Source organism: Arvicanthis niloticus, chromosome X (genome assembly GCF_011762505.2).
Source record: "Arvicanthis niloticus isolate mArvNil1 chromosome X, mArvNil1.pat.X, whole genome shotgun sequence".
Classification (NCBI taxonomy): Eukaryota; Metazoa; Chordata; class Mammalia; order Rodentia; family Muridae; genus Arvicanthis; species Arvicanthis niloticus.
In genome coordinates this window covers 129,197,631-129,269,719 of record NC_047679.1, presented here as the reverse complement: position 1 = coordinate 129,269,719, position 72,089 = coordinate 129,197,631, and the positions used below count along the sequence as shown (strand labels likewise).

Here is a 72,089-nt window from a genome sequence, read left to right as displayed (position 1 = left end):
TTTTGTAAGTATCTGCTATGTTCATTTAGTTTATTACTCCTGTTAGCTCCAGCATTTCTTTGTTTAGTTTTTTTCTGGATGATTTGTTCATTGTTGAAGATGGGGTATTTAACTCCTCTACTATCAGTGTGTTACAGTCAATGTGTGATTTAAACTATAGTAGATTTTCTTTTAAAAGTTTGGGTGCCCTTGTGTTTGGAGCATAGATGTTAAGAATTAAAATATCATCTTGATGGATTTTTTCTCTGATGTATATGTAGTATACTTCCACATCTCTTTGATTAATTGTGGTTTGAAGTGTATTTTGCTAGATATTAAAATAGCTACACCATCTTGCTTCTAAGGTCCATTGATATGAAATATCCCTTTCCAACCATTTACCTTGAGGTAATGTTTAAACTTGATGTTGAGGTATCTTTCTCATATACAGTAAAAGGATGGGTCTTGTTTCTGTACCCATTCTGTTAATCTGTATGTTTTTATTGAGGAATTGAGGCCATTAGTAGTGAAAGATATCAATGGATAATGATTGTTAATTTCTGTTATTTTTATGTTGTTATTGGCAATGGTGTGTGTGTATGGAGGGGTATGTATTGAGAGAGAGAGGGAGAAGGAAAGGGAGAGGGAGAGAGAGGGGGGTTCTCTTATTTGGTTTTGCTGATGTGTGACTATTTCCTGCATTTTTATGGATTTTGTTAACCTCCTTGGGTTGGAATTTTCCTTCTAGCACTTTCTGTAGGGCTGGATTTGTAGATAGATATTCCTTAAATTTCACTTTATCATGAAGTATATTTTCTCCATTTATGGTGATTGAAGGTTTTGCTGAGTATTGTAGTCTGGGCTGGCATCTATGGTCTTTTAGAGTCTGTAGAATATCCAGGCCCTTCTAGCTTTTAGAGTCTCTGTTGAGAAGTCAGGTGTAATTCTAATAGGTCTGCCTCTGTACATTACTTGGCCTTTTTCCCTTGCAACTTTTAATATTCTTTCTTTGTTCTGTACATTTAGTTTCTTGATTATTATTTGGTGGGAGGATTTTGTTTTCTGGCTCACTCTATTTGGTATTCTGTAAGCTTCTACTTTTATAGGCATCTTCTTTAGGTTAGGAAAATTTTCTTCTAGGATTTTGTTGAAAATATTTTCTGGGCTTTTGAGCTGGGATTCTTCTTCATGTTCCTCAATTCCTAGTATACCTTGGTTTGGCCTCCCAGATTTCCTAGATATTTTGTGTCAGGAATTTTTTAGAATTAACATTTCTTTGACCAGTGTATCCATTTCTTTTATTGTATCTTTAATGTTTGATTTCTCTTCCATATTTTGTATTCTATTAGTGAAACTTGCCTCTGCCATTCCTGTTTGCATGCCTAAATTTTCATTTCCAGAATTTCCTCTACTTGTGTTTTCTTTACTGATTCTATTTCCCTTTTCATGCCTTGAACAGTTTTATTTGTTTGGGTTTTCTTTGAGGGGTTTATTCATTTCCTCTAATCATTTTTTTGTGTTTTCTTGGATTTTTAAAAAAATTATTTATTTATTTATTTATTTATTTACTTTATGTGCCAATAGCAGCTTTCTCTCCCTCTTTTCCTCCAAGTCCCTCAGTCTTCCCTCCTCCCCCTCTGTTTCTTTTCAGAAAAGGGGAGGCCTCTTATGGATATCAATCCACCTTGGCATATCAAGTTACAGTAGGACTAGAAACATCTTCTATTGAGCTTAGACAAGGCAGTCCAGTTAGGGGAAAGGAATCCAAAGGCAGGCAACAGAGTAATAGCCTCTTCTCCAGTTCTTAGGGTCCCCACATGAAGACCAAGCTGCACATCTGCTACAAATGTGTAGGGGCTTAGGTCCAGCCCCTGCATGCTCTTTGGTTGGTGGTTCAGTCTCTGTGAGCCTCCATGAGCCCAGGTTAGTTAGTTCTGTAGGTTTTCTTGTGGTGGCCTTTGACCTCTGTAAATCCTTCAATTCTTTCCCTCTTCCACAAGATTCCCTTCACTCTGCCTAATGTTTAGCTCTGGGTCTGTGCATCAGTTTCCATCAGCTTCTAGATGAAGCCTTTCAGAGGATAGTTGTGCTAGGCAACTATATGCAAGTATAGAAGAATACCATTAGTAGTGTCAGGGATTGGCTCTCTTTTATGGGATGTGTCTCAATTTGGTCCAGTCATTAGTTTTCCATTTCCTCAATTTCTGCTCCATCTTTACTTCTTCACATCTTATGGGCGGGATGTGGGGAGTGGGTGCGGTGGCCTGTGGGGAGCGGGTGCGGGTGCCTGCTAAAATGGCCCTAAGCTTATGAATGGCCTAGGCTTATGAATGGCACCCGCCAAAGCTTATGAATGGCGCCTGCCTAATTTTATGAATGGCCCCTGACTTCCTCACACTCCACCGCTGGCTTACACTGCACAGACTCACTGCCACGTAGTATCAGGCCATTTGACGTGTGCCAATGGTGTGTGCCTACGTGGCAGGCTCTGAGTGACCAGGCATGGGGATAAAAGGGAGAGTGGAAATGGGATGGGGGCTTCCAGAGAGATTGTAAGAAAGGTTCCTGAGTAAAGCTGCGTTGGGAAGAATCTCGTGTCATGTTGCTCCTTTCTGCGGGTCAGATAGCGGCACGCGACAGCAGGACAGATATTGGACCGAAAGTTTTGTGGTTGGGTTGGTGTTCCCATCCATCCATTGGATGTCTTGCCTGGTTATAGAAGGTGGCTGTTTCAAGTTTTCCTCATTTCTCTAGGGGACTTATTCATTTCTTCTTTAAGGACCTCTACCAACTTCATAAAGTTGGTTTTGAGGTCATTTTCTTGTGCTTCAGCTATTTTGGGATATTCAGGGCTTGCTGTAGTAGGATAGATGGACTCTGGTGGAGGCATTTTGCCCTGGCTATTGTTGATTGTATTCTTACACTGGCATCTAGTTATCTGGGTTTGAAATTATTAAATTCTTAGGTGCTTATTTCTGAGTATATCTTTGTTAGATGGGTTACTACTGCTGCAACAAAACACCATGATCAAAAAGCAAGTTGGAGAGGAAAGAGTTTATTTTGCTTATAATTTCATATCATTACTTATCATCAAAGGACATCAGGACAGGAACTCATACAGGGCAGAAACCTGAAGGCAAGAGCTGATGCAGAGGCTATGGGGGGTGCTTTTTAGTGGCTTGCTCCCTATTGCTTGCTCAGCCTAGTTTCTTAGAGAACCCAGAACCGCCAGCCCAAGGATGGCCCACCCACATGAATCACTAATTAAGAAAACACCTTACAGTCCAGATCTTGTGGAGGCATTTTCTGAAGGTTCCCTCCTTTTAGATACCTCTAGTCTGTGAGTCAAGTCAACATAAGGCTAGGCAGCACAGATTCCAAGTGCAGAAATCCCATGTCCTAGACTTTGAGGGTGCTGTATGACCTTGTAGTTCTTTGGCCGAGAGGGTCCTTCTCTTTACTCAACGAGGGAGCACATTTACTACCATATATTCACAAACAGTCTACTCATAATTCAGGATTATAGTTGACATACACTTGTAATTGCTTCTCCTAAGGCTCTTTTGCCAGGATTTTTATCACCTAAATATTGCTTTGCCTAATAAGGTCAACAGTATTAACTGCTAGACCAGATCCCTCCTCCTAAACTCAATTGCATGTGGCAAAGTCATGATTTCGTTGCAGTATACTTTGTGTCCTAAGACTAGAAAGTCTTTCTTTTTAAAGTAAGTCTAGCTGGATATTTGTCAGATATTGTTGATCAATTTTACCAAGACAAATGACCTTTCATATACCTGATATGGTTCCACTGTAGCCCCGACTGTAAACAATGAGGCTCACAGGTGGGAAGGATATAGGGTAACTTGAATTCAGACAATTTTATTTCCATTATTTCCATAGTCCAGGGCCCTGAAGGTTTTAGCAAAATTTTGTTTAGAGAGAGATGTCCCTTGTGCCTGTCCCAGGTGGATCTCAGGATCTTGAGGCCAACTCGTTGGGAAATGTTAATAGTTATGAAAAGGGTGAAATTTAGCCTATGCCTCATGGGAAAGAAATCCTTATCTGTATCTCCATGTTCATTTTCTACTATACTACCTTTATAAACAACAATTATCTTCCAGGAGAACTGCAAGTTCATATTTCAGGTATGTGAAGACTTCACAGCTGTGTAAAACATTGTTGAGTTTGGGAAAGCATATTGTGATTTTACAAGAAGAAAAAGCCCTGTGTGAGATTGGAGATGACAAAAAGAAATAGCCACCTTCCAAAATGACTGATGTGTTCTGGGTTGAAGACAGCAGCAACATTTTTATCAGGAGGCCACCATGCAACATTTCTGTCAGTGATCTTTGGCAGATGGGATGGTCTTAGTGCTGTTTAAAATCAGCTGTACCCAGTATTTTCTGAAGAATATTAATCCAGAGGTAGTCTTATAAGTACTTGCAGTGAGCAAGAAATTATATCTTTTCAACTAAACTTAAATTCAAATAACAACTTTCAATGCTTATGTGTGAACAGGTTTCCAAAATTTTTCAGAAGGGAGATAAATAAAGATATTTGAAATCTACTATTCTAGAAGCAGAAGCTTTGGCAGATCTTTGAGGATTTAGCCCATATTAGCCTCAGTCATCTCAATCGTCAGTTCTATGATATGGAGCACTGCAAGTGGATATGACAATTACTTCCTGGAATGTGTTACAGGAAAGTCACCTCTTCTCTACATCCACTGTGCACCCCTGCTTTGTTCAGATCATTTTCTACATCCTGGACCCTTTTTCCAGGACTATCACTACTCGGAGTATCCGAGTCACAAGGTGGGAAGCAGTTGGAGAAATGTGAGCACTTATATGACAGAGATTTGACTCATCAGTCATGATGTGGCAAAGAGGACCCCTTTTCTTGACAAAACTGTTCTAAGACTTTGGGGCAAAGATAAAGTGAAAGGCAGGTTCATTTCTCTAGGACTGAAGTGAGTAATACTTTTCTTATTCATTCTTATTTTGAAACTCCCAAATTATTAGGTATATGAAAAGCTGTTTATATCTATTTATTCTGTCATTGTTGCTTCAGGATAAAAGCTGGAAATGATCAAAATCTCAAATCTCATCATTTTGATGCAATGAAGGTTAGCCTATTTTTGTCAGGCTGAAAGACTATTTGTAACAAGACCCAAATTGTGTTTTTTCCCAGTTCATCAGAACCATCTACTTTCTCACATATAGGCACCCTGAAGGGAGTAGAGACATCCAGCATGACAGGCCTTCAATTAGTTCTTCCCCTAAATAATCTTACCAATCTTCCATTTTTCCTTTGTCTTTTCTCTATCCTATGCTGTCATAGTAAATTTTTTTGTGCCTGGGTGATTGAATAATTGATTTCCATTTGTGTTCAGGCTTCATTTAGCTTGAATTGGAAGCTCATGGGAAGCTTGTTGTCCAGAAGGCTCAATGGATCATCTGTTATTTCTTCCTTAAATACTTATCTTTACAGAAGTCTGAGAGTCTTGATCATTTTTACTAGGGGATTGTCTTTTTATTTTTCTATCAAGGATTGGGGTGTGTGAATGAAACTTCTGTCAGTTTAGTGGCTTAAAACTTTAGAGATAAACTTGTGTCAATGGTTGCTTGCTTTAACCAACATGGTAATATTGCATTGACAAAGAGGTGATTCTTCTGTTTTCTGTCACCTTCTGTAGCTGTGGATGAAGAAAATGAATTACCAGGAAATCAGAAACCATACCAAAGTGACTGAATTCATTCTTGTGGGGCTGTCTAGGCATCCCACATCCCAGAGTGTTGTCTTTTGGACACTGATGTTTCTCTATATAATTACTTTGGCAGGAAACAGTTTGATTATTTTCATAGTAGGAGGCAACTCTCAACTGCACACGCCAATGTATTTCTTTCTTGGTAATTTGTCTTTACTGGATCTTCTATTTTCCACCAGTGTTGTACCCCTGATCATGGTGAATTCACTGTATAACTTCTCCACTATCTCATACAGCTCCTGTTTTACCCAGCTTGCTTTCAGGGCTTTCTTAGCACTAGCTGAATGCTTTCTGCTTGCCATTATGGCTTATGACAGACTTGTAGCTATTTCAAATCCACTCAGGTATAACCTGGTTATGTCTTCTCGAGTATGTATTTTCATGGCTTTGCTTGCCTGGATACCAGCCCTCCTTCTCACTGCTCTGCCCATTCTACTCTTTCCCATCAGTTTCTGTGGGAATAATGTAATCAATCATTTCTCCTGTGAGGTTCAAGCCATCTTCAAATTGCTCTGTTCTAATACCATTTCTTTACAGATTATGATGATAGCTTGTGCTGTCATTTCAATGCCAGTACCTTTAATTTTCATTCTTATCTCTTACCTTTGTATCCTCAAGGCTGTTTTAAGAATCCATCCAACTAAGGCCAGGCTTAAAGCCTTTTCTACATGTGTCTCTCACTTAATTGTGGTTACTATCTACTTTGGGACACTAATATATATTTATATGAGACCACAGAGCAAAATATCCCACACTGGGGACAAAATTGTCTCAATATTTTATGCAGCAGTGACCCCAATGCTAAATCCACTCATTTATACCCTAAGAAATAAGGATGTGAAAGCTGTTCTCAGTAGAGTAAAGTGTGGAGTCAAATCCTAATGTCTCTAGCACACTGCATGTTTTTAGTTTATGGTAACTTAGATGATAGTTTTAGTTTTTCTGGTAACTTCACATCTCTGTCACTTTAGAAATGGGAAAAGACTTGCAAAGCTTTTGAATAATTGAAATCACACAAGAACAAGAATTTTATGGCATAAGAATAAAACTGCTTCATGCTACATGCATCTTAAGTAAAATTAAAATGCAAGCTCCACATGAGGACCAAAATTTGCAAGTTTATGACAGAGAGTTATTGGTGGTCTTTATGGATAATCCTCATGCAATTAAGATAGATAATAAATATTCCAGTTGGAAAAATAGTCAAAGGGTACAAACACCCAATTCTGTAAAGAACAAACATTTACAGTTAAGCAACAATAGATGATACTTTAACTTATATTAACAAAAATGAAAACATTTAGTGTTGATGATGGTTTAAGAAAATACCATTCAAGGTGGAATACAATCTTGAACAGCCTTTAGGGGGACAATTTAAATAATGATGAAAACCATATTTTTAGGCTACCCATTTGTTTGGAACATGGTCCCCAAATGACAAATGTCTTCCAAATCAGCTGCTTAGAAAACAGATTGGCATATTTGCAAGCCTGGTAGTTCTAAAAATATATAACGTGGAACAAGCTGTCACTTACCATGTCTCTGGATCCTTCTCAATTTAGAACCTTGTGACAAAGACTGTTTCTCACAAAAGTTAATTCTAGCACCTCTGCTGTTTTAGTAGGGAAGGTGCAGAGAGTTGACTTATGCTAAATGAATTTCTCTGATCCCTTATAATGGAGGATATCATGAAGCTTTTTCATGGCTGTAAACTTTAGTCATTAATTCCAGGAAAATAGCAGGTAAACTATGTTATCTTATATCATCATTCCACCTTGATGAATCTATAGCACAGAAATGCTTGCCTATGTACATGCAAAATCCTTGTTAAAGTACTCTTTAGTCTTGTAAAAATTTGAATAAAGGTCCTAAATGCCCTTTAGAGCAATGTATAAATAAATTACCATACACTTATTTTATAAAACATCACATAGCTAGAATGCCCATGCCACCATGAGTTTCTTATTCTGGGAAAAGAAGGTAATCTGTATATCTATTCTTTTGTAATTATAGCAAAAATGTGAGTGAGATAGTTGTGATGCCTCTTGGGGCTGGGGATGAAATTAGCATGCTGTTAATTTGCCCATATTGCATTATGTTGTGGAAATCATATGATTAAGTTAATATGTCTTGTCAATAGAAGGAAAATTGTGAACATTGTAGGGCTGAGGACATAGATTAAAGATTAAGAAAAATACTGTATTATACCACAGGCTACTTTGTAAGCATTTTCATGAATATGTCATATAATGTACTCAAATTGAGATCCCAGAATTAAACTTCTTATGATGTGAACCTCTGTTTGATTATTCAACCTCTCAGAAGCCATCTAAGAAAGCTATGACAAGCAAGTGAGTTTTCTGGAGATGGCCCCCACCATGTTACATAGCTGTGAAACTGCTCTCTGAGATGCAAGGTCCTCAGAGACTTTCTCCCAGAATTACTTCTCACTGCTGGTATGCATTTCCTGCAACTATTACATAGCTTAATGATTTTCTGGGTATTTACCTACTCTGTTGGGCAGATCTCCTACAGAATCAATATGAAGATATACTTTCATGTAGTAATACTGTATAAGCAATTGATGATTTCATAATTCCTGATAATGATTTTAAAGAACTACTATATTGGTACAAGTAATCTTAAGGCCCATATAGAATAAAAGCTGCAAATAGAGCTCTGTAAACCTTCATGTGTCACCAGCTAATTGAACTACGAAAAGAAGGTAGTCTTGGAACAAATTTGCTATCAAGGAAAGCATTTCTTCTAGGTTAGGAATGAGGCCACTATCTGACAACTAAAGGCTGTAAACTTCAAATGAGCAATTTGTTGTAGGTGCAAGGAAAGAAAATAAATGATGGACTAGTTTATCTATACAAGATTTCAAAAATAATAAGACAAATTTTCTATTTTTCTCTTGACAAATCTGTGCTAAATTATGACATGAAAATTATTGCTTGAAACCTATTAATTAATTAATGGAGCTAGAAAATAGACAATGAATGTTCAAACAGATAATAGTCCTTTTTTGATGGCCAGGTGCTATTTATTCTCTCTTTTTTCTTCTTTTATTGGATATTTTATTGACATTTCAGATGCCATCCCCATTCCCCATTTCTTCTCCCTAGAAAATACCTATACAATCCCCCTCCTCCTTTTTGCTTTTACACATTTTTTAATGTTTATAAATGGCTTTATAAGTTTGGTAATGCTCAATAACAAGATGCCCATACAATCAGAAGTGTAACCCAATACCAAACCTAGATATATCAACTATCTTTGACTGGTGGAGACACTCAAACATCCAACTCCATGTCCCCCCCCCCAATCTCCTAGCTCCTTCTCCTCTTCTTACTCCTACTCTTCCTCTCCTTACTCCTCCCACCTTAGCTCCTCCTACATATCACTTTTCCTGTTAAAATAAAACTTTTCTCTCAAAATACAATTAGAACATAAATATACCAATTTGTGTCAGTAAGGTACAAGATAGACCTAATACCCAGTCCATCATTTTGTTGACTAAACAGAACCTCTGTCATCTCTCCTAACTAAAAGACTTAGTTCTGAACCTGGCTTTTTCTTGGCTTTAGAATGAATGTCAGCTGAAAACCATCCTCTCAAATCTTTTCTCTCAAAGAATATAGCCGAGATTGGCTATGAGGCTATAAGACTTCAACCCTATCAGAAATCCAAGATGACTGAGTTAACTGAAATTAAGGGAAGCACAAAGCATAGCTTCTAAAACTTAGCCAATTTATAGAGACCACTGAACAACTGGACAGTCCTTATACTAAAAAACGTTGGAGCACCTGACCTTCAGCCTTCTGGCCCAGGATCATCTGACAGACCTAGTGATGCAGAATTATTAAGGGCTGATTACTCTGTCTTGGCAGATATATTCAGTCGACTATTCTGCAAGTGTGTCCTTTTCTGGACAGTAATTTGTCTGTACATGAAAAGAGGCAATTCTTGTCTAGTGGCTGTCTCACCACAACTGGAGTACCTCCAAAGATGCTCAATTTCTTCTTAGAATTCAAGACAGGAAGCTGTCAGGAGCAGTCATGTCTCTAATCAAAATGAACATTAATACAGAAATGTTTGTAACATCAATTCTGTGGACTTCTGACGTTTTGAAAACCAACTATCCATGTAAGGTAATCTGGACTATTGTCTGTTAACTCCTCTCAGCTATTTCTAAATAAAATATAGAAAACACCCTAACAATAAACTCAAAGCCATGAATTTGCTATAGGCCCTTAACTTAGAGGCTAACCATCTCAAATCAGTTAGAAAAGTTAAAGAAGGACTGGGTCTAAGCCTTGTATTCCTAAATGTGTTATATAGGCACAATGCCTATGAGAGTAACAATATTCATCTCAATTTTATATCAATAAGAAAATCATATCAATGAAAACATTAAATTTGAAATCAAAGTAAATTTTGCACCATTTAAGAAATTATAACTTCAGCTTAATAACAATTATACACGTTTCTATCAATAGGTTATGGCTATGCAATAAATTCTCCCTGTTCCAACAAAACCACTACCTTTCCCTAGAAAGACAGCCCAATATTAACCACCTCAGTCCCCAAGCCCAGGAAATAGGGGTGTTGACTCTTCATTAACTTCTTCAAGATGATGATGGGTGTTGAGATATTAGAAGAGGGGCAGGGGGAAGAGTAAATTGATAAGCCTCTGACACTGTGTCTTCACTGCATCCAGCTGAAATTCCAGGACATCAGAGCATCAAGCAGGTCTGCTCAGCTTGCTTGATGAGTAGATATACCAAGGCTGTGTATTCTGCAATATACAATTCTCAATACAAAATTTAGTATCAAGATAATTTTTTTCGTTCTAGAAACTCGTGTTCTGGTGGCCTGCCTCTGTCATGTCTAATTCATATAATTCTGGGAGTTGCTATGAGGGTGTGCTCCCACCATCCTCCCATATTCGCCTCCCTGCTCTCAAATTCCCCAACACTAGAGAATCAAAACTTTCAGGCACCAAGGCCCTTCACTTCCACTGATGCCTAACCCCTTACCCCATCCCCCCTCTTCCTATTGCTATGAGGGTGTGCTCCCACCATCCTCCCATTCCTGCCTCCCTGCTGTGGAAATTCCCCAACACTAGAAAATCCAAACTTTCAGGTACGAAAGCTGTCTACTTCCACTGTCGCCTGGCAAGTCCACCCTCAACTACCTATACAGGTGGAGCCATGAGTCCCTCCTTTTTTGTTCTCAGGCTGGAGATGTTAGAATGGCTACTCCAGCTTGTTTCTTAGGACCATTTGCTTAAAAATTTGTTTTCCAGCCTTTTACTCTAAGGTAGAGTCTGTCTTTGTCACTGAGGTGGGTTTCCTGTATGCAGCAAAATGCTGGGTCCTGTTTACATATCCAGTCCATTAGCCTATGACTTTTAATTAGGGAGTTGAATCCATTGATGTTAAAAGATATTAGGGAACAGTGATTGTTGCTTCCTGTTATTTTTGTTATTAGAGGTAAAATTATCTTTGTGTGGCTATTTTCTTTTGGATTTGTTGGAAGAGGATAATTTCTTGCTCTTTTTAGGGTATAATTTCCCTCCTTGTATTGGAGCCTTCCTGCTATTATCCTTTGTAATTCTGGGTTTGTTGAAAGATATTGTATAAATTTGGTTTTGTCATGGAATATCTTGGTTTTTCCACGTATGGTAATTAAGAGTTTTGCTGGGTATAGTAGCCTGGGCTGGCATTTGTGTTCTCTTAGGGTCTGTATGACATCTGTCCAGCATCTTCTAGGTTTTATAGTATCTGGTGAGAAGTCTGGAGTAATTCTGATAGGTCTGCCTTTATATGTTACTTGGCCTTTTTCCCTTACTGCTTTTAATATTCTTTCTTTGTTTTGTGCACTTGGTGTTTTGATAATTATGTGATGGGAGGTATTTTTTCTGGTCTAGTCTATTTGGCATTCTGTAGGTTTCTTGTATGTTTATGGGCTTCTCATTCTTTAGGTTAGGGACGTTTTCTTCTATAATTTTGTTGAAGATATTTATTGGCCCTTTAAGTTGGGAATCTTCACACTCATCTATAACTACTATCCTTAGGTTTGGTCTTCTCTATTTTTCCATTTTTTATTAGATATTTTATTTACATTTCAGATGCCATCTTCTTTCCCCATCCCCCCACTTAGAAAACCCCTATCCCATGCCCCCTTTTCCTTTTTGCATTTATACATTTTTTTAAAAAATGTTAATCAAAGGCTTTATAAGTTTGGTATTGCTCAATCAGAGGTGTAACCCACTACCCAACCTAGCTAGCTAAATCAACTATCTTTGACTGGTGGAGATACATGAACATCTGCCTCCCTGTCTCCCCCCCTCTTTCTCTCTTTCATCACCTAGCTTCTACTCTCCTTCTTCTCCTCTTCTTCTTGCTCCTTCTCTTCCTCTCAGTACTCCTCCCACCTTAGCCCCTCCTACACATCACCCTTCCTGTTAACAAATAAAACGTTTCTCTCAAAATACAATTAGAGCATAATTATACCAATCTGTACCAGTGAGGTACAAGATAATCCTAGTACCCAGTCCATCATTTTGTTGACTAAACAGAACCTCTGTCATCTCTCCTAATTAAAAGACTTAGTTCTGAGCCTGGCTTTTTTCTTGGCTTTAGAATGAATGTCAGCTGAAAAACATCCACTCAAATCTTTTCTCTCAAAAATATAGCTGAACACCTGGAGAGTCCCTATACTACAAAACTTCAGAGCATTCGATCTTCAGCCTTCTGGCCCAGGATCATCTGACAGACCTTAGTGATGCAGAATTATTAAGGGCTGATTACTCTGTCTTGGCAGATATATTCAGTCGACTATTCCACAAGTGTGTCCTTTTCTGGACAGTAATTTGTCTGTACATGAAAAGAGGCAATTCTTGCCTAGTGGCTGTCTCACCACAACTGGAGTACCTCCAAAGGTTATGGGTATGCAATAAATCCTAGCTAACCCTCCCTGTTCCAACAAAACCACTACTTTTCCCTAGAAAGACAGCCCAATATTAACCAAGCCCAGGGAATAGGTGCGCTGACTCTTCATTAACTTCTTCAAGCTGATTATAGGCCTTGAGATATTAGAAGAGGGGTGGGGGGGAAGAGTAAATTGATAAGCCTCTGACACTGTGTCTTCACTGCATCCAGATGGAATTCCAGGACCTCAGAAGTTTGAGCAGGTCTGCTCAGCTTGCTTGATGAGTACATACACCAAGGCTGTGTATTCTGCAATATACAATTCTCTAAACAAATTTCAATATCAAATAATTTTTTAGAGGGCTGACATTTTATTAAAGATGTTGGTTCTAACAACTTTTCTTTTTTGTTTCCTTTTTATTGGATATTATATTTACATTTCAAATTTTAGCCCCTTACCCCCATTTCCCCCACCACCCAGGAACCCCTTATCCCATCCCCCTCCTCCTGCTTCTATGAGGGTGTGCCTCCACCTACCCCCCACTCCCACCTCCCCACCCTCAGATTCCCCCACACACACTCAGTGTTGAGCCTTGATGGGACCAAAGATCTCTCCCACCTATATCCGACAAGGCCATCCTCCCCTACATATACAGCTAGAGTAATGGGTCCCTCCATATGTGCTCCTAGGCTGGTGGTTTAGACCCTGGGGGGCTCTGGTTGGTTGGTATTGTTGCTCTCCTCATGGGGCCGTAAACACTTTCTGCTCCTTTAGTCTTCTCTCTAACTTCTCCATTGGGAACCCTTGATCAGATCAATGGTTAGCTGTGAGTATCTGCCTCTGGGTATGTCAGACTCTGGGGGACCTCTAAGGAGACAGTCTTATCAGGCTGCTGTCAGCATGTACTTCCTGTTATCCATATCAGCATCTATTTTTGGTGACTGCACATGGGATGAATACCCAGGTGGAATGGTCTCCATATAACCTCTCCTTCAGTTTCTGTCCCACACTTTGTCTCCATATTTGCTCTCTTGGGTATTTTGTTACTCCTTCTAAGTAAGACCTAGGCATTTACACTTGTTCTTCCTTCTTCATGAGCTTCATGTGGTCTGTTAGTTGAATCTTTGTTGTTTCAAACTTTTGGGCTAGTATCAGTGAGTAAATACCATGTGTGTTCTTTTGTGATTGGGTTACCTCACTCAGGATGATATTTTCTAGTTCCATCCATTTACCTAAGAATTTCTCAAATTAATTACTTTTAATAACTGAGTAATACTCCGCTGTGTAAATGTACCACATTTTTTTGTATCCATTCCTCTGTTGAAAAACATCTGGGTTCTTTCCAGCTTCTGGCTATTATAAATAAGGCTGCTATGAACATAGTGGAACATATGTCCTTGTTATATGTTGGAGCATCTTCTGGGTATATGCCCAGGAGTGGTATAGCTGGGTCCTCAGGTAGTGCTATGTCCAATTTTCTGATGAACTGCCAGACTGATTTCCAGAGTGTTTGTACCAGCTTGCAGTCCCACCAACAATGGAGCAGTGTTTCTCTTTCTCCACATCCTTGCCAGCATCTACTATCACCTGAGTTTTTGATCTTAGCCATTCTGACTGGTATGAGGTGGTATCTCAGGTTTGTTTTGATTTGCATTTCCCTGATGACTAAGGATGTTGAGCATTTCTTAAGGTGCTTCTCAGCCATTCGAGTTTCCTCAGTTGAGAATTCTTTGTTTAGCTCTGTACCCCATTTTTAATGGGGTTATTTTGTTGTCTGGTGTCTCGTTTCTTGAGTTCTTTGTATAACTTGGATATTAGCCCTCTATCAGATATAGGATTGGTAATGATCTTTTCCCAATCTGTTGGTTGTCATGTTGTCTTATTGACAGTGTCCTTTGCCTTACAGAAGTTTTGCAATTTTATGAGGTCCCATTTGTCAATTCTTGATGGTAGAGCATAAGCCATTGGTGTTCTGTGCAGGAACCTTTCCCCTATGCCTGGGTATTCGAGGGTCTTCCCCAACTTCTCTTCTACTAGTTTCAGTGTATCTGGTTTTATGTGAAGGCCTTGGACTTCCATTTGGACTTGAGCTTTGTACAAGGAGATAAGAATGGATTAATTTGCATTCTTCTACATACTGACCTCCAGTTGAGCCAGCACTATTTGTTGAAAATGCTGACATTTTTCCACTGGATGGTTTTAGCTCCTTTGTCAAGGATCAAGTGACCATAGGTGTGTGGGCTCATTTCTGGATCTTCAATTCTATTCCATTGATCTTCCTGCCTGTCTCTGTACCAATACTATGCAATTTTTTATCACTACTACTCTGCAGTACAGCTTGAGGTCAGGGATGGTGATACCCCCAGAAGTTCTTTTATTGTTGAGAATAGTTCTTGCTATCCTGAGTTTTTTGTTATTCCAAATGAATTTGTAAATTGCTTTCTATCTATATGAAGAATTGAGTTGGAATTTTGATAAGGATTACATTGAACCTGTAGATTGCTTTTGGAAGGTGGCCATTTTTACTAAGTTAATCCTGCCAATCCAGGAGCAAGGGAGATCTTTCCATCTTCTGAGATCTTCTATTTCTTTCTTCAGAGACTTGAAGTTCTTGTCATACAGATCTTTCACTTGCTTGGTTAGATTCACTCCAAGATATTTTATTTTATTTGTGGCTATTGTGAAGGGTGTCATTTCCCTAATTTCTTTCTCAGCATGTTTATCCTCTGAGTAGATGAAGGCTACTGATTTGTTTGAGTTGATTTTATATCCAGCCACATTGCTGAAGTTGTTTATCAGGTTTAGGAGTTCTCTGGTGGAAGTTTTAGGGTCACTTAAGTAAACTATCATATCATCTTCAAATAGTGAAATTTTGAATTCTTCCATTCCTATTTGTATCCCTTTGACTTCCTTTTGTTGTCTAATTGCTCTAGCTAGGACTTCCAGTACTGTATTGAATAGGTAAGGTGAGAGTGGGCAGCCTTGTCTAGTCCCTGATCTTAGTGGGATTGCTTCAAGTTTCTCTCCATTTAGTTTGATGTTGGCTACTGGCTTGTTGTATATTGCTTTTACTATGTTTAGGTATGGGCCTTGAATTCCTGATCTTTCCAAGACTTTTAACATGAAGGGATGTTGAATTTTGTGAAATGCTTTCTCAGCATCTAGTGAGATGATCATGTGGTTTTTTTCTTTGAGTTTATATATGTAGTGGATTACATTGATGGATTTATGAATATTGAACCATCCCTGCATTCCTGGGATAAAGCCTACTTGATCATGATGGATAATTGTTTTGATGTGTTGTTGGATTCGGTTTGCGAGAATTTTATTGAGTAGTTTTGCATCTATATTCCTAAGAGAGATTGGTCTGTAGTTCTCTTTCTTTGTTGGGTCTTTCTGTGATTTAGGTAGGAGCATAATGGTAGCTTCATAGAAAGAACTGGGTAGTGTTCCTTCTGTTTCTATTTGATGGAATAGCTTGAAGAGAATTGGTGTTAGGTCTTCCTGGAAGGTCTGATAGAATTCTGCACTAAAACCATCTGGCCCTGAACTTTTTTTGGAGGGGAGACTTCTAATGACTTCTTCTATTTCTTTAGGGTTTATAGGACTGTTTAAATGGTTTATCTGCTCCTGATTTAATTTTGATACTTTGATTCTGTCTAGGAAATTGTCCATTTCATCCAGATTTTCCAATTTTGTTGAGTGTAGGCCTTTGAAGTAGGATCTGATGATTTTTTTAATTTCCTCTGTTTCTGTTGTTATATCTCCCTTTTCAGTTCTGATTTTAGTAATTTGGATACTGTCTCTGTGCCCTTTGGTTAGTCTGGCTAAGGGTTTATCTATCTTGTTGATTTTCTCAAAGAACTAGATCCTGGTTTTGTTGATATTTTGTATAGTTCTTTCTGTTTATACTTGGTTGATTTCAGCTCTGAGTTTGATTATTTCCTGTCATCTACACCTCTTGGGTATATTTGCTTCTTTTTGTTCTAACACTTTCAGGAGTGCTATCAAGTTGTTAGTGTATGCTCTTTCCAATTTCTTTTTGTAGGTACTTAGAGCTATGAATTTTCCTCTTAGTACTGCTTTCAAGGAGTCCTACAAGTTTTTGGTATGATATGTCCTCCTTTTCATTAAATTCTAAAAAGTCTTTAATTTCTTTCTTTATTTCCTCCTTGACCAAGTCATCCTTGAGTGGAGTGTTGTTCAGTTTCCATGTGTATGTGGGCTTTCCGTTGTTTTTGTCATTATTAAAGACCAGCCTTAGTCCATGGTGTTCTGATAGGGTGCAAGGGATTATTTCAATCTTTTTGTATCTGTTGAGGCCTGTTTTGTGACCAATTATATGGTCTATTTTGGAGAAGGTACCATGAGGTGCTGAGAAAAGGTATATTCTTTTTTTTTTTTTAGGGTGAAATGTTTTATATATATATATATATATATCAGTTAAATCCATTTGGTTCATAACTTCTGTTAGTTTCATTGTGTCTCTGTTTACTTTTTGTTTCCATGCTTTGTCCATTGCTGAGACTGAGGTGTTAAAATCTCCCACTCTTATTGTGTGAGTTGTGATGTATGCTTTGAGCTTTAGCAAAGTTTATGTATGTGGGTGCCCTTGCATTTGGGGCATAGAAGTTCAGAATTGAGAGTCCATCATGGTACATTTTTTCTTCTATGAGTATAAAATGTCCTTCCTTATCTTTTTTATTATATTTGGTTGAAAATCAATTTTATTTGATATTAGAATTGCCACTCCAGCTTGTTTCTTGGGGCCATTTGCTTGGAAGATTGTTTTCCATCCTTTAACTCTGAGGTAGTGTCTGTCTTTTTCACAGAGGTGTGTTTCCTGTATGCAGCAAAATTCTGGGTCTTGTTTATATATCCAGTCTGCTAGCCTTTGTCTTTTTATTGGAGAATTGAGTCCATTGATATTAAGAGATATTAAGGAAAAATGATTGTTGCTTCCTGTCACTTTTGTTATTGGAGGTAGAATTATGTTTGTGTAACTATCTTCTTTTGGAGTTGTTAGAAGATTACTTTCTTGTTTTTTCTACATTGTAATTTCCATCCTTGTGTTGGAGTTTTCCATCCATTATCCTTTGAAGTGCTGTATTTGTGGGAAGATATTGTGTAAATTTGGTTTTGTCATGGAATAGCTAAGTTTCTCCATCAATAATGATTGAGAGTTTTCCTGGGTATAGTAGTCTGGCCTGGCATTTGTGTTCTCTTAGGGCCTGTATGATATCAGTCCAGGATCTTCTGATTTTTATGGTCTCTGGTAAGAAGTCTGGTGTAATTCTTTTTTTTTTTTTTTTTTTTTTTGAAAAAAAAGAAATCAACTTTATTTTCTCTACATTAAAAAAAAATAGAACCAGCTATTAATTTTTGCTGAGGAAATGCTTCTTTTGGTGTTTACAACATCTAAACTTCTGAAAAGGTGATCTGGTAAAATCATTCCCGATGCATTTAGAAACCAGATCCACAGGTGACCAGTGGTGTAATTCTTATAGGTCTGCCTTTATATGTTACTTTACCTTTTTCCCTTACTGCTTTTAGTATTTTTTCTTTGTTTTGTATATTTGATGTTTTGATTATTATGTGACGGGAGGTATTTCTTTTTTGGTCTAGTCTATTTGGGGTTCTGTAGGCTTCTTGTATATTTAAGGACATCTCTTTCTTTAGGTTAGGGAAGTTTTCTTTTATAATTTTGTTGAAGATATTTACTGGCCCTTTAAGTTGGGAGTCTTTACCCTCATCTATACCTATTATCCTTAGGTTTGGCCTTCTCATTGTGTCCTGGATTTCCTGGATGTTTTGGGTTAGGAGCTTTTTGCATTTCACATTTTCTTTGACAGTTGCTTCAATGTTTTCCATGGTATCTTCTGCACATGAGATTCTCTCTTCTGTCTCTTGCTTGCATCTATGACTGCTGGTCTTTTTCTTAGGTTTTCTATCTCCAGGGTAGTCTCCCTTTGAGATTTCTTTATTGTTTCTACTTTCATTTTTAGATCTTGGATGGTTTTGTTTAATTCCTTCACCTGTTTGGTTGTGTTTTCTTGCAGTTCTTTAAGGGATTTTTGTGTTTCCTCTTTAAGGGTTTCTATCTGCTTACCTGTGTTCTCCTCAAATTCTTTGAGAGTATTATTTATGACCTTCTTAAAGTTCTTTAACATCAACATAAGAAGTGATTTTAATTCTGAATCCTGCTTTTCCGGTGTGATGTTGTGTTCAGGGCTTGCTATGGTGGGAGAACTGGGTTCTGGTGATGCCAAGTAACTTTTGTTTATGTTGTTTATGTTCTTGCGCTTGCCTTTCACCATTTGGTTAACTCTAGTGCTACCCTTACTCACTAGTTCTGACTGGAGACTGCCTTTCCAGTTATCTTGCTTGTGTCAGAACTCCTCAGGGTCTAGATGTCTCTGTGATCCTGTGATCCTGAGCTCCAGCTGCTCTGAGTGCAGTGTTTCCTCTAGGATGTCTCAGGATAAGGGGTCTTCATGAGAGAAGACCAGCTAGGTGTTCGCTGCTCTGAGTGCAGTGGTTCCTCTAGAATGTCTCAGCATATGGTATCTGCTGCTCTGTGTTCTGTGGCTCCTCTAGGATGTCTCTGGGTATGGTGCCCCCTGCTCTGAGGTGGTGGCCTCTCTAGTATGTCTCAGGATACAGTTTCCACAAGGGTGCAGACCCACTGGATGTCTGCCACTCTGAAGACACTGGCCTCTCTGGGATATCTAAGGATATGGTTTCTACAAGGGTGCAGACCCGCTGGGTGTCTGCTCCAGCCACCGGATCTGGAGAGGGGGTGGAAGGGGAGTGGTATTCCACAGAGGCTGGTAGTCCTGGGTGCTATAATAAAGCAGGCTGAGCAAGCCATGAAAACCATTTCAGTAAGCACTGTTCCTCCATTGCTTCTGCATTAGTTCCTTCCTTCAGGTTCCTGTTTTGAGTTCCTGCCCTGATTTTCCTCAGTAATGGACTAGAAGAATTAAACTAAAATAAACCCCTTCTCTCCAAGTTGTTTTTGGGCATGGTGTTTTATCACAACAATAGGAACCCCAAGACTTAACAACCCAAAACCTAATCCTATGACATGGAAATATTTATATCCTGGATGCCATGAAAGAGATAAGAAAGAAAGAGTGGATAGATACTGAGTGACAGATAACAGGTTTGTTTGTTTGTTTCTTTGAGGCAGGGTTTTTCTGTATAGTTCTGGCCTTCCTGGAACTCCCTCTGTAGATGAGGCTGGCTTTGAATTCACAGAGACCCACCTACCTCTGCCTCCAGAGTGCTGGGATTTAATGTGTATGCCACCACACTCTGCTTTAGGTGATAGTAATGTCTACACAATCATGCTGAAAGTTGTCAAAGAACATTTTCAAATGTTCTCATTTATTCATTTTCTCTTTCATTAATACCAGCTCTTCAAAAAGGAGGAGTGGGGATGGGATAGAGGGTTCTATGGAGGAAAATGGAGAAAGAGGATGACATCTGAAATGTAAATAAATAAAATATCCAATAAAAAAAGGAAAAATAAAAATGACAATCAAGGTTACTTCCTTGATGACCTGGAAAAAATTAATACCTGCTCTTTGTATTTTAGGTCTATTTTTACATATTCTATTAATTTCTTGAGTCAAGCATGCTTTATTTTTAGGAAGATATTTTTAGACCTCTGAAACATTTTCATTATGAAAAATGGCAGTTTTACAAAAGAGTTGCAAAGACAATACAGATGATATCTGTATACCCTCAAACATTTTAAATAAAGTTAAAATCTGGCAAATGCATGGCACACTCAAAGCAAAGAAGTTAACATTGGGTCAGTATCATTAGCCAAGCCATGTATTTTTACATATATTTTACTGTGTATTTTAAATAAATGCAAGGTATTTATTTAAAACAATAATCTGACACACAGTAAACATTCCGTAAATGTTAGCTTTTGTATGTATACATGGAGGAAGAATTCACACTTAACTGTACTAAGTAAGCACAGTAGCCCCTAAAGGTGTGTGTGCTATATCTCTAGATGTCATTACTACTGTCTAGCAGCCTAAGAAGCATGTGTAGTATACTGCCCTGCATAAACAGCATGTCTTTATTACTATTCCTTTAAAAAATATTTTTACTTTCCCTGGCGGTGGGGGGGACACATGTTATACTGAGTGTGTGGAGATCAGAGGACAGCCCACAGGAACACGATCTCCTTCCATCATGTGGGTCTCAGGGATCAAACTCAAGTCATCAGGCTTGGGTGGCAAGGACCTTCACCTGCTGAGCCATCTTGCCAGACCTTGAGTATTATTATTTCTCCTTTTTTATTTATTCTTCTCTCTATATAACATCCAGACTGCAGTTTCCCTTTCCTCCTCTCACCCAAGTCTCTCCCCTCGACCTCCCCTTTCCCCTGGATCTCTTCACCAACACTCAGAAAAGAGCAGGCCTTCCAGGAGCATCAACCAAATATGGCATAATAAGCTATGTTAAGACCAGGCACAAATTCTCATATCAAGACTGGATGAGGCAACCCAGTAGTAGAAAAGGGGTTCCAAAGACAGGAAAAAGAGTCAAAGACAGCCTCTGCTCCTGCTGTCAGGCATCCCACAAGAATAATGAGCTACACAACCATGACTTAAGACCTAGGTCAGACTCATACAGGCCCCCAGATCTCTCTAAGTCCACTTGAGTCCCAGTAACTTGATTCTGTTGGCCATGTTCTTGTGATGTTTTTTATTACTCTGGCCCCTTCCTCTCCATCCCCAAGATCTGCCTAATATTGGGTTGTGGGACTGTACATCTGCTCCTATCAGTTGCTGCAGTTGCTGGATGAAGTCTCTCTGGTCTCTCTGATGATGATTCTGCTAGGCTCTGGTCCCAGCACATCATGCAGGCATGACAAACTGTAGATCAGAGGTTTCATAGCCTGCTTGGTGCTCCAATCCCTCCTCTTGAGGCCTTCCCTGGTTACAGAAGATGGCAGGTTCAGATTTTGTGCACTCCCCCAATCTTAGGAGTCTTTACTAGGGTTACTCTCATAGATTCCATAGAGTTTCCACTGTATTAGGTTTCACCCTTGATCCTGAAATGCCTCCAATTCCAGTTGTCTCTCCCAGTATCTCTCCCTCCACCCACACCTGATCCCTCCTGTTCCCATCCCCACCTGCCCCAAGTCCACATGTGAAACCTGTTCTATTTCTTCTTCCAAGAAGATCCTTGTGCCCCACACCTTAAGCCTTCCTTGTTATTTGGCTACTTTAGGTCTGTTGATTGTATCATGACTATCATGTACTTTACAGCTAATATCCACTTATCAGTAAGTACATACCTTTTGGATCTGGGTTACCTCACTAAAGATGATGTTTTCTAGTTCCATCTATTTGCCTGAAATTTTCATAATGTCCTTGCTTTTAATAGCTAAATAATATTCTGTTGTGTAAATGAACCACATTTTCTTTATCCATTCTTCAGTTGAGGGATATCTAGATTGTTTCCAGTTTCTGGCTATTACAAATAAAGCTGCTATATACATAGTTTGAGCATGTGTCCTTGGGGGTTGTTGGAGCGTCTTTTGGGTATATGCTCAGGAGTGGTATAGCTAAGTCTGAAAGTAGAACTATTTCCAGTTTTCGGAGAAGCCACTGAGTTGATTTCCACAATGGTTGTACAAGTTTGCACTCCCACCAGGAATGGAGGAGTGTTTCCCTTGTTCTACATCCTTGCCAGCATGAGCTGTTACTTGTGTTTTTTATCTGAGCTATTCTGAAGGGTGTAAGATGGAACCTCAGAGTTGTTTTGATTTGTATTTCCCTGATGACTATGGGTGTTGAAAATGTCTTTAAGTGATTCTTGGCCATTAGGGATTCCTCTGTTGAGAATTCTCTGTTTAGATTTGTACCCTATTTTAAATCAAATTATTTAGTTTGTTAATATCTAGTTTCTTGAGGTCTTTACATATATTGGACATTTGCCCTCTATCAGATGTGGATTTGGTGAATATCTTTTCCCATTCTGTAGGCTGTTGTTTTAAGTTTCATGAGGTCCCATTATTAATTGCTCATGTTAGTGCCTGTGTTATTAATGTTCTTTTCAAGAAAGTTTTCTTCTGTTAAACTACATATTTTATTCAGATTAATCCCATGTTTCCATGAATGTCCCTTTCTCTCCTGAGAGTTAATCTAAGGTCTGTCTTCTCTAACCTATGACAGTTTCTTATTCTTTATTTGTCATTCATAACTTTCAAACATTTTATGGTTCTAGGAATTGAACCTAGTACCTCACAAATGCTGTATATGTGCCCACCCATTCTGATATTTTTGAAGAGCACAAAGGAGGCATTTGTAAAATATGCTCCAATTTAGGTTTGTTCTGTATTTCTCTGGAGTTTGAGAAAGCTCATCATGGGGTAGCCCTCATCACCAACATCAGGGAAAATTTCAAGAAGCTATCTTTGATCATTTGTTTTAAGTGATTGTTGCCAGGTTTCTCCAACTGAGTTGTTACTGTTTCCCATTCAATAAATTCTTACTTTTAATTCCTTAGATAACATCTCATATATTCCAGGATGGCCTCAAACTCAATATGTAAATGTGAATGAGTTTGAATTTCTGGCAGCCCTACCTTATCTGCTAAGTACTAGGTATAACACTTGGATCCTTTAAATAAATTTTAATAAGGAATATTAAGTCTATCTACACTTCAAAATGAGAAATATTAATCTTTCTCTTCCCCTTCATCTTCTATGGGCAATTAATAAATATTTATGGACAATATCTGATGCATTGAGACTCCTCCACATTCGTTAAAGTTGCAATTCATTCATTTTATCATGTTCTAAAGTATCACACTGACAGCAATGATTACTTTGGGGTCAAATGTTGATTTGATGTTTCCCCATCTAGTGTTTCATTGTTTTCTATTTTATTTTACTTTGGTAGTGAGTAAAACATGGTTTCTCCATGTAGCAAAGGCTAATCTCATACCTGATGCAAGCCTGTTACCTTAGCCTCCCCAGTGCTGGGATTACAGGTGTGCATCACCACTCCAGGATCAATATTTTAAATGTAAAACTACATTTTTCTCTGAGGGCTAGTGCCCTCTATAGGTATAAGTATGTAATATTTTTGTTGCTATTCAGTTCTCAATACTTCACAATACAGCCTGGAAATATTTTTCAGTTGTTAGAGTCCAGGTATCTAGAAATCACACAAGAGGTGAGAGGGCATTGCATCTCAAATGTAATCCCAGCACAGAGATGTGGAATAACTGAAGCAAGCTAGTGAGTTAGACTACCTGTAGAACAGTACTCTGAGTTTGGTGAAAGATACCAAGGTCCTCAGTACATAAGCAGAGAGCAATTGAAGAGGATACTCAACATCAACTTCTAGCCTCTACATGTACACACACACACACACACACACACACACACAAAGAGAGAGGGGGGGAGACAGAGAGAGACAGAAACAGAGAGAAACAGACAGACAGACAGACAGACAGACAGAGACAGAAAGTAACAGAGAGATAGACAGAAAGACAGAGAGACAGAAAGACATGGAGACAGAGACACACACAGGCACAGATAGACAGAGACAGGGAGAGGCATACACAAAATTATTAATAATTTTGCATTTCATCCTATAGTAATTGAAGAATGCAGTTTATTATATGGATTTTTAAAACTTAATTTTTACTTGTATACATGTATTTTCCTGCATGTGTATGCATGCACCACATAAGTGCTGTGCCCAAGAAGGACAGAAGAGGGAATTGGATCACCTTAGAATTTGGAGTTACAAAAGTTGTTAGCCACTATGTGGGTGCTGGGACTGTGCCTCCTTTTGAACCCTTGTCCTCCTACTGCGTTGCCTCCTCCAGCCTTAATTTGAGGGAAGGTGCCTAATATCATTGCAATTTGATATGCCATGTCTAGTTGCTATCCCCAGAAATCCTGCCCTTTTCTGAAGGAAAATAGAGGAGTGGATGGGGAAAGAAAAAGGGGATGGAGGAAGTGGGGGAATAAACAGATGGAAGGAAAACTGTGGTCAGGATGTAATATATGAGAATGAAAATTTAATAAAAATCTTAAGAACAAATTTTTATAGAAAAAATGTAAAAAGAAAAATGCAAATTAAAAAAAAGTTAGTAAAAATGAAAAAAAAAAAGTCTATGGGGCGGTGGGCTGTGAGAGGCAGGTGTTTTGACTTCCACCTCATCCAAAATTTTCATTACAAATGACACAGTCATTCCAGTGGCGCCCCTCCTTTTTAAAAAAGAAAAAGGAGGAGTTGTGGGGCGGTGAGCTGTGAGAGGCAGCTGGGTACTTGGTCGAGTGCAGGCTTTGAACCCCAGTGACACTAATGGGATGGTAGGAGTTCAGCCTTGATCCTGGGCCCTGGTTCCTTTCACTTATCCACAACACCTCCCAAAGAAAGGTTTGTGGCCTTAGGTCATGTAGCACAAGTAGAGGGCATGACTACAGGCCACAAAGCCTCAAGAGATCTCCATATTCATGAGATACCTAAAGGCCATAGGGTGTAGCCAATTAAACATTCCTTCCCAGACCCTCCTCCTATTCACAAAAGTTAGTTAACCTCAGGCCCGCACTGAGGACACAGGGTACAGCTTCATCCACTTTCCACCATGACAATAAACCTTTTAAAACCATGGACATCCTCTTGTCTTTTAGGCCCACCATGGAGAACAATAGAGGGGGCCTTCAACCAATGAGCCACTGCCTAATCTCCTGCCAGAGGACTTCTCTGTGGTCCAGGCATGAAGCCCTGCCAACTCAAGCAAGCTAGCCGAGCCAGCCATGACCTAGCCAAGCAAGTCTCTGTGACCAAGAGTCTCTACCCCGCGGAGCACCTCTGGAGCTTCTCTTCCTCACCCCTCTTGGCAGCCAGTCCAGCTTGTATGCCCCCATCTCAGTCCTTCTGTGGTCTCCCAGCAGTGTCTGAGTGCCCAAGGGTTGAGACCACTAGTCTCCTGCCACCTACCTTGGCCCGGAGACCCACAACCCAAGAGCTCTGCCCCCAAGGAACCTCAGACTAGGATCTCCCCACGTCCAGAGCAGAGTTCTGCGACTTCTCATAGCCTGGCGTCCGCCTGGCGCCCATGGAGTGAACTCAGTCAAATTCCCTTGCTTCTGCCTCCCTGAGCCATGACAGACACACACAGGATCCACAACTCAGCCCAACAGGACTCAAGCCCACGCACAAACTAGAGCCCCACAGAAGTCTGAGAAGGGACATATGTCATTAAATCGGGCTAAATTTGAAGCTTTGTCTATTAAGTGGAGTAAAAGGCTAGAGCAGAGGCATGACCAGCCCAGTTGAGTGTGGCAGTGTGTCACAGCATGCAAAGAGCTCATCTACAAAGATTTGAAAGTATACTGGTTATACAAACTAAACAATAATATAATACTATAAAATTAATGTTTACTTAATTTTATGTGTATGTGTGTTTTGCTTGCATGTATACATACATACCATGTACATGGCAGATGCAGCGGTCAGAAGAATGTGGTAGACCTCCTAGAAGTTATAGATGATTATGAACCGCCATGTTGGTGCTAGAAGCTGAATCTGGGCCCTCTGCAAAAACAACTGCTCTAACTACTGGACCATCTCTTTAACCCCTATTATATGATTTTCAAGTTAACTAAGCACATTAAATTGAATTAAACTAAACCTGTGAGACAAAAATAAACTTTTCTTTCCATAAGTTGTTTTGGGTATTTAATGCAACAACCAAAAAGTGGCCAAGATACGTCATAAGAGCTGAATGGAAGCTGTGGTGCAAGGAGTCCATTTCTAGGCATTTTATATCTTATATATTTTCTGATAGGCTCCATTCCATTGAACTGTATGTCAGGATCTAGGGTGTCACTGGGCAGCCATTTTGATTGATTATCTAAGGGATATTGGGGCTTGATTCAAGTGCAAAGGTAGATACATTTGGAGGCCCTTAAAGTTGGATGCTAGGTATAAAAACCAGAGGTTCTTCGGGAGGCCTCCCAAAGTAGGGCCTGAAGATACAGATGATAACATGGTTCCCATAGGTGAGGTAGAGGAAGACATCTAAGGCCTGAAGTCCAAGGCATTCCAAGAACTTAGGGAGGACTGAATGAATAAGACACAGGTTGGTCATCACCTTACAAATTGAGGGCTAGGGCTAAAAGCCTGAGGAGACATGGCCACCTGGTACCAGGACTTTCAAGGAAGCCAAAAAGGCAAAAATTATGCTCAAAAATGAAACCTTATCAAAGGGAAATGGTCAGAGATGAATACCTCCACCAGAGACCCAGAGAAGCATTTATGCTGACTGAGAAAGATCACTCACCAATTGCCACTGAGTCCATGGTGGGCCAGAAGGTGGATCTCTTGTGGGTAGAGCAGGAAGGTTAGATCCTGATCACTGGTAGGCAGGAAGCTAGAGCATGTCAAGCAGGAACCAGGAGAGCCTACCAAGTCATGAGCACCAATGTTAGGATTTATGTAGCAGAGTGCCTTGGTAAATTGGAGCCAAGGCATGCAGCAACAGAAATCAAACAATGCAACATATTTCACAGAAGAGATTTGTTGGGGTGGCATTAAAGGTTATCTCTCAGTAGGAATATCAAAGACAGACAAACAGAGCAAGAGAACAAGAGGGCAATCTGTGATGATGTGGATCTTTTAAAGGATACAAGTATTGACAGTGGAATTGTGCCACACCTGGCATCAGACACTGATGAATTTCGTTTAAACAAATGAGGAAATTTGTGTGTAGATAGCCCCAGAGACAGTAGGCTTCTTTCCATCCCAGTGGTAGGTGAGATACAGAAGAACCCATCTGTAGGAAGCCACTGTTAGCAGTGGTTATACATTTGCATTTCCAAGATGGCGCTGGCCTCGTGTTTTCCCAGCAGTAAACAATTAACTGCGCAGATGCAAAGGCAGAGAGCCCGCCAAAGTCACTGCCAATCCCGAGGCGTAATATTGGGTGGTGAGCGAACAGCCAATCAGAAGTGAATATGTCACTCTAGGGTGTATTTTAAGCTAGGCCCCTTCCGCGTCTCAGCCCTTCCGCTTCTTCCCGCGTCCTTCCGAGTTTTCCACGTGTGTGTCACAGAGTAAAGCCTCGTTTTGCAGTAACTACCTGAATACTGTCTCTCGTGTTTTTCGTCCACGGGCATGAGGCGACACGGGAGGCGCGCGTTAGACCCAACAAGCAAGCCTCATGACTGGTGAGAATGCAATCCATGTGTGGTGAAGAACAAAATGTGTGTTGGTATCTTCCAGAGACTAACCTTGTGATTTAATCTTCTCACACATTTAAACATACTAAAATGTTGATAAGAGGTTTCTATATGACAATTATCACAACAAATCCTTAAGTATACCTACATATAAACTCCCTCACATGGTAGCAAAGCACCTGTGACCTTTACTATAAGAATGTGTTCTACCTTTTTTATTGGGGCAGACTCCTAGCTGGTCTGCTCCTGTGAAGACATCATATCCTGACTTATCCTTGAGAAAGCACTGTACTCAGAGCACTGGGTAAGAACCTTCCCCCAAAACCCTACACCCCAGAGCTGCAGCTGGGAGCCTGGGGCACTCAGGACCCATTACCTACCCAAACCCCACCTTCTGGAATACCACTCTCCTTCAGCCCTGTCTGCTTGTCCCATGTTGCTGAGGCCAACTCCTAGCTGGTCTGCTTCTGTGAAGACACCATATCCTGACCCATCCTGACCTATCCTGACCCATCCTGACCCATCCTGACCCATCCTGACCCATCCTGACCCATCCTGACCCATCCTGACCCATCCTGACCCATCCTGACCCATCCTGACCCATCCTGACCCATCCTGACCCATCCTGACCCATCCTGACCCATCCTAGAGGAGCCATTGCACTCAGAGCATTTGAGACAGCTGGACTCCCAGGAGCTCTAACATGCCCAGGACCATGGGATTTCAGAATCCCAGAGGCTGCCTGAGTCCTAGGAGCTCAGGATCACAGGATCACAGAGACAGCTGGACTCTGAGGAGTTCTGACACAAGCAAGATAACAAAAGAGACAGGCTCCAGTCAGAGACAGTGAGTACAGGTAGTGCTAAAGATAACCAGGTGATGAAAGGCAAGTACAAGAACATAAGCAACAGAAACCAAGGTTATCTGACATCATCAGAACCCAATTCTCCCAAAATAGCAAGTCCTGGACACCCCATCACACTGGAAAAGCAGGATTCAGAATTAAAATCACTTCTCATGATGATGATAGAGGACTTTAAAAAGGACATAAATAACTCCCTTAAAGAAACACAAGAGAACACAGGTAAACAGGTAGAAGCCCTGAAAGAGGAAATACAAAAATCCCTTAAAGAATTGCAAGAAAACACAACTAAACAGGTGAAGGAATTAAACAAAACCATCCAGGATCTAAAAATGAAAGTATAAACAATAAAGAAAGCTCGAAGAGAGACAACCCTGGAGATAGAAAACCTAGGAAAGAAATCAGGAGTCATAGACACAAGCATCACCAACAGAATACAAGAGATAGAAGAGAGAATCTCATGTGCAGAAGATACCATGGAAAACATTGAAACAACTGTCAAAGAAAATGCAAAATGCAAAAAGCTCCTAACCCAAAACATCCAGGAAATACAGGACACGATGAGAAGACCAAACCTAACAATAATAGGTATAGATGAGAGTGAAGATTCCCAACTTAAAGGGCCAGTAAATATCTTCAACAAAATTATAGAAGAAAACTTCCCTAACCTAAAGAAAGAGATGCCCACAAACATACAAGAAGCCTACAGAACTCCAAATAGACTAGACTAGAAAAGAAATACCTCCCATCATATAATAATCAAAACATCAAATGCACAAAACAAAGAAAATATTAAAAGCAGTAAGGGAAAAAGATCAAGTAACTTATAAAGGCAGACCTATAAGAATTACATCAGACTTTTCACCAGAGACTATAAAAGCCAGATGATCCTGGACTGATATCATACAGATTCTAAGAGAACACAAATGCCAGCCCAGGCTACTATACCCACCAAGACTCTCAATCACTATAGATGGAGAAAACAAGATATTCCATGACAAAAACTAATTTACAAAATAACTTTCAACAAATCCAGCCCTACAAAAGATAATAGATGGAAAACTCCAACACAAGGAAGGAAACTACAACCTAGAAAAAGCAAGAAAGTAATCTTCCAACAAACCTCAAAGAAGATCACTACACAAACATAACTCCATCTCTAATAACAAAAATAACAGGAAGCAACAATCATTGTCAGGAGCCATAATGGGACAAGCTAATAATGAGCAGATGATCATCCTGAAATGCTTGCCTCGGATTATTATATAATCTGCAATTATTATATAATCTGTGCCCCATTAGCAAGGCTGTGGTGGACCTATTTTAGGAAAGATTTCTGCTATTAATATGCTTCTCCTATTATTATCATTATTAAACATATGTAACAATCACTAAGCAATAGCACACCACTTTGGATCAGATCTCTGCAGATCCACAAAGATGTACTGTCTTGTAGTGATACTATATAGACAAATAGATGACTTCTTAAAATGATGATCCTATAAGAATTCCTAAAATTATATTAATGATTATTAAGCTCTTTTATAACGGGACTGCTATTAGATCCCTCAGGCATAGTCAAAACTGCAATGAGAACTCTGCCAGTCTCCAGAATGTTATCAGTTAATTGCCCCAAGAGAGATAGTAATCAGACTTTCTCCTGCTCAGAGCACATTCCAAGAGGTCGTAAAACAATTAACCAAGGTCACTGAAAGGAAATTCACAATTTATTATAGGTACCAGGATAGAAGAAAAAATATTGCCTGGGTTTATCTATACAAAACTTCACTAATTTCTTAAGTTATAGATTCAAACTTTCAGAGAACCTGTGGAGCTAGACATGTGATGAATGTCTAGCTAGATAATTACTCCTAATGGATATGCATGTAAACATTCTCTGTTGTAAACTTCTATTTCAATTTATGATTTGAATTTCAGTGTGAACTTGTGATGAACTTTGTAACATGTGACCATGTACTCTGAAAGATGTATAAGTTTAGAGGACAAAGAGATGAGAGTTAGTTAGAATAGTCAGTTAGAATAGTTAGGGAGTTAGAATAGATACAGAAATAGAGATAGAATAGAATTTTTCCCTTTTCCAAATAAAATAGAAGTTTTCCTTTTTCCCCACTTAGGACCTTTCTGCTTTTCCCCTTAGAAAGCTTTCATAGGAAACTTTTTACACTGAGTAATAAACTCTATATAATAACTTTTCTTAAGTGTCTTTTCTCCTCAGACTAGCAGACTTAAGTTAGAGCCCAGCAGTTCCTGCTGAGATAGAACAAAGATCACATTGCCTAATCCTCTGCTGTTAGGCTACAGGTGTTAATCACCTAAGCCTGCAGTCTTTTACCCTCAGAAGAAGTTTTTAGGATAGTACAAGGCTATTTTCCTAATCCTCTGCTGTCTTTGAGCTGAGGTGCTAGTGCAAGAGGCTGCAGTCTCTGGTCAGAGTATAGCAGAGGGGAGGCCAACTACAGTAGCATAACCCTAGGTCTTAGCCCTTGCTGACACTCTTTCACTCCCATCCTCCTCCAGGAGCTGCTTCAAGAACTAGATGAGGAGAAGAAAGAAGAGGCTGCTTCTCCCCTCTCACCCATGCTGGGGCTGGAATCCCCGGAAATCATATTTCCTTAATATCTCTTAACATCAATGGACTCAATTCACCAATAAAAAGACATAGACTAACAGACTGGATATGCAAACAGGACCCAGAATTATGCTGCATACAGGAAACATACCTCAGTGACAAAGACAGACACTACCTCAGAGTAAAAGGATAGAAAACAAATTTTCCAAGCAAATGGTCACAAGAAACAAGCTGGAGTAGCCATTCTAATATCAAATAAAATCAACTTTCAACCAAAACTTATCAAAAAAGATAAGGAAGGGCACTTCATATTTGTCAAAGAAAAAAAATCTACCAAGATGAACTCTTAATTCTGAATATCTATGCTCCAAATGCAAGGGTACCCACATACATAAAAGAAATTTTACTAAAGTTCAAAGCACAAATTGCACCTCACACAATAATAGTGGGGGACGTCAACACCCCACTCTCAGGATGGACAGATCATGGAAACAGAAACTAAACAGAGACACAATGAAATTAACAGAAGTTATGAACCAAATGGATTTAATGGGTATCTATAGAACATTTCATTCTAAAACAAAAGAATATACCTTTTTCTCAGCACCTCATGACACCTTCTCTAAAATAGACCATATAATTGGTCACAAAACAGTCCTCAATGAATTCAAAAAGATTGATATAATCCCTTGCACCCTATCAGATCACCATAATCTAAGGCTGGTCTTCAATAATAACAAAAACAATGGAAAGCCCACACAGATGTGGACATTGAACAATGCTCTACTCAATGATAACTTGGTCAAGGAAGAAATAAAGGAAGAAATTAAAGACGTTTTAGCATTTAATGAAAATGAAGGCTTGTCATACCAAAACTTATGGGACACAATGAAAGCAGTGCTAAGAGCAAAACTCATAGTTCTAAGTGCCAACAAAAAGAAACTGGAGCCGGGCAGTGGTGGAGCATGCCTTTAATCCCAGCACTTGGAAGGCAGAGGCAGACAGATTTCTGAGTTTGAGGCCAGCCTGGTCTACAGAGTGAGTTCCAGGACAGCCCAGGCTATATAGAGAAACCCTGTCTGAAAAGAAAGAAAGGAAGAAAGAAAGAAAGAAAGAAAGAAAGAAAGAAAGAAAGAAAGAAAGAAAGAAAGAAAGAAAGAAAGAAACTGGAGAGAGCATACTCGAGCAACTTGACAGCACATCTGATAGCTCCAGAACAAAAAGAAACAAATACACCCAAGAGAAGTAAACAGCAGGAAATAATCAAACTTAGGGCTGAAATCAACCGAGTAGTAACAAAGAGAATTATATAAAGAATCAACAAAACCAGGAGCTGGTTCTTTGAGAAAATCAACAAGATAGATAAACCCTTAGCCAGACTAACCAAAGGGCACAGAGACAGTATTCAAATTAATAAAAATCAGAGCTGAAAGGGAGACATAACAACAGAAACTGAGGAAATACATAAAATCATCAGATCCTACTACAAAAGTCTATACTCAACAAAACTGGAAAATCTGGATGAAATGGACAATTTTTGAGACAGATACCAGGAACCAAAGTTAAATTAGGAGCAGATAAACTATCTAAACAGTTCCATAACCCCTAAAGAAATAGAAGCAGTCATTAAAAGTCTCCCCACCAAAAAAGCCCAGAATCAGATGGTTTTAGTGCAGAATCTATCAAACCTTCAAAGAAGACCTAATAACAATTCTCTTCTAACTATTTCACAGAATAGAAACCACAATTACGCTCATTCCTAAACAAATTCCTACACAATTGAAGCCACAATTACGCTCATTCCTAAACCAGACAAAAACACAACAAAGAAAGAGAACTTCAGACCAGTCTCCTTTATGAATATCAATGCAAAAATACTCAATAAAATTCTCGCAAACCATATCCAAGAACACATCAAAACAATCATCCATCATGTTCAAGTAGGCTTTATCCCAGGAATACAGGGATGGTTCAACAGAAATCCATCAATGTAATCCACTAAAACAAACCCAAAGAAAAAAAACCCACATGATCATCTCACTAGGTGCTGAGGAAGCATTTGACAAAAGTCAACATCTCTTCATGGTAAAAGTCTTGAAAAGTTCAGGAATTCAAGACCCCTACCTAAACATAGTAAAAGCAATATACAGCAAACCAGTAGCCAATATCAAACTAAATGGAGAGAAACTTGAAGCAATCCCACTAAAATCAGGGACTAGACAAGGTTGCCCACTCTCTTCCTACCTATTCAATATAGTACTGGAAGTCCTAGCTGTTGTGGATAGCCCTTGCCTTGTATTTTTATGCTAATTCCAATTTTGGGGGGAGGGGCTGCAGAGGAGAGGTGAATCAGTACACAGGTGACTTCTTTTGAACCTTCTGCTCACTTTAATTTGTAAAAGAAAGGCTAGAGCCAGTGATTAGGCAGTAGAAGGGGAGTTGGAGAAAAAAGGTTTGAGGGAGGGAGGACAGAAGAGGAAGATGACAGGGGAGGAAGACAACCCAGTGTGACCATGCTGTGTAATCTGTACTGTGTTTTACAGGCAGGAGCTCAAGTCCTTGTACTGTGAAAGGTTTGAGTCCCTGCACCAGAAGTGGTTGGATGAAGTGGACAGCACAAGGGACCAAGAAGAACACCTCAGTGTGAGTGGTGCTCTCAGCTTGGAACAGATCCTCTGCTGTGTCAGTTTCCCTAGTGGCAGGGCTTCCTGCAGCAGGTCCGGAGGGAAGGGGCAGGACATGAGCTCAGGGAGACGACAAGGAGGGTGGTTGATGTGGTGAGGAGAGACTGGCCATCCTCCCTGGCTTGTTTCTTTTTCTGTGGAGAGGTGACAAGGGTAATGATCGGTACTGTCTGCAGAGTGCAGGAAAAGGTATGGGATGGTATGATGAGAGGGTACCCTTCAGGATCCACACAGTGCAGATGCCCAACAGCGGGAGGGCCCCCAAGTAGCCTTCTGACACAGTGATCAGGGATGCAGAGTGAGAGCAGTCCATGTGGCTGTGGCAGAGCAGGTGGAGACTTAGCTGTCAGTGGTTGGAGTTCAGACCCGCCCTGTCCCAGAGGAGAAGAGGGAAAGGTTTCCGTGCAGTGATGGATGGACCTGCGATGGCGCGACCGAGTCACCTTTAAGCTGGGGATGAGAATGTAAGGTTTGCGGGACAGGTACTGGATGGACTCGGTGCTGTCTCTGGGGACTCTTTCTTCCTGGTGGAGGATGGAGCTGCTCCCCCTGGAGATTCTGACTTCCAAATGTGGGGTAGCAGAGAGGGGACTACTGAGGGGGATGGAGACAGACTCCAGTCTGGCAGTGAGGAGCAGGGTCTCCAGAACCCACTGTTTGGGACACAGCCAGTGTCCTAAGGCTTACTCATTTTGAAAACTCAGGAAAATCGTTAACTTGTCTGCCTCAGTTTCCTAGAAGTAAAACCAGACTGGTGGAGAAACCCTACCTTCTAGACCTGTGTATTGAATGGTTTCAGCTATTGATATTTTTGTTGCTGTGGAATGCTCGACAGCAGGAGATGACATATTGTTGCTATTTTACACACACACACACATATCTGATATATGGTGCTGATATATGGTATGGTTCTCTGTCATATTTGGTTGATAATGTCATTCATGGGATGTCACAATGTGGGGAGTCACTGACTATTGAGGAAGGCTTAGGTGAAAAACTCCTTTGAAAAGTTGTGTTCTCTTGGAATCTAATCTATATGCCCATTGAGTTTGACAAAAAAACATATAATACTTTATGAAAACTGGACCCCAATAGAACTTAAGTGTTTAGTTTATTTTATTGAGGTGAGAGTCTACAGATGAGATGGATCTTAGGTTAATTTCAAAATGAGTGGTTATTTTATGGGAATATTTCCCAGATTCGACAGAATGTCTCACTCTGTGACCAGTCAGACATTGTCATGTTGTTTTTGATATTGAAGGTCATGTCTTCGACCTTCATCATGAATGATAGAACCCACAAAACAGTATGGGAAGCAATTGCTGGAAGCAGCTGTGTTGGATGTTCAATTTTATTGACTTTTTTTTTCATGGATTTCCTCTATTTCAGTTTATAACTTGGCAGCAAATGAAGATTTTACAGATGGCTATAGTGGATCATGGAACCAAGCTTGAAAATGCTAAAGATATGTGTGACACATTTTTGAAGGTCTGGTAGATTGCACTTGTGAACAGAACACATCCTTATGTCACACCCTGTGTCTATAAAAGCAGGAGACAGAATGGCCCTTTCTCAATTTGTGGGAAAAGTAATTAGCTTTGAACTTAGTGATCACATTCTCTTTGGAATATTTTCCCCACACATAGGAAAAAGACTAGGCTTTGTTTAGCCCGGGAAACTGCTGATCTTTAGTGGGAAAACATTTCTAGCATGGGAGCTGCTGACTGGAAATTTGCTCTTTGGATCTCCCTCTGCTCCTTCTCCCAAGCTTCTGCATTTCCCTAGACCTCAGCTCTGAGGAGTTGTGGTCCTGAAACAGGGCCTTTCCCTCTTCCATATTTCCCAGTGGCCTTCCTTCTTAATTCTCCCTCTTTCCTGTGTCCTCTGCAAACACCCCTCCAAACTCCAAAAGCTCCACTGGCTGCTTCTGTCCTGTCTTCCCTCCTCGTGCAACAGCTTCCCTCGAAGTGACTCCTGTTCCCTGTCCATGCTTTGCTTCTGCTCTTGGCCCAGATAGATCCATGTGCCTTGTCTTCCCTATGGAAATCCTGTGTTTTCACCACTGGAAGTCACCATGTGTGTCCTCTTCAGTCACATAGGCAGCAGCCTCCCCTGCCACACCGATTTTCAGCCGCTGTAGGTGTCTTATGGCCTTAAGTTCCTCTGGGCCCTGGGAATAGGGCAGAGACTGGACAGGCATTTTCCGGTTTATGGACAGGTGGTGACACAGTTCTTTCTCCTCTGTATCCACCACTGAAGTGCTCCTTGAGAGATGACCAGAGGGGATCAAGTCCTCACTTCAGCTTTTCTTAGCTTAAAAGGGCATGTGATTGCATGCTCTGTCTTCTCTGTGAAAATTGCATTCCATGGACACAGTGAATGAATGGCTCCATCCCCTGGGAAACCTTGGGGGTCTCCAGCACATGCCTGTGCCTCTTTTTCCATGTCTGCTCTGTGTGGCCTTTACCTGCTCATCTGTCCATTTTCCGAGATAAATGCCTTAGGTGTTCTCTTCTCACAATGATACTGAGCTCAAATATGGCACTGCAACTTTTTGTGGAGAGTGTTCATATAGATGCACAAGAAGTAGTCACTGTTCTTACTTTGATTCCTAACAAGGATCCTTTGGATATGCAAAGTCGGTACTTTTTAAATTAAATGAGGTGAGGTGTCAAGTCAGGGCTTCAGGCTCAAGTAGCTTCTTTTGTTGTTTGTTTCAGAAACCCAACGACTTGAGTAAACATCGCAAAACTTTTATTGGTGGTCAGCAAACTAGTGTGGAGAAGGAAATCTCCAAGGTGCAGGACAGAGTTATCATGGAAACTGTAAGTCGAGTGTCTGTAACCCTTTGCACCTTGGGCTGGCTTCCTATTAGCAGAGATGTAATGCAGACCCTCTAAATCTCCATTTTTTCAAACAGCAAGTGCAAGATGTATCCGTTGTTGAAACATACCTTCAGTCCCTGATCCTTGACCGCTCTGAAGAAACCATCTGAAGCTCTCACACAGGATGCACTGGGAAAGGAGGTTAGCCACACTAAGAAGACATTAGTGGTAGTCAGTGCAGCTTCTTTCTCCTTACCTTGTTACAATTGAGACTGAGACTCTGTCAACCATTAAGTGAACCCCCAACAGTTCTGTGGGTAGCAACAGTTAAGTGTGGAACGTCCAGGCCCATGACAGCAAGGGAGATAGATACATTCTGCCCAGTAGTGGCAGTTACATTTGGAAGCAAATGTCATTTGATTTTGTGGTTGGTTCTCTGTCACTTCCCCAAAGTGAATGTTACCTTACTTATTTTAGGAAGAAGTGAATAAAGATGGAACCCGTTTTGTTGTACATGCTTTCATTTATTCATGAGGTCACAGAGCCAGTTCCATTGCGATTGGAAAATCAACCCAACATGCCACTGAGACTTGCTGAACACAGTCATGTTTGTGTGCTCAGATGTGTTAAACTGTTAACACGATTCCCACAGCAGAGCCAGATCCTAATGTGTTGGGTCTGCGCTAGTTGTGGGGCTGCAGCATTTCCCAAAGACACCCAGACTCTTTTCAAAGCTGTCTTCAACACTGGTTGGGAGATACCTGCCCTTACCTTTGGTTGAAAGCATTTTATCAACAATCTGTGTAAGCATTTGTGGTTCCAGTGTTTTCGATGGGTATTTACAAAAGCATTTTCTAGGGTTCTCCTTAGAGAGTTTAATATTCATCAAGTCCTTCTACCTCTGTGTGTGTGTTTGTCTAACTCCGGAGTCAAATCTCTTACCCTTGTCCTGTGCTGTAATTATTAAAATGAATGCTTAGAATCTGTGTTTAGTACATTTTAGATTTTGTTTATTTATTTATTTATTTATTTATTTATATTTTATTTACATTTCAGATGCCATCCCCTTTCCCCATTTCCCCACCCTAGAAAACCCCTATCCCATGCCCCCTTTTCCTTTTTGCTTTTATACATTTTTTTTAAAAATGTTAATCAAAGGCTTTATAAGTCTGGTAATGCTCAATCAGAAGTGTAACCCAATACCCAACGTAGATATATCAACTATCTTTCACTGGTGGAGACACGTGAACATCTGCCTCCCTGTCTACCCCCTCTTTCACTCTCTTTGTCTCTCTCTCAGCACCTAGCTTCACCCTTCCTGTTAAAATAAAACTTTTCTCTCAAAATGCAATTAGAGCATAGTTATTCCTAATTGTACCAGTGTGGTACAAGATAGTCCTAATACCCAGTCCATCATTTTGTTGACTAATCAGAACCTCTGTCATCTGTCCTAACTAAAGCACTTAGTTTTGAACCTGGCTTTTTTTCTTGGCTTTAGAATGAATGTCAGTTGAAAACCATCCACTCAGATCTTTTCTCTCAGAGTAAATAGCCAGGATTGGCTATGAGACTATAGGTCTTCAACCTTGTCAGAAATCCAGAATGACTGAATTAACTGAAATTATGGGAAGCACTAAGCATAGCTTCTAAAACTTAGCCTATCGAACGTTGGAGCATCAAATCTTCAGACTGCTGGCCCAGGATCATCTGACAGACCTTAGTGATGCAGAATTATTAAGGGCTGATTATTCTGTCTAGGCAGATATAATCAGTCGACTATTCTGCAAGTGTGTCCTTTTCTGGACAGTAATTTGTCTGTAGATGGAGAGAGGCAATTCTTGCCTAGTGTCTGTCACCGCACAACTGGAGTGACTCCAAGGATGCTCAATTTCTTCTTAGAATTCAATACAGGAAGCTGTCAGGAGCAGACAGGTCTCTAAGCAAAATGGACATTAATATAGAAATATTTGTAACGTCAATTCTATGGACTTCTGATGTTTTGAAAACAACTATCCATGTAAGGTAACCCGGACTGTTGTCTGTTCACTCCTCTCAGCTATTTCTAAGTAAAATATGGAAAACACCCTAACAATAAACTCAAAGCCATGAATTTGCTATAGTCCCTTAACTCATAGGCTAACCGTCCCAAATCAGTTTAAAAAGTTAAAGAAGGACTGGGTCTAAGCCTTGTATTCCTAAATGTGTTATACAGGCACAATGCCTATGAGAGTATCAATATTCATCTCACTTTTATATCAATAAGAACCTCATACCAATGAAAACCTTAAATTTGAAATCAAAGTAAATTTTGTACCATTTAAGAAATTATAACTTCATCTTGATAATAACTATACATATTTCTACCAATAGGTTATGGCTATGCAATAAGTCCTAGCTAATCCTCCCTGTTCCAACAAAACCACTACTTTTCCCTAGAAAGACAGACCAATATTAACCACCTTAGTCCCCAAGCCCAGGGAATAGGGGCGCTGACTCTTCTTTAACTTCTTCAAGCTGATTATGGGCGTTGAGATATTAGAAGAGGGGTGGGGGGAAGAGTAAGTTGATAAGCCTCTGACGCTGTGTCTTCTCTGTATCCAGATGGAATTCCAGGACATCGGAGGTCTGGGCAGGTCTGCTCAGTATGCTTGATGAGTAGATACATCAAGGCTGTGTATTCTGCAATATACAATTCTCAGAACAAGTTTTAGTATCAAGAAAAAAAATTTTTTTCCTAGAGGGTTGACAGTTTTTGGGTTTGTTGTTGTTGTTGTTGTTTCCGAGACAGGGTTTCTCTGTGTAGCCCTGGCTGTCCTGGAACTCACTCTGCAGACCAGGCTGGCCTCGAACTCAGAAATCCACCTGCCTCTGCCTCCCAAATGCTGGGATTAAAGGGGTGTGCCACCACTGCCCAGAGACATTTTTTTAAAAGATGTTGGTTTTAGCAACTTTTCTTTTTTTTTCCCTTTTTAAAATTGGTTGTAATATTTACATTTCAAATTTTATCCCCTTATCCCATCCCCCCACCACCCAGGAACCCCTTATCCCATCCCCCCTCCTTGTGCTTCTATGAGGGTGTGATTTTCCAGTTTCTATGATGCTGTTTCCATTAACATAAATTGCCTTCTAAATTTCTAAATCCTTCCCTTTATGTTATTAAATCTCCTATTTTTTCTTTTTTTCTCCTTCCCCCCCCCTTTCATCTCTTTTTTAAAAAATTGGGTATTATATTTACCTTTCATATTTTATCCCCTTACCCCACTTCCTCCCACCACCCAGAAACCTCCTTCCCCATGCCCCCTCCTTATGCTTCTATGAGGCAGTGCCAGCACCTACCCCCCACCCCACTACCCCTTCCTCACCCTCACATTCCCCCCCACACACTCTGTGTTTGTTTTTTTATGGGATCAAGAAACTCCTCTCCCACCTATGCCCGATAAGGCCATCCTCCCCTACATATACTGCTGGAGTCATGGGTCCCTCCCTATGTGCTCCCAGGCTGGTGGTTTAGATCCTGGGGGGCTCTGGTTGTTTGGTATTGTTGCTTTCCTTCTGGGGTCACAAACCATTTCTGCTCCTTCAGTTCTCTAAGTTCTCTAAGTTCTCTAAGTTCTCCATTGGGAAACCCCTGATAATATCAGTGGTTAGCTGTGAGCATCGTCCTCTGAATGTGTTAGTCTTTGGCAGACCTGTAAGTAGACAGCTATATCACATTCTTGACAGCATGCACTTCCAGCCATCCACATCAGTGTCTAGCGTAGGTGACTGTACATGGGATGAATACCCAGGTGGAATGGTCTCCTGATGGCCCCTCCTTCAGTTTCTGTCCCAGGTTTTGTTTCTATATTTGCTCCCTTGAGGATTTTTGTTTCTCGTTCTAAGTAGAACTGAGGCATCCCCTCTTGGTCTTCCTTCTTCATGAGCTTCATGTGGTCTGCAGGTTGGGTCTTTGCTATTCCAAGCTTTTGGGCTAACATCAGCTTAACAGTGAATAAATACCATGTGTGTTCTTTTGTGATTGGGTTAACTCACTCAAGATGATAATTTCTAGATCCATCCATTTACCTAAAAATTTCTCGAATTCATTATTTTTAATAGCTGAGTAATACTCTATTGTGTAAATGTACACATTTTTTGTATCTATTCCTCTGTTGAGGGACATCTTGGTTCTTTCCAGCTTCTGGCTATTATAAATAAGGCTGCTATGAACATAGTGGAGCATATGTCCTTATTATATGTTGGAGGATCTTCTGGGTATATGCCCAGGAGTGGTATAGCTGGATCCTCAGGTAATGCTATGTCCAAACTGGTTTCCAGAGTGGTTGTACCAGCTTGAAATCCCACCAACAATGGAGGAGTGTTCCTCTTTCTCCGCATCCTTGCCAGCATCTACTATCACCTGAGTTTTTGATCTTAGCCATTCTGACTGGTGTGAGGTTAGGTATCTAAGGATTGTTTTGATTTGCATTTCCCTGATGACTAAGGATGTTGAGCATTTCTTAAGGTGCTTCTCAGCCATTCGAGATTCCTCTGTTGAGAATTCTTTGTTTAGCTCTGTACCCCATTTTTCAATAGGGTTATATGGTTGTCTGGAGTATAATTTCTTGAGTTCTTTGTATATGTTGGATATTAGCCCTCTATCAGATGTAGGATTGGTAAAGATCTTTTCCCAATCTGTTGGTTGCCGTTTCTTCTTATTGACAATATCCTTTGCCTTACAGAAGCTTTGCCATTTTATGAGGTCCCATTTGTCAATTCTTGATCTTAGAGCATAAGCCATTGGTGTTCTGTTCAGGAACTCCCCCCGCCCCATGCCTAGGTATTCGAGGGTCTTTCGCTCCTTATCATCTATTAGTTTCAGTGTATCTGCTTTTAAGTGAAGATCATTAATCCACTTGGATTTGAGATTTGTACAAGGAGATATGAATGGATTGATTTGCATCCTTCTACATGTTGACCTCCAGTTGAACCAGCACCATTTGCTGAAAATGCTGTCCTTTTTCCACTGGATGGTTTTAGCTCCTTTGTCAAAAATCAAGTGACCATAGGTATGTGGGCTCATTTCTGGATCTTCAATTCTATTCCATTGATCTTCCTGCCTGTCTCTGTACCAATACCATGCAGTTTTTATTATTATTGTCCTGTAGTACAGTTTGAGGTCAGGGATGGTAATACCCCCAGAAGTTCTTTTGTTGTTGAGAATAGTTCTCACTATCTTGGGTTTTTTGTTGTTCCAAATAAATTTGCAAATTGCTCTTTCTATCTCTATGAAGAATTGAGGTGGAATTTTGATGGGGATTGCAATGAATCTATAGACTGCTTTTGGCAAGATGGCCATTTTTACTAAATTAACCCTGCAAATCCAGGAGCATGGGAGATCTTTCCATCTTCTGAGGTCTTCTTCAATTTCTTTCTTCAGAGACTTGAAGTTTTTGTCATACAGATCTTTCACTTGCTTGGTTAGATTCACTCCAAGATATTTTATATTGTTTGTAACTATTGTGAAGGGTGTCATTTCCCTAATTTCATTCTCAGCCTGTTTATCTTTTGAGTATAGGAAGGCTACCGGTTTGTTTGAGTTGAGTTTATATCCAGCCACTTTACTGAAGTTGTTTATTGGGTTTAGGAGTTCTCTGGTGGAAGTTTTAGGGTCACTTAAGTATACTATCATATCATCTGCAAATAGTGAAATTTTGACTTCTTCTTTTCCTATTTGTATCCCTTTGACTTCCTTTTGTTGTCTAATCACTCTAGCTAGGACTTCCAGTACTATATTGAATAGGTAAGGTGAGAGTGGGCAGCCTTGTCTAGTCCCTGATCTTAGTGGGATTGCTTCAAGTTTCTCTCCATTTAGTTTGATGTCGGCTACTGGCTTGTTGTATATTGCTTTTACTATGTTTAGGTATGGACCTTGTATTCCTAATCTTTCCAAGACTTTTAACATGAAGGAATGTTGAATTTTGTCAAATGCTTTCTCAGCATCTAATGAGATGATCATGTGGTTTTTTTCTTTAAGTTTATTTATGTAGTGGATTACATTGATGGATTTCCGAATATTGAACCATCCCTGCATTTCTGGGGTAAAGCCTACTTGATCATGATGGATGATTGCTTTGATGTGTTCTTTGATTTGGTTTGCAAGAATTTTATTGAATCTTTTTGTATCAATATTCATAAGGGAGATTGGTCTTTAGTTTTCTTTCTTTGTTGGGTCTTTCTGTGGTTTAGGTATGAGCATAATTGTAGCTTCATAGAATGAATTGGGTATTGTTCCTTCTGCTTCTATTCGATGGAATAGTTTGAAGAGAATTGGTATTAGGTCTTCCTGGAAGGTCTGATAGAATTCTGCACTGAAACCATCTGGCCCCAAACTTTTTTTGGTTGGGAGAATTTAATGACTGCTTCTATTTCTTTAGGGGTTATGCGACTGTTTAGATGGTTTATCTGCTCCTCGTTTAACTTTGGTACCTGGTATCTATCTAGAAAATTGTCCATTTCATCCAGATTTTCCAATTTTGTTGAGTAAAGGCCTTTATAGTAGGATCTGACAATTTTTTTTTTAGTTTCCTCTGTTTCTGTTGTTATGTCTCCCTTTTCAGTTCTGATTTTATTAATTTGAGTACTGTCTCTGCGCCCTTTGGTTAGTCTGGCTAAGGGTTTGTCTATCTTGTTGATTTTCTCAAAGAACCAGCTCCTGTTTTTGTTGATATTTTGTATAGTTCTTTTTGTTTCAACTTGGTTGATTTCAGCCCTGAGTTTGATTATTTCCTGCTGTCTACTCCTCTTGGGTATATCTGCTTCTTTTTGTTCTAACGCTTTCAAGTGTGCTGTCAAGTTATTAATGTAGTCTCTTTCCATTTTCTTTTTGTGGGGACTTAGAGCTATGATTTTTTCCTCTTAGTACTGCTTTCATGTAGTCCTGCAAATTTTGATATAGTGTGTCCTCATTTTCATTTAAACCTAAAAGTCTTTAATTTCTTTCTTTATTTCTTCCTTGACCAAGTTATCATTGAATAGAGCATTGTTCAGTTTCCAAGTGTATGTGGGCTTTCCATTGTTTTTGTCCATGTCAAAGGCGAGTCTTAGTCCATGGTGGTCTGATAGGGTACAAGGGATTATTTCAATCTTTTTGTATCTGTTGAGGCCTGTTTTGTGACCAATTATGTGGTCTATTTTGGAGAAGGTACCATGAGGTGCTGAGAAGAAGGTATATTCTTTTGTTTCAGGATGAAATGTTCTATAGATGTCAGTTAAGTCCAATTGGTTCATAACTTCTGTTAGTTTCATTGTGTCTCGGTTTAGCTTCTGTTTCCATGATCTGTCCATAGCTGAGAGTGGGGTGTTGAAATCTCCCACTATTATTGTGTGAGGTGCAATGTATGCTTTAAGCTTTAGTAAAGTTTCTTTTATGTATGTGGGTGCCCTTGCATTTGGAACATAGATGTTCAGAATTGCAAGTTCCTCTTGGTACATTTTTCCTTTGATGAATATGAAGTGTCCTTCTTTATCTTTTTTTGATTACTTTTGGTTGAAAAACGATTTTATTTGATATTAGAATTGCTACTCCAGCTTGTTTCTTGGGGCCATTTGCTTGGAAGATTGTTTTCCAACCTTTTACTCTGAGGTAGTGTCTGTCTTTTTCACAAAGGTGCGTTTCCTGTATGCAGCAAAATGTTGGGTCCTGTTTACGTATCCAGTCTGATAGTCTATGTCTTTTTATTGGAGAATTGAGTCCATTGATATTAAGACATATTAAGGAAAAATGAATGTTGTTTCCTGTTATTTTTGTTATTGGCAGTGGAGTTATGTTTGTATAGCTACCTTCTTTTAGGGTTGTTGGAAGATTACTTTCTTGCTTTTTCTAGGTTGTAGTTTCCCTCCTTGTGTTGGAGTTTTCCACCAATTACCCTTTGAAGTGCTGGATTTGTGGTGAGATATTGTGTAAATTTGGATTTGTCATGGAATATTTCAGTTTCTCCATCAATATTGATTGAGAGTTTTGCTGTGTATAGTAGTCTGGGCTGGCATTTGTGTTCTCTTAGGGCCTGTATGATATCAGTCTAGGATCTTCTGGCTTTTATAATCTCTGGTGAGAAATCTGGTGTAATTCTTATAGGTCTGCCTTTATTTGTTACTTTGCCTTTTTCCCTTACTGCTTTTAGTATCTTCTCTTTGTTTTGTATATTTGATGTTTTGTTTATTATGTGACGGGAGGTGTTTCTTTTTTGGTCTAGTCTATTTGGGGTTCTGTAGGCTTCTTGTATATTTAAGAACATCTCTTTCTTTAGGTTAGGGAAGTTTTCCTCTATAATTTTGTTGGAGATATTTACTGGCCCTTTAATTTGGGAGTCTTCACTTTCACCTATACCTATTATTCTTAGGTTTGGTCTTCTCATTGTGTCCTGGATGTTTTGTGTTAGGAGCTTTTTACATTCCACATTTTCTTTGACTGTTGTGTCAATGTTTTCCATGGTATCTTCTGCGCATGAGATTCTCTCTTCTATCTCTTGTATTCTGTTGGTGATGCTTGTGTCTATGACTCCTGATCTTTTTTGTAGGTTTTTTATCTCCAGGGTAGTTTCCCTTTGAGATTTCTTTATTGTTTCTACTTCTATTTTTAGATCCTGGACGGTTTTGTGTAATTCCTTCACCTGTTTGGTTGTGTTTTCTTGCATTTCTTTAAGGGCTTCTACCTGTTTACCTGCATTCTCCTCAAATTCTTTGAGAGTGTTGTTTATATCCTTTTTAAAGTCCTCCATCATCATCATGAGAAGTGATTTTAATTCTGAGTCCTGCTTTTCTGGTGTGATGTGGTGTTCAGGACTTGCTATGGTGGGGGAACTGGGTTCTGGTGATGCCAAGTAACTTTGGTTTCTGTTGTTTACATTCTTATGCTTGCCTTTCACCATTTGGTTAGCTGTAGTGCTACTTGCACTCACTGGTTCTGACTGGAGTCTGCCTTTCCAGTTATCTTGGTTGTGTCAGAACTCCTTGGGGTCCAGATGACTCTATGATCCTGAGCTCCAGCTGCTCTGGGTACAGTGGCTCCTCTAGGATATTTCAGGATATGGTGTCTCCATGGTAGTAGACCAGCTAGGTGTTTGCTGCTCTGAATGTAGTTGCTCCTCTAGGATGCTTCAGGATATGGTGTCCCCTGCTCTGCAGCTCTGTGGACCGTGTCCTCTCTAGGATGCCTGCAGCTTTGCAGTCCTTGACCTCTCTTGGGTACCTCTGCAGCTCTGTGGTCCGTGACCTGTTACCTCCCTAGGGTGCCTCCGGACTCAGTTTCCAGAGGGGAGCAGATCAGCTGGGAGACTGTTCCAGCCACAGGTATCTGGGCCAGGGGTGGAAGGGGAGTGGCTCTCTGCAGGGGCAGGATCTGGATGCCAGGTGTGCTGTGAGGTCTCCCTACTGCCAGTTGTGCTTCTAAGGCCTAGGGCGGTGAGCGGGTTCTCCTACCTGCTGCTCTGCTATCCGTGCCCTCCCTAGGGTGCCTCCGTACTCAGTTTTCAGAGGGGAGCAGATTGGCTGGGAGACTGCTCCAGCCACCGGTATCCGGGCCAGGTGTGGAAGGGCTTTTTGTGTGTATTTATTGAATATTTGTGAACATATTCTGAGTGTGTATGAAGGACAGAAGATGGGTTCAGTTCCCTTGGGGCTTGAGTTACAAGTAGTCTTGAGCTACTTCAGATGGGTAATGTTACCTGAACTTGGGTCTTCTGGAACAGCAGCAAGTGAGTTCAACTGTTGAGCCATCTGCCCAGGTCTGTCAACACACTTAAATTGCTTTATCCTTTATCTGGGGTTTGTGAGCTAAATTTGTTTGTTTGTTTTTTATTTATTCCTGAACATGATTTGGTGGTGTATAGGAGAGTACCACAGTGGAAGCCCTCCAGAGGACAGAGCCTGCCATTGGTACAGGGGATCATGATTGGTGATAACACTCGACACCACAGCCACCAGGAATGAGCTGATTCTCAGTGACTATGTCTTCAGTTCGATCTGTCTTCAACCTAGTGAAGCCCTACATCTTTGAGATATGGATCTAGAGGGTAGAGGTGGGAAGGAAAAAGAACTCAGTGAGGAGGACCAGGGCAAGAAAGTGGGAGGAAGGCGCTTAATAACATGACTTACCTTCTGGCAGCCAGACAGCTTGAACTTGACTTCACCTAGGGCCTCAGTCTTTTTTTTTTCAACAACAATAATAAAATATTTATTTTAAGGTTAGCTATAAATGAGCAGTGGAATTACTGGTGATTTTGGTTTCCTCCTTTAGCATTTTTTCTTTTCTTTTTTTTATTGGCTATTTTATTTACATTTCAGATGCCATCCCCTTTCCCCATTTCCCCTCCCTAGAAAACCCCTATCCCATACCCCTTTTTCCTTTTTGCTTTTATACATTTTTTTTAAAATGTTAATCAAAGGCTTTATAAGTTTGGTAATGCTCAATCAGAAGTGTAACCTAATATTCAACCTAGATATATCAACTATCTTTGACTGGTGGAGACACGTAAATATATGCCTCCATGTCCCCCCTCCCCGTTTCTCTCTTTTTCTCTCTCTCATCACCTAGCTTCTCCTCTCCTTCTTCTTCTTTTCTCCTTACTCCTTCTCTTCCTCTCAGTACTCCTCCCACCTTAGCTCCTCCTACATATCACCCTTCCTGTTAAAATAAAACTTTTCTCTCAAAATACAATTAGACCATAATTATGTAGGGCCTCAATCTTGTGTTCCTTATTCTGAAGCATGATTCAGGTGGGCTTGACTCCACAAGTGTGAATCCTGACCACTCTGACTTGGGGATTTCCTAAGGCATCATGTGTACCTGTCTGGACCCTAGATTGGGGACAGCATGGAAATCAGAGACTTGAATAACTGCCAGAAAATTGTCTCCAAGTTCCCTTAGGGAAATCCATATAGGTAACAGTGAATTCACCCCCAAGGAGCCTACTGTTTGCATCCATTGCAACAGGGTGAAGTCATCTCCAAGGAGCCTGCTGTTTGCAACCCATTGCACAGCAAGACTCCATGAGGAAAGAGACCTACCTGGTCAGCTTAATCTGCTACAGATTTACCATACTTTTTAAGACACAGCTTCTCAGTGAATATGAAACTAACTGATTTGGTCAAGCTGAGTGGCCACAGAGCTTTGGGGATGGATCCACCGGTCTCTGTCCTCTATCCCAGACATGCTGGCTTTGGGTTTTAAGAGTGATCTGAACTTGGGTCTTCATAGCTACATGGCAAAACACTTTATCCACTGAGCCATCTTCTTGCCCACCTTTAATTTTATGGTCAGTAGTGATACATTAGTGACAAATTTACACAAATGAATGACATTTAGGGTGCTAATTCTGCCATGCACATTTGTGCACAGATGATGTGCAATGTCACCCTACTTCTACCTTCTCCCCTACTCTTAGATGCTTTATCTCACAGACCTCTTCACCATCTATACATAGTCCTACTTTCGGGTCCATGTCTTATTATTGTTGTTGTTTTTTCATTTTTCTGTTCTCATGCATGAAATGAAAGTGAACATATCACTTGGAGTGTTTCTTTTATTATTATGTAATGTCCTGTTGCATTTACATGAGATCTGATATTGGTTATAAGTGCTCATAGCCTGACCAAGGCTTCATGGATAGCACAGGTAGCTGGATCCAGAATAGCAGTAAACAAGTCTGTTAGTGGCCATAGAGAATTTCACCCTTCCTAGTAGCTTTTGCCCTAGTCACACTGATACCATAGGGGGTTCTTGTCACTGAAATGAGGACCAACAATATGACTTTGGCCAAGGGTTTTCCTCCATCATCTTCAAAAATGCATAGCTCTGCTGGCTATACCAGAAACATCTGTTATCATAATCTACACTGAGGACCTACCAGATATGCCTAGGGGTGATTAGAGACAGTTCAGTAGTCCATGGCATGCAATGGATCTCTCTCCTCAGTACCAAACTCACCTTGATCCTCTGCTAAGGGAGTAGTTCTGCACATTTCTTTCTCAGGCCCTGGGGAAAATAATGCTTGTGCCAGCCAGCATTTTTAATACAAGGTGGAGCCCCTGTCCAAAAGACTGATATCATTTCCTTCCCAAGCTCATACTCATTCCCAGAGTTCCCTATTCTTAGAGCATCATTCCTTTCAATTGATCCCCCATCTGCAGTGTCTTCAAGATGGAGCTGCTATAGTAAGCACAGCTTAGAGTAAGCATTGGAGAAACCAAGATTGTCAAACATGTAGGCCTTTTTCTTCAACCAAAGGAAATGAATGATTCCTGATCACTTGGAAAACCAGTGATTGTGGTAAAACAATCTAGTGGTCCTTTGCTATTCCATTAGCAGTCAGCCTCCATCTGAATCCCTTAATATCCTGAGCATTGTTTAGGTATTAAACCTGAGCTTTGTCTGTCAGTAAATGAAGCCCCTTCTTATCAAAGAAACCCTATGCATTTTACATCCTCCATCAATAGAATCTATCCTCATGCTTACCACTGATCCTTCCACTAGGTCCTGTTCCTGAGCTCTGTTACCAGCCAATAGAACTAATTTAAAAAAGATTTTTCAAATTTTTTATTGGTTCTCTTTAAACTTCATATCATGTACCCCAACACCACTCATTTCCCCCTCCCCTCATACTCACCTTCCATCCTTGCAACTTCCCCATTTAACTGAGAAAAAAGTCTCCTGGAAGCTGTAGTATGTCACAGTGTGTCCCACATTATTCCATTTTGTCCACACTTCTTTGCAAATGTTTATTGCAATGACTCAGTCTAGTACAAGGCCTCTTACTTCTGCTACTCTATCAATACTGGAACCTCACTGGGACTCCTCAGATATCTTATTGTTGCCCTATGTTATGGAGATCCTGAAGCTTTGGATCTGTAAGACCAGCCCTTTCATGCACTCCAGCAGTTCATTGGTGGGGAAGATGTTGGGGTGGACCAATTGAAAGCACTGGATCTGGGACTGAGATGTATCTGAGCTAGTCAGCTCTTCTGCTCTCACACACTTGGCACTGGCTCACCAGCAACCCCTCACAAACAGAACCAGCTCTATCCTGCTGCCCAGTAGAGGTGCAGGGCCTACTCTCCTGAGTGCTGTAGCCAGTGAGGGACATGGCCAGTTCTCTCATTCATAATCCTGGGCCACCTTTCCTTTCTGCCACAGATGATGAAGGATGAGGGAGGAGAAGAATGGTATCTCTCTCTCATCTGCATCATTGCCCAGAAGATAAGAAACAGAGCTGGCTCTCCTGTGCTCTCTCACCTTTGGGGCTGGCTAACCTGCAACCCTACAACCAGGGCCAGCTCTACTATGCTGTCCAAGCAAGGCACAGGGTCTCCTATCCTGAGTGCTGCAGCAGGTAGAGGGCAGAACTCAGGATAGCAGGATAGCTCTCCTGCAATCATAATCTGTCCTGTTCAGCAGGGTGTTAAACAGGGGTCCAGGGAGGTCACCTGAAAGAGAGTGGAGGGGGGACAGGCAGATGCAAAGAATGACAATTTGTCTATGAATTGCCCCCCACCCACCCCCCTGCTCTCTTTCAGGTGACCTCCCCAGACCCCTGTTTAATGCTCTGCTGAACAGGACATTTTGACGCCCCACCTGAAAGAGAGCGGAGGGGTGGTGGTGGGGAATAGGCAGACAAAGAACGAGCATCTTGTCTAAAGTCTGATGAAACTGCTAATTTTACTTTTTTCACACAGGGGTTATATACACAAAAAGGTAGGATGTGGGGGAGGGGATGATGCAAGAGCATAGGTGTTCAGGGGGAGTACAGATATCTTTCAGAAGAGTATCATCTGGGTGAAGGTTCAGGGGACAGATCAGTATGACTCTGCCTATGATTCACTTGTCCTTATCTACATTGGTACTATCTATCCACCAAGGTTACCTATCTACAAGGTCTATGACTACTCAGGCTGGAAAATTTCCACCAAAGCTGCTTGTTTACAATAGCTTCTAGCCATCTGTTTCAGTGTTTTTCCACAGAGACCCAAGACCTTTGTGTTAGCAGGCATGTATGTCAGGACTATTGCTTATTTTAGGCCATCAGTGTATAATAAGCAGGGCTCCGCCTGACAATGACCCCAGTGTCAGGTTTCCCACTTGCCCTAGGTGGCAAGGGTTAAGGGTGGGGAACACTGCCACATGACTGACAAGAGGCCAGGCAAGCTCTTCCATGCTTATATATCTTTAGGGCTGGCTCACCTGCATCCCTGACATCAGAGTCAGTTCTAATGTACTGCCCAGGTGAGGTACAGAGCTGGTTCTCCCAAGTGCCGCAGCATGTGAGGGCCATTGGCAGCTCTTCTGCTCTCACAATGCCAGATCAACTTTCCTGCTCTGGTCTCTAGTGTTGAGAGCAAAAGGGAGGAGAGGGAATCTTTCCCTTGCCAACAACACTGTACAGCAGACAAGAGGCAGGATCAGCTCGCCTACATGCATGCCCTCCGGGCAGGATCACCCACCACCCCTACATCTAGGGCCAGCCCTATTGTGCTGACCAGGTGAGATGCAGAGCCTGGTCTTCTGAGTGCTGTCGCTGGTGAAGGACAGGGCAGGCTTTCCTGCTCTCATGAACTCAGGGTCTCCTGCCTACCATAGGTGATTGAAAAAGGTATCTCTCCCTTATCCATGCCACCACAGGGAGAAGAGTGGTAGGGCCAGCTCTCCCATATTCACATTCTTTGGGCCAGCTAACCCACAACTCCAACAATGTGCAGGCCTGCTCTCCCAAGTACTGTGGTTGGCTATGGGCAGGGTCAACTTTCCAGCTCTCATGCCTCTAGGGTCAGCTCTCCCACTATGACTAGGTAAGGGGTGAGGCAAATTCTGCACAGCCCTCAAACATTAAAATGTTCTGGTAACAGACCCCTGCTGCTGCAGAGCCATGGACCCAGATATGGATTCCAGTGTCAGCACAGTCCCAGGTGGCATCACCACCAAATCATGTCAGTCTGTTTCTTACTACCTTCAAGATTCAGGGTCTGCCTTTCTATGTTTTGCTCACATCTTTTTGTTTCTCTTTCTCGTCTGTTTCCCCACCACTTACTTTCTTTTAGTGGGGTCTGGGGTTTCTGAGTGTTATCTCAGGAATGATCTCAGAAGTGTTATACCCTGCTCATGCATGATGGAGCCATTGGACAGGGATCATCTTGAGCATGTTCTGACCCCCCCAGGTCTTGAGGTGGGTATTGCCAGACTGGTGGTCATCTCAGGCTAGCTCCCTGTCTGGGCCCCATGACACCAGTCTGGTGGTTTTTTCAAACTACTCTACCAGCCCATACAAGTGGCCATCTGTCTTGGGTTCATTCCTGCCTGGGGCCTGTGATCCAAGGTGGGGTTCTTCTACTCTCAGGCTTGCTTCCAGTCCTAGGAATACATCCAGATCTACCTGGCACCAGAGTGGTGGTCATCTCAGGCTAGCTCCCTATCCAGGCCCTCTGTCAACAGACTGGTGGTGCTCTTAGGCTCCATTTTTTAAAGGAAATGTTAGGCTACTAATCATTCAGATGTTCATGGGTCAGAACCCTGAGAATAGGCATAGCCTCTTTTCTCTCTGCCACCTACTGACACACATGTGACACAGCAGCCACACCTGCAATGCCTCTAGGGGCAGGTAGAACACATTCTTTTTTGGAATTAATTTTTTATTGGATATTTTATTTACATTTCAGATGTTATCTCCAAGGACCTCCTCTCCTACCTATGCCCAACAAGGTTGTGAGCTCCGTGTTTCAGGAACGTGGCTGACCACAAGATAGATGGCTTATTACGTACAGGCTCTTAGAGAATAGTCTATACAAAATGTTCCTTTATGACTCTTGTACCCTGTCACAAACTGAATAATGGGCTGGGACTTTCCACAGGTGCTCTCCAATAACACTCCTTTACTCCCCCTGGGTTGTGGTTTTCTCCCTGAGTTGTGGTTTTTGGCTTTAAATTCTCTCTGTCTCCAAAGCTCCAGGGTCAGACCCCACTGCCTTGCGTGGGCCATGGGTCTTGACCTCAGCATACTGATTGAAATATGCCTCTTGCTGATTGCATCAAGTTCGGTGTCTTGTGAGTTAATGGGTGGCTGTGAATTCCCGAGGCTTGGGTGAGGTCCTCCCTTCGTGGGGGCCTTACATTTTTGGTTCCCTGACCGGGAATCTGCAACCACCCTAAGCTCCAAGAACCCACTTGGTGGTAAGATTTCATCCGCGGTTGTCTGTCTGGTTGCTGTGTGGCCATCTGTCTAAACTGTTTGGTTTCTCATGTGGCTGTCTGTGTAAATTGTTTGATTTCTGAAAAGTGCACTTTGATTTTGGTCTGCAGTTGTGTCTGTCTGAAGAGACAGTAAACTGTTTTTTTGTCTTGGGAGGAGACAAGCAGGTGACTAGCAGATGTGCTGTGGTGGTCACCAGCTGCTGCACCCTGAGAGACGTCTCAGGAAGATAGGGACCCCAGAGACGTCTGGGAAGTTCCCATGGGGCCGGAGAGGAAGTGAAATCCCTCCCAGCTGACACTAGGTGCCGCGGAGGACGTGGAATCCCTCCTGGCTGTCACGGGGGGGGGGGGGGGGTTGGAGAGGAAGTGGAATCCCTCCCAGCTGGCAAGGGGTGCCGGGGAAGACGTGGAATCCTTCCTAGCTGGCACTCGAGATTGAGACAGGTTTTTTGTTAGTCTTTCTGTGTATATGTTTTGTCTGGGTTTTGTGTTATTTGTGATGATGAGACAGACTATGAATAAAGTTTAACCTTAGACTATTGAACTGAAGTTAAAACCAGAGCACATAACTTATCAGTTGAGATCAAGAAAGGACCATGACAGACTTTCTGTGCCTCAGAGTGGCTGACTTTTGATGTTGACTGGCTACCAGAAGAGACTTTTGACTTGACTATTATTTTTAAAGTTAAAGCTATTATTTTTCAGGAATGACCTGGGTCACATCCTGATGAACAGCCATGCATTACTCTGTGGCAGGACCTGGTCCAAGATCCATCACCATGGGTGAGAAAGAAAAAGCCAGGCTCCTGAGCCCTGGCCCTCCGCTGAACGAGGCACAGACCAAACTGGAAGATTCATCACCCTTTCTATTCAGATAACCCTGCCAGTCTGACCAGACTAGAAAAGTCTTTAATGTTTTTCCACCAGCCTACCTGGGATGATTGCCAGCAACTTTTACAGGTTCTCTTTACCACAGAAGAATGAGAAAAGATCCTGTTAGAAGCCCCCCTTAACTGACCAGACTGGGACATGGCTACAGGTAGGGAACGGCTGACAATTTACCCTGCCGGGCTCTGGTGACAGGTAAGAAGTTACAGTATATAGAGAAATTATAAGATTATACCCTGCAGGATTTAGTTAAAGAGAGAGAAGAAATATATCACAAAAGAGAGACTGAAGACTAGAATATTGGCCGCAGTTATAAGAGATAGACAGAGAGAAAGGGCAGGGCCTAGACAAATAGGAAAGCTGGGCAACAAAAGACACTGGGCTTGAGACTGCCCAAAGAAGAAAGGAAGGATCCCTAAGGTCCTGGCTCTCAAAGAAGATGACTGGAGGGGATCCTGAGAGTGGAGGGGGCCCTTATGGACTTTCTGGTGGATACTGGAACAGAATATCCAGTTCTGAAACAATCATTGAGAAAATTACAAAAAGACCACAGTCATAGGGGCAACTGGGCAGAAACAATATTCTTAGACCACTTCACGAACTGTTAATCTGAGAAAAAGACAAGAGTCTCATTCTGGTTATTCCTGAGTGCCCTATGCCTTTGTTGGGGAGAGACAAAGTTGAAGTTTACTCAGATAGGACCAGAGGTGTCTTGAGAGAACCCCCACCTCTATGATACTGGCCTTAAAACTAGAAGATGAGTACCGGCTTCATGAGATTCAAGAGCAACAAGAAGCCCCAACATTAATAAATGGTTAACAGAATTTCCAAAAGCTTGGACTAAAACCAGTGCCTCCTCTATTGGAGTGCGGCAGTACCCAATGAGTCATGAAGCCAGAGAAAGAATTAGACCTCACATTCATAGACTGTTACAATAAAACATTCTGGTTCCTTGCCAGTCGCCATGGAAATTGACTCTAAGACAGCAGATAATTGTTGTGACACCTCACTACCTTGAGAACATTATCTGGCAGCCCCCTGACCGATAGATGAGTAATGCCCACCTGAAAGGGTAATCTTTACCTCCCCAGCCATCTTGAACCCTGCCACCTTGCTGCCTGAGACTGATGATTCCTCCCCTGTCCATTGACATTCTGGCAGAAGACCAACCTTGGCCAGGGAGTCCGAACTGGTATATGGATGGGAGCAGCTTTGTGATTGAAGGTAAGATAGCAGGAGCAAAAAAAAAAAAAAAAAAACCCCAAGTGATTTGGGCCAGCAGCCTTCGAAAAAGAACACTGATAGCAGGTATGCTTTTGCCACTGCTCATATTCATGGGACAATTTACAGACAGAGGGCTTTCTGACTTCTGCAGGAAAAGACATTAAGAACAACAACAACAACAAAAAAAAAACAACTGAGCCTCCTCGAGACCATCTATTTGCCTCAAAAAAGTGGCCATAATTCATTGTCCTGGACATCAGAAAACTCAAGAAGCTGTTGCTAAAAGAAATCAGACGATAGATTTGACTGCTAAAGAGGCTGCTCAAAGAGCTATAATCCTGACTGTTGAAAGTCCTAGAAAATATCTTGAATAACTTGGTAATTTTATGTGTTGAACTTATTTGAAAAAAAACTGTGAGGCCTGTGCCCTGACTAACACTGGAAGAAAACTTCAAGAGACAGACCTGGGGCCTACTGAGAAGTGGACTTCACAGAAGTCAAACCTGCTAAATATGATAACAAATATTAGTTTTTATAGATACTTTTTCAGGTTGTTTAAAAGCCTTTCCTACAAAGACTGAGACTGCCAACATGGTGGCTAAGAAGATCTTAGAAGAGAACTTCCCCAAATTTGAAATACCCAAGATAATTGGGTCTGACAATAGACCTGTCTTTGTTGCCCAGGTAAATCAGGGATTGGCCACCTAGCTAGAGATTAATTACAAATTATGTTGTGCTTACAGACCCCAGAGCTCAGGACAGGTAAAAAAGATAAACAAAACTAAGTTAGCCTTGGAGACTGGCAGGGGATGACTGGACAGCCCTCCTTCCTTTTGCCTTGTTCTGGGTTATGATTTAAGGTAATACCTTTTAAGATTTTATGTGTGTGGGGGGGGTCTCCACCACTTACTGAGATAGATAAAATATATGATTCTGTTGTTGTTCTTTCTAAATCCCTGTTTGCCCACATGAAAACACTTGAGGTGGTCTGACGTGAAATCTGGGAGCAGTTAAAAGAAGCTTATGAGACTGGAGACCTGAGTGTGCCTCATCAGTTCCAGATTAGAGATGCTGTTCTCATCTGCCACCACCGGGTCGAGAACCTGGAGCCTCACTAGAAAAGACCATACCTGGTGCTCCTGACCACCCCCACAGTGATAAAAGTTAAAGACATCTCTAAATAGATTAGTTACCTTTGTTAGAAAAAAATAAGTGCTGTTCAGATTTTGATGTTACACCAAGTTTTATGATTAAAACTTTTACATCAGAAGAAATGGGGAAGTGAAAGGGTTAAAAATTTTCAAAACCTCCTAGCAGACTGAACAGAAACAAGAGTGCAGGTCATCTTGGTCATGAGCTTTGTGTTTCAGGAACTTGGCTGACCACAAGATAGATGGCTTATTACGTACAGGCTCTTAGAGAATAGTCTATACAAAATGTTCCTTTATGACTCTTGTACCCTGTCACAAACTGAATAATGGGCTGGGACTTTCCACAGGTGCTCTCCAATAACCCTCCTTTACTCCCCCTGGGTTGTGGTCTTCTCCCTGAGTTGTGGTTTTTGGCTTTAAACTCTCTGTCTCCAAAGCCCTGGGGTCAGACCCCACTGCCCCTGCATGGGTCATGGGTCTTGACATCAGTATACTGATTAAAATATGCCTCTTGCTGATTACATCAAGTTCCATGTCTTACACAAGCTTTTGGGCTAATATCCTTATCAGTGAGTGCTTACTATGTGTGTTCATTTGTGATTGGGTTACCTCACTCAAGATGATATTTCTAGCTCCACTCATTTACCTAAGAATTTCATGAAGTCATTGTTTTTAATAGCTAATACTCCATTATGTAAACATACCACATTTTCTGTATCCATTTCTCTGTTGAAGAACATCTGGTTTTTTTCCAGCTTCTGGCTATTATAAATATGGTTGCTATGAACATAGTGGAGCATGTGTCCTTGTTATATGTTGGAGCATCTTCTGGGAATATGCCCAGGAGTGGTATAGCTGGGTCCTTAGGTAGTGCTATGTCCAATTTTCTGAGGAACCACCAGGCTGATTTCCAGAGTGGTTATAGTACCAGCTTGCAATCCCACCAACAATGGAGGAGTGTTCCTCTTTTTCCACAGCCTTGCCAGCATCTGCTGTTGAAAGAGTTAAAAATTTTTAAACCTTCCACAGATAGAGTCAAAAGTGCAAATCAGCTTGTTCTGCGCTCTGGGTCCTAGGAAACTAGCTATCCGGATACAAGACAAAATAAGTAAAATAAGAGTTCAGAGCTGGGAATTCAGTGTGACCAAGTGCTATGGGTACCAGGAACTAAAACTGACCATAAGATAGATTGAATAGGGTTTGAGCTGGGAGTTCAAGTTAGCGTGCCTGTGCACCCTGGATACCAGGAACTTGGCTGACCACAAGATAGATGGCTGATTACGTATAGGCTCTTAGAGAATTGCCTGTTCCTTGTACCCTGTCACAAACTGAATAATGAGCTGAGACTTTCCACATGTGCTCTCCAATAGCCCCCCTTACTCCCCTGGGTTGTGGTTCCCCCCTGAGTTGTGGTTTTGGGCTTTAAATTCTCTCTGTCTCCAAAGCCCCGGGGTCAGACCCCATTGCCCCCTGCATGGGCTACAGGTCTTGACCTCAGTATACTGATTAAAATATGCCTCTTGCTGATTACATCAAGTTTGGTGTCTTGCAGTTAATGGGTGGCCTCAAATTCCTGAGGCTTGGATGAGGTCCTCCATTCGTGGGGGCCTTACACTGTCACATGAGTTTTAGATCTTAGTCACTCTGACTGGTGTGAGTGGAATCTCGGAGTTGTTTTGGTTTGCATTTCTCAGATGACTAAAAATGTTGTGTTGTGGCCCGAGCTGCCCCACGTTTGGGGGCCAAAATGTCGTGGACTGCTCTGTCAATGTTGGAACCCGCACTGCCCAAAGCCTTGGGGGCTAAATTGTTAGAGCCCACACTGCCCCAAGCTGCTCCAGTACTTGGGTCGGGGTTCAGCATGAGAGAGAGTGAGGATTGACTTCAGGAATGGAGACCAGACAGAGTGTGATTCAATCCCATTTATTCTTCAGTCTCTCTTCCTAGTCCAAGTCCTAAGTCTTGAGTTCCTGGTCCCTAGTTCCTAGTCCCTAGCACCTAATCCTAGTTCCAGTTGCTAGTCTCTCTCCCAATTCCAAGTTTTTTCTCCAACTGCTAAGTGCCTAATCCAAGTGCCTAATACTTAATTCCTTGTTCTTCTTCCAAGTGCCAAGTGCCTAATACCTAATAATCTCTTCTGTCTGCCTCTCACCTTTTATAAGTCTCACTTCTAAACCATGCCTCTAAGTCACGCCCTTAAGTCATGCCCTTAGGTCTTGTCTCTAAATCTGATCTCTAAGTCACGCCCTTACGTCACACACCTTTAAGTCTCACACACCCAATGGAAGATCCTGGGTATCTAAAACAAGATGTTATCAGAGTGTGCTCAGCCGTTGTAGGCTATTATACTCAAGTCTCTTGTCAGGTTATATGGCTCAAGATGGCTGCACGGATGATAGCCGCCTTCTGTCGTCTCCTCACAATGTTGAACATTTTCTTTAGGTGCTTCTCGGCCATTCGAGTTTCCTCAAATGTTGAGAATTCTTTGTTTAGCTCTGTACCCCAATTTTAATAGGGTTTTTTGGTTGGCTGGAGTCTAGTTTCTTGAGTTCTTTGTATATATTGGATATTAGCTCTCTATTGGATGTAGGATTGGTAAAGATCTATTCCCAATCTGTTGGTTGCCGTTTTGTCCTATTGACAGTGTCCTTTGCCTTACAGAAGCTTTGCCATTTTATGAGGTCCCACTTGTCAATTCCTGATCTTAAAGCATAAGCCATTGGTGTTCTGTTCACCAATTTTCCCCTGTACCCAAGTATTCGAGGCTCATCCCCATTTACTCTTCTATTAGTTTCTGTGTATCTGGTTTTATGTGAAGGTCCTTTATCCACTTGGGCTTGAGCTTTGTATAAGGGGATAAGAATGGATCAATTTGCATTCTTCTACATGCTGACCTCCAGTTGAACCAGCACCATTTGTTGAAAATGCTGTCCTTTTCCCACTGGTGGGTTTTAGCACCTTTGTCAAAGATCAAGTGACCATAGGTGTGTGGGTTCATTCCTGGGTCTTCAAATCTATTCCATTGATCTTCCTGCCTGTCTCTGTACCAATACCATGCAGTTTTTATCATGATTGCTCTGTAGTACAGGTTTAGGTCAGGGATGGTGTTTTCCCCAGAAGTTCTTTTATTTTTGACAGTAGTTTTCACTATCATGGGTTTTTTGTTATTCCAAATGAACTTGAAAATTTCTGTTTCTAACTCTATGAAGAATTGAGTTGGAACTTTGATGGGGATTGCATTGAATCTGTAGATTGCTTTTGGCAAGATGGCTATTTTTACTATATTAATTCTGCCAATCCATGAGCATGGGAGATTTTTCCATATTCTGAGATCTTCTTAGATTTCTTTCTTTAGAGACTTGAAGTTCTAATCATACAGATCTTCCCCTTGCTTGGTTAGAGTTGTAGAGTGAAAAATTATAAAAATCATTTTTATAAAATGTATATAGGCTTTTCTCTAAGCCTCACTTTAAAAGGCATGGAAAATTTTCTCTGACGCAAGCTAAAAATGTAGACTGGCAGGTTTCAGGAACTTGAAAAGAGGAATGCAAATCATCTAGATGGTGCTGAGAATGAGTAACCATGATGACAGGGTAGGGCCGTGTCTGAGCAAGTGAGAAATAGTTTAACAAGTAACAGTGCAGGGCCACAATGACAGGGCAAGGCCACATTTTTGAGAAGAATGAGTATACAGAGTGTTTTCCACATGACCCTTACTCACTTAGGTTGGGTTCCTCTGGAATTTTCCGCTATTTTTATGTTATTTTTCCTTAGCAATGCCTCACCTTCTCCTCACTCCCCTGGCTTGTGGTTTTCCGCTTTTAAAAAGCTCCTCAGCCAGCCGGTCTTTGTCAATTCAGCTCCTGGGTGGGCAAACGAATTGACCGTTAGCCAGCTAACTCTCCCTAATAAAGTCTCTGCTGTTTGCATCCAGATTCAGTGTCTTGTGAGTTTTTGGGTGGCCATGAATTCCCGAGACTTGAGTGATGGCCTCCCCAGAGAGGGGGTCTTCAGAGTCACACCATATTATTTGAGAGTATTGTAAAGGGTGTTATTTCCCTAATTTCTTTCTCAGCCTGTTAATCCTTCAAGAAGAGGAAGGCTATTGATTTGAGTTAATTTTATATCCAGCCACTTTGCTGAAGTTGTTTATCAGCTGTAAGATTTCTCTGGTGGAAGTTTTGGGGTCACTTATGTATACTATCATATCATCTGCAAAGTAGTGATATTTTTTACTTTTTCCTTTCCTATTTGTATCCCTTTGACTTCCTTTTGTTGTCTAATTGCTCTGGGTAGGTGTTGTGGTAAATCTCCAACCGAAATAAGACTGGTCAAAGAAAACACAACTCAATAATTATGAATATAAACTGCATGCCTAGATTGGGCTGATTTACCATTACACTACTCTATTCACCAGCTATGAGATCCCTTATAACTTGCAGTTTTCCCAGGCATGTGCTTCTCCTCCATTGTCTTTCTACCTCTTCCTCCCCTGTCATCTTCCTCTTCTGTTTCTCTCCCCTCCCCCAAACCTTTTTCCTCCACCTCCCCTTCTATTGCCCAATCACTGGCTCTAGCCTTTCTTTTACAAATTAAGGTGGGCAGAAGGTTCACAAGAAGTCACCTGTGTACTGATTCATTCCTCCTCTGCAGCCCCTCCCAGGAAATCGGAATTAGCATCAAAATACAAGACCAGGGCTATCCACAACACTTCTCCCTTTCTGTCCAATTAAAAGACTCTTTTCTCTCAGATATAAATTGAGCATAACTATATTACCATGTTGTGACTGTTAAAGTACAAGATAGACCTAACACCCAGTCCATCATTTTTGTTACCTAAATAGAACCTCTATCATCTCTCCTAACTAAAAGACTTAGTTCTGAACCTGGCTTTTTTCTTGGCTTTAGAATGAATGCCATCTGAAAACCATCTTCTCAAATCTGTTCTCTCAAAGTAAATAGCCTGAGTTGGCTATGAGACTGTAAGTCTTCAACCCTGTCAGAAATTCAGAATGACTGAATTAACTGAAATTATGGGAAGCACAAAGCATAGCTTCTAAAACTTAGCCAATTTATAGAGACCGCTGAACACCTGTACACTCCCTATACTACAAAACGTTGGAGCATCTGATCTTCAGCCTTCTGGCCTAGGATCATCTGACAGACCTAGTGATGTAGAAATATTAAGGGCTGATTACTCTGTCTTGAAAAATATAATTGGTCGACTATTCCACAAGTGTTTCCTTTTCTGGACAGTAATTTGTCTGTAGATGAAAAGAGGCAATTCTTGCCTAGTGGCTGTCTCACCACAACTGGAATACCTCCAAAGATGCTCAATTTCTTCTTAGAATCCAAGACAGGGAGGGAAGCTGTCAGGAGCAGATATGTCTCTAATCAAATGAACATTAATACAGGAATATTTGTAATGTCAATTCTGTGGACTTCTGATGTTTTTGAAAACCAGCTATCCATGTAAGGCAATCTGGACTGTTGTCTGTTAACTCCTCTCAGCTCTTTCTAATTAAATTCTAGAAAACATTTTAGCAATAAACTCAGAGCCATAAATTTGCTATCGGCCCTTAACTCACAGGCTAACTCAAATCAGTTTTAAAAAGTTAAAGAAGGACTGGGTCTAAGCCTTGTATTCCTAAATGTGTTATATAGGCACAATGCCTATATGAGAGTAACAATATTAATCCTAATTTTGTATCAATAAGAAATTCATACCAGCCAGGCAGTGGTGGCGCATGCCTTTAATCCCAGCACTTGGGAGGTAGAGGCAGGCAGATTTCTGAGTTCGTGGCTAGCCTGGTCTACAGAGTGAGTTCCAGGACAGCAAGGGCTACACAGAGAAACCCTGTCTCGAAAAAAAGAAAACAACAACAACAAAAGAAACTCATACCAATGAAAACTTTAAATTTGTACAAAATAAGTTCCAATGTAAGAGATTATAACTTCAACTTTGTATCAATTATAAAGATTTCTACCAATGTAAGATATACCTATGTAACGTTTTGCTTGAGTAAATTTGCTAACTATCCCTATTTGTCTATTTCTATGATTTCTATGATATTACTATATCTACCCTTTTTCTCCCTCCCTTTTACCTAAGAAGGAAGGATAGAGAAGAGTCAGACAGGAAAGGTAGAAATCCCTGAGTTTAAGCTCTCTAGTTCCCTCCCTGTCCAAAACTACATTTGTAAAGTATCCTTTAAATAACACATATATATAATTTCTAAAATAACCAAAATAAGGAACTGGGACAATGATCTTCTTTTGTCTGCTTCCAGCTAAATTGGGGTGAAGAATTCCCATCTGGGAGCCCAAAGGGAAATAGGAAAATTGGCTTAGTCAAAGGAGAGCTAGCTGTCATTATTTGCCTTGCAGTCACTATGTGTTGAGAAAGTTCATTGCTTAGCTAACATCATGACTGTGACAGTCTGAAAGGCTGGACAGGCTATTCTGGAAAAGTTCTGGAAGCAAGTCTTTAAAAGAAGCAGCTTCAATGTAGTTGCAGTAGAGTCAAGTGCAAAGCTGGAATAGAAGATCCCAGAGTCTCAGCACCCCTGAGTATGAATCTTTTTAGGGCGGTCTTTCTCTTCTTTCATCCTGCAATATATAAAACTTAAAAGCATCAGGTAGTTCTGTAAGGACATTCACATGGAGCATGCAGGGTACACAGAATGGTCAATGAAGATCAAAAAAGAAAGATAACTGCCTTTCTTCAGGTTAGTTTGATCACTTAATCAAACTGTATGTATATATGTATGTAATATAACTTTGTATACATGCCCTCATAAAGGATGGCATGTATTAACAAGTCATGAGAAATTAGAACCCAGTAAGTGTTCTTGGCTCTGAATAGACATTTTAGTCCCAGCAGGTTCCAGAGCTGTAGCCATATAAGAGACATAAACATTACCATATATATATATATATATATATCACCTATTTGGTTGGTTGTGTTTGTCTCTCTTTTCTTCTTCTGTGTCACCAAGGTCTTAAGGAGGTCTCCCTTTGTCATGTCTGATTTTTATCAACTTGGAAGGAACCCACAGCTTTTCTTTTCCTGTGGAAACATAGGTATATCCCCTCTCCCATTGTAACACATTTCCCACTTTCCATTCTGATGTCAGAATATCCTTAATATAAACAGGTTGGTTAAGTTCAATAGATTTTTCCACCATACAATGTCTTTCAGCAGCTGTAGTGTTTTGTTCATTAGCATTTAAAAAATTTAAGGTTAATAAAGCACTATGTAATCTATCTTTGGGGTTCTTATTGATCCCTTTTGCCTGTTAAGCATCTCCTTTAGAGTTCAATTAGATCTCTCCACAATTGTTTGTCCTGTAGGATTGTGTGATATGCCTGTAACATGTTTTATATTATAATATGTAAAAATGCTCCATTGTATTAGAAATATATGCCAGACTGTTGTCTGTTTTAATTTGTATGGGTATTCCCATAATGACCATATCTTCTAACAAATGTGTAACTACAGAACCATCCTTTTCTGATGCTAAGGCAGTTGCCCATTGAAATCCTAAATATGTGTCTATAGAATATATGTGCACATGTTTCAGTTTACCAAACTCTGTAAAATGAAAGACATCCATTTGCCAAATGTCATTTCTTTGGGTACCCTTAGGGTTAGTTCCTGTAGGCAAGAGAGTTTGGTTACATAATAAGCAAGTAGGGCACTGCCTCACTATTTCCTTGGCTTGTTGCCAAGTGATAGAGAACTCTTTCTTTAAACCTTTGCTGTTAACATGGTGTTTTTATGGAATTCTGAAGCCTCTAGCATGCTTCCTATCAATAGCTGGTCGATTTCATTATTACCTTGTGCTAGAGGGCCTGGCAGACCTGTATGGGATCTTATGTGTGTTATATATAGTGGGTTACTTCTATTTCTGATCATTTGTTGTAGTTGAATAAATAGTGAGGTCAATTCAAAATCATCCTGAATAAGTTCAGCAGTCTCTATGTGTAAAGCAACCCTTTTTGCATATTGAAAGTCAGTTACTATATTAAGGACTCTAGAAAATCTGACAACACCATAATTATTGCATATAATTCAGATTTTTGAACTGACTTATAGGGATGCTCAGCTACCTTACTTATGTCTTATTTATATCCTGCCTTTCCTGATTTACTAGCATCAGTGTAAAATGTAGGGGCTCCAGATATCAGAGTTCCCTTTAATATACGAGGGAGAATCCAATTTGTTCTTTTTATGAACAGAAGCTGCTTGATTTTAGGGTATCTGTTGTTAATCTCTCCCAAGAAGTTACTGCATGCTCTTTGCCAGTGTTCATTTTGTGCCCATAACGAGGCAATTTCTGCCTTAGTAAAAGGTGCCACAATTTTACCTGGATTCATTCCAACTAATTGTCATAGTCTCATTTTTCCTTTTAGTATCAATTCAGAGACCTTCTCAATGTAGGTCTTTAATTTCTTACTCTGTTTATGTGTTAAAAATATCCATTCTAAGATATAATCTTCCCTATGCATAAGAATTCTTGTAGGAGAATGAGTAGAAGGTAAGATAACTAAGATGCAGGCCATCTTTGGATCAATATTGATACTAGCCAATTGCCGGCCACAGTTGATATCTCCCAGTAACTTCTGAAAATCATTAAGGGTCCTTAATTGGTTTCTTCTGATTTGTACTTTTTGTGGCTTAACCCTTTGCAGACTTATTTTATACCCTAGATAATTAATAGAATCCCCCTTTGTATTTTTTCAGGGCATATTTGCAATCCTCAGCAAGGCAAGGTATTTTTTTACTTCATTAAACATGCTTTCCACGATATTTATATCTGAACGAGCCAATAGAATAACATCCATATAATGATAAATAATGGGTTGGGGAAATTGTTTGCAAATCATCTCCAATGGCTGTTGTATAAAATATTGACACAAGGTAGTACTATTTAACATTCCTTGTGGCAGGACTTTTCAATGATATCTTTTTATTGGGCAACCTCTATTGAAGGTAGGTACTGAGAAAGCAAACCTTTCCTTATCATATTCATGTAGAGAAATTGTGAAGAAACACTCTTTCAGATCAATCACTATGATAGGCCATTCCTTAGGCAACAAGGAAGGCAATGGGATCCCAGACTGCAAGGTACCCATTGGCTGAATAATCAATAATAATAATAATTATTATTAATTAATCTCTCAGAGATCTGTCAACATCCTCCATTTGCCAGATTTCTTTTTAATGACAAATACTGGAGAATTCCAAGGGCTGGTAGACTCTTCTATATGTTGAGCCTCCAGCTGCTCCTGGACTAGCTGTTCTAATGCCTGTAGTTTTTCTTTTGTCATAGACCGTTGATCAATCCAGATGCGTTAGTCAGCCAACCAATTTTAGTAGTAAGGCTGTTGGTGTCTTGGCAGCAATGGCTCCTTGGGGTAGAGCTAAATTGTTAGCCTCTGCCATATCTTGTTTATGGACAGCTTGGACAGTCTGTTACTGCCTTTGATAATGTTTCCTAACTAATTTTAAATTTTTATTAGGAGCCTGACAGATTTCATGACTAGACACTGATACTGTGGGGATAGCAATTTGGGTTTTCCACTGCTGTAGTAGATCTCTTCCCCATAAGTTCATTGGCTATTTCAGCCACTTATGGCCTTAATTTTCCTACCTGACCTAAACATTTAAGTCATCTGGTGCTTTGTTTTATTTTGGATAAGGTTCCAACTCCTTGAAACTGGATGTCTACTTCTTGAAGTGGCCAACTTTCAGGCCAAGATTTTGGAGAGATAATGGTGACATCTGCTCCAGTGTCAACCATCCCTTCAATCTCAGTATTGTTCACTAGTATTCTTAGTTTTAGCCTTTGATCCTCTATAGCAGTTTACCAAAATATTCACTTTTGGCTCCCTGTGAGGCCTTCTGAATTATCTATAGTACTTGCCTCAGCCTTGTCTGGTCTGAGAACATCTGCTTTTGAAGTGGTGACTTTTAGTTGTCCTGAGAAAGAGAATTCTCCCTGCCTGGCATTGGGACCTGTGAGAGGCCCCCCTGGGAGATTTTGGCAATGTATTTCCCCATTTGTCTGTTGTTGCTCTACATTTCCTAGTCAAATGTTAGCCTTTGACACATCTTTAACATATTCCAGAGGGCATAGGCTCCCTTTTTTATTTCCTTGGTTTTTCCTGCAGTCATTTCTGAGATGACCCAGCTCACCACAATTAAAACATTTGAAATCTTAGGTCATCTCTAGGTGTCTATTGGCAGCTTCTCCTATTACAGTCATATCAGCTGTATATCTAATCCACTCATCTATTGATGCTGACCTTGCCCTTAGTGGTCTGATTACTTCCTTGCATTCAGCATTTGAATTTTCAAAGGCTAAAGACTTGATTATTGCCTTTCTTGTTGTTGAATCTGATTCACTCCTTTCCATAGCTGAGGCTAGCCTTTGTAAAGAGTCAGGGAATGTTTCTTTTGGACCTTGTAAAACTTGAGTAAATGGTTCAAGTCTTTTCCCTGATTCTGCGACTTTGTTCCAGGCCTTTAAGTCTGACAATCGATACAATGCCAGAATTTCTTCATCATATATATCCTGCATCTCTACCTCAGCAAAGTGACCTTCACCAAGCAGTTGGTCTATGGAAATCATTCTTCCCCTGGCTCTATTTTGTTGTGCTATCTCCCTCGCCTCATCTCTCCACCATGCAAGCCATTGTAAATTTGTAGCAGGTTTTAGTATTGTTCTTGCCATTATCTTTCCAGTCTTGGGGGATTATTCTATTTTTAATAGCCCAAGAAGTCAGGATTTGTTTTATAAATGGTGAATGCATTCCAAAATTAGTGACACTTTAAAAAATTTTTCTCAGATCTAACACATCCACAGGTTTCCATTAGAATTCCTGATAACCCTGTGAATGATTATTGTCTGGAGGTCTTTGTTGTATATTAACTGGATAGACTACAGTTTGTTTTGTTGGCTTTCTCTAATTTTATCTTCTGTCTCTACCTGAGTATTTTCTTTAACTGAAAATTTAAATTCCTCCCTTAAGGTTTGTGTCCACGCTTCATATCTCTCCTTTTGTCACTCTTCCTGTTCCTTGAGTTCCTGTATTCTCTGTTCAAGGTTCTGCCTCAACATTTTAATTTTTTCTTTATATTGCAATTCTGATAGTCTGCTGTCTATTTTATCTTGACTGATTAATTTTAAAAGATTATTCTCCAAGTCTTGCTTTCAACCCTCATCATTTTCTCTCTGCTGCTCAGTCTGATCTGTGAGCTGCTGCATCCTTTGTTCTATCATCTTTTCCAGCTCCTGTCTCCTACCTTCATTTTCATCTTTCTGTTTCTTATTCTCATCTATAATTTCCTGTCTTCAATTCTAGTGTCTCCTCTAGGCCACATTGCCATGTCTTAAATGTTCTCTTTCTGATGTTCATGCTGCTCTATAATTTCCCGTATCTTATGTTCTAAGCCCTGCTTCCATAATATTAGCTTCTCTTTATGTTGTAATTGTAATATTGCAGCATCTGCCTTATTTTTATTTGCTAGCTTTAGTAAATTATCCTCTATACTTTGCTTCCAAATTTTATGTCTATCTCCTTGCTGTTGCTTATTTCGACCAATAAATTCCTGAACCTTTAGTAATTGTGGTATTTGTAATCTCTTTTCTAAGGCAAGGATTTTTTTTTTTTATCTAGGGCCCTGTCTTTTTAAGAAGAAATAGTAAATTAAAAGAATTAATATTCCAATACCAGTAAATGCTAAGGTGTCTATTTTCTTTAAATCCATCCCTGTCAAACCATTCAGAATATCATTACATAAAGCCCGAAAGATGTTTATTGTGCTTCTAATCTTTAAGTACCAAAAGGCTATATATCTCTCTTATGTGAATGAATTACCTGGTCCAGAGCCTTTTTTTACCTTTGTCTCCAGATTATTTTATTCACAGGGAGGGGCTGAGTGTAAAATGATCCATGTCTTCTGTGTCTCTGTTTGGGTTGCAGCTTGTGTTTGTGTGCTGATCTCCAACCACACACAGCACAAGCAAGCAGTCCAGAGATCCCCTCAGGCTCTCCTGGGGTCCTGGAGGTCAGGGATAGGAGAATTGAACACATAAAGACTATCTCTGTGAAGATGCCCAGATCAGTTCACTGTGTTTGCTCGAACTCTACCTTGCAGGAAGTGTTCCAAGGTCTCCTGTTCCTCCCTGCAATTCTTACACTGCTTAAGCCCAGCTCCAGGTTGAGGTGCTGCCTCTGGCTCTCTGTTTGAGGGTTGAGGGAGGAAGACTCTCTGTCATTTTCTGTAGGCCTCTCAGACCGAGTCAGCTTTAAATCTATAGTGCTGCAGCCTAGATCACTGTCTGAGCCATATTCGGGGGTTGGGGGGGGGGGGGCCATTGAACTTTTATCTCAGGTTAGTTGAGTTCTAAGCAATAAGTTGGGTGCCAATTGTTTTGGTAAATCTCCAACCCAAATAAGACCAGTCAAAGAAAACACAACTCAATCATTATGAGTATAAACTGAATGACTAGATTGGGCAGATTTACCATTACACTACTCTATTCCCCAGCTATGAGATCCCTTATAACTTCCAGTTTTTCCAGGCCACATGCTTCTCCTCCATTATCCTTCCACCTCTTCAAGTGAATAAAACCTGCCTTGGTTGGAGGGGCATGTGGTACACCGGCATTGTTACCGTGAACGACAGAAAACAAGCTAGTGTGGCATGCACGACATGTACAAGCTATCTCACTTTTCTTCCCGGGGCTGCCTTCGGAGTTCCCTGACAGGCCCCTAAATATCTACAGACGAAAGGGTATTTAATAAGCTCTCCTTTGGCAGGGGTTCCTGGAGGAGAGCAACTCTGGAAAGCCAGAAAAATGACTTGAATCAGAACCTGAAAAACAGCTGTTGAAATCTGACATACCCCTCCTGCAGTAAGTTAAAGAGCAGAGATTTATCTGCTTGCCCATCATCTCTAGTGACACTCCTCAGTGATGCAGGAAGCAAGAAGCAGGAATCTCTCCCCTCAGCCTGGGTGACAGCTATAACATTTCCCCTGCTCACAGCAGCATCTTAAAAGTTAAGGTAAAGGTAACCCCTGAAGGCCAAATACAACTTCCTCTTCAGAAACATCCTCTGAGCCACAGAACTGTTCCAGAGTTCTGCTGTCTCTCAGTGACCCCATTCTCACTGTGCAGAAGTCGGAGGGTTGGAAAGAAAGTTCTGGGACTACCAAGTCCTGCTCAAACCTACCTTCGAAATCCTGCATCCTCTTCTGAACAGGCTCCCTGGGGGGAAAATAACCCAGACTCCTTAACTGAGGACAAGCATCCTAAGTTCGCTTTGAAGGAAAAGGAGAGGCATGCTGTTTCGCAGAGGCTAGAGCTTATGTGGGGTAAAGTCAGACTTTCCTCTCTTTGGGTCATTAATTTTAATCCTCTGTCCTTGTTTTTGTACTGACCCAAAGCATATGTATTTGCAGATACATATGGGCACATGGCTAAGGGTTACTTCCTGGAGCACAAGTGACTGAAAGCCTACTGTTTCCCCAGGAATCCCACTCCAGGCTGGGTTTGGGCAGCTCATGGAAACCGCAACCTAGGTGTTCCCTGCCCAACTGGAGGCAGTTGCACAGAAGTATCTCCTCTCCTCAAGTGGTGACTTTGTGTCTGTTGTGTTCTGGCAGCGTAGGGGACTCTATTATTACATGTTTATGGATCCTTTCACGGTGCATCGGAGGGTTTCATAAAGGTGTACTCACCCATGCGCCCTGCACTCCAGCCACATTCACTCTCCTCCTTCCTCAAGCCCCTCCTGCTATTCCTCCTACATCACCCAGACAGTGTCTCTTCTACTTTCATGCCAGGTGGCCATGTGCAACCTCCAGAGTCTGCCTCTAACCACCTCCCCTCAACCCCTGCAAACCTTCCCCTCAACTGGGTATTGCCCACCTGTTCCCAGACTCCCCTCTGAGTTCAGGTTATATCATTTTATGGGCCTACTTGTAATCCAGGATCCCCAGAGGAGAGAAAACAGGTGGCAGTAAGCCTCTTTGATGCTGGCCTACTTCACCTAACACCACATTCCCCACTTAGATTCATTTTCTGGTAAAGGGAACTTTTTGCTTTGTATACCTGCATATAACCACACTGAAACTACTTCCATGGGGAAGGCTAACCCTTTAAGACATCACCTGGCCTCTTGCACTTCTGATCCTGAGGAATGGCTGCCCATCTCACTGGTACCAACTGCTGGATTGTCTGCTGCATCAAGAGGGAAGGAAAAACCTTTGCAAATGAAGCATGCTGTTCTTATCATCCTGCATGGGAAACAACTCCACTCTAGAGTTGGTTGAGCCCATGTCCAACACAAAGGTTTGGAAGCAGTCTTCCAGGAACTCATGCTCCTCCTCCACCCCACGCCCCACAGGTGAACTCAGCTTGGCCCCAGTCTAGGGACAGCAGATACATGTATGTGTACAAGTCTTACAAGAAAATTCCCTGTGGCCCCTGGGCTTCTTCAGAGGCCATGCTGGCCAGGACCAATGTCTCTGTGGGCCTTGTATGTATGTATGTATGTATGTATGTATGTATGTATGTATGTATCTATCTATCTATCTATCTATCTATCTATCTATCTATCTCTGCCATGGGCTGGGAATGTCAGGTGGGGACCGAAACCCAGAGCATGACTGAGAATCAGAGGTCTGAGTCTGAATCCCCCTGCCCTCCATGTACACCCCTCCCCAGCCTGCCAAGCAGTAATGCCATGGAATGGCCTGATTAGTATCAGACTGCCCCCTACACTCCATGTGACAAGTAGTAGAGTGTCCCCACAGTTGGACCCAGCCCCATAAGCCCCATATCAGTTGTTTCCAGGTTTGACTGCACCTGGGTTCTTGGAGTCATCTGATGGGAGGGTCTTATCTACTCTCCGGCGCTTGGCACTTTTCTTCATGGCTTTCTGTTCCTTGCTTGACATGGCTGGAACCTTCCTGGGTCAGACAGGACTCCTGAAATGTCGGTATGCACAGACAGTAAAGACGCTGAATTTCATGACAGTAAATGAAAACAGGGACCAGGACTCCACAGGTTGTGGCCAAGTGTGCTGGCACTTGTGCTGGAGCAAAGAGGAGGCGGCAGGGTGACATCAATATCCCTCCAGGTCCAATCACATCCTGTCCTGTTTTTTTTTTTTTTTTTTTTTTTTTTTTCTGGCTGAATGCAGAGCTCTCCACAACCCAGTTGCCCTCGATCTAGTTCTTCCTTCTGATTTCTTGTCACTAGGTTAGGACAAGCTTGGCTAGACCCCAAGCCAAGTGATCCAATGTTGGTGTCTAGTCACAAACACCAATCTACCAATGGCCAATGAGGTCACTGGAGCCATGCCCTAGCAAGCAATGGTTGAGCCCTGCTGCGTGGTCAGGTGAAATTCCTAACCACTCTCAGTCTAGATGCTTCGGAAGAAACTCAGGGACCCAACCCCCAGGAGAGACCCAAAGAATACACCAGAGGCAAGTGCAGAGATTCCCCAATACACTCACCCAAGATGACACGCAGCCTGTGGAGGGCATGCAGTCTCTGTGCTCACAGACAAGGACTATAGAAACCAGGGATGTGAAGCATGCAGGCAGGTTTGTCTCATCAACAGAAGAAACGTATATGTCTCTTTTCTACCCAGAAGGCTGGGAGTGGATATTGTTAATAGCCCGGGTGGTCTGTGTTAACCTATGGGGTA

General features: G+C 41.0%; 2 protein-coding genes, 1 non-coding gene and 1 pseudogene across 3 annotated transcripts; 2 read left to right on the top strand and 2 right to left on the bottom strand.

Annotated features, from left to right (window-relative positions):
• The first annotated feature begins 4,041 nt into the window (after positions 1–4,041).
• LOC117694099 (olfactory receptor 13H1-like) lies at positions 4,042–8,041 on the top strand. The gene is made up of 2 exons (XM_076918371.1): positions 4,042–4,948; positions 5,675–8,041. The coding sequence occupies exon 2, from the start codon at positions 5,681–5,683 to the stop codon at positions 6,626–6,628; it is 948 nt and encodes a 315-aa protein (XP_076774486.1). The 5' UTR covers positions 4,042–4,948; positions 5,675–5,680; the 3' UTR covers positions 6,629–8,041.
• A 19,814-nt stretch (positions 8,042–27,855) lies between these two features.
• On the top strand, positions 27,856–37,252 carry LOC143435600 (synaptonemal complex protein 3-like). Its single transcript, XM_076919009.1, has 5 exons — positions 27,856–27,908; positions 33,916–34,015; positions 35,446–35,544; positions 36,777–36,881; positions 36,977–37,252. The coding sequence occupies exons 1-5, from the start codon at positions 27,856–27,858 to the stop codon at positions 37,049–37,051; spliced, it is 432 nt and encodes a 143-aa protein (XP_076775124.1). The 3' UTR covers positions 37,052–37,252.
• A 10,513-nt stretch (positions 37,253–47,765) lies between these two features.
• LOC117695585 (small nucleolar RNA SNORA70) lies at positions 47,766–47,950 on the bottom strand (annotated as a pseudogene).
• Positions 47,951–52,376: 4,426 nt separating this feature from the next.
• LOC117695618 (small nucleolar RNA SNORA17) lies at positions 52,377–52,508 on the bottom strand. Its single transcript, XR_004604669.1, has one exon. It is a non-coding gene; the product is annotated as a small nucleolar RNA SNORA17 (small nucleolar RNA).
• Positions 52,509–72,089: the final 19,581 nt, after the last annotated feature.

Bases quoted from the DNA above. Each gene is read 5' to 3' on its own strand.
- LOC117694099 (XM_076918371.1), top strand. From the start codon at position 5,681: ATGAAGAAAATGAATTACCAGGAAATCAGAAACCATACCAAAGTGACT.
- LOC143435600 (XM_076919009.1), top strand. From the start codon at position 27,856: ATGAGGCGACACGGGAGGCGCGCGTTAGACCCAACAAGCAAGCCTCAT. The intron at 35,545-36,776 runs GTCTGGTAGATT...TGTTTGTTTCAG, and splicing joins TGTGTGACACATTTTTGAAG to AAACCCAACGACTTGAGTAA. The intron at 36,882-36,976 runs GTAAGTCGAGTG...TTTTTCAAACAG, and splicing joins ACAGAGTTATCATGGAAACT to CAAGTGCAAGATGTATCCGT.